Raw genomic sequence first — 72,089 nt, 5'->3', positions numbered from 1 at the left:
AGGCGGGTACAATTTTGTCTTTTAAAAAGCATTTGGACAGTTACATGGGTAAGATGGGTATAGAGGGATATGGGCCAAGTGCAGGCAATTGGGACTAGCTTAGTGGTATAAACTGGGCGACATGGACATGTTGGGCCGAAGGGCCTGTTTCCATGTTGTAAACTTCTATGATTCTATGATTCTAAATCAGCAAAAAAGGACTAAGAGATTGATTAAGAGGGGAAAAATAGAGTATGAGAGTAAACTTGCAAGGGACATAATCGTGGACTGTAAAAGCTTCTGCAAGTATGTAAAAAGAAAAAGATTAGTGAAGACAAATGTAGGTCCCTTACAGTCAGAAACGGGAGAATTTATAATGGGAAACAAGGAAATGGCAGAGCAATTAAACAAATACTTTGGTTCTGTCTTCACGGATGAGGACACAAATAACTTACCAGAAATGCTAGGAAACCAAGGGACTAGTGAGAAGGAGGAATTGAAGGAAATTAGTATTAGTGAAAAAAATAGTGCAGGAGAAATTAATGGGACTGAAAGCTGATAAATCCCCAGGGCCTGATAATCTGCATCCCAGAGTACCAAAAGAGGTGGCCATGGAAATAATGGATGCATTAGTTGTCATCTTCCAAAATTCTATAGATTATGGAACAGTTCCTGCAGATTGGAGAGTGGCAAATGTAACCCCACTATTTAAAAAAGGAGGGAGAGAGAAAACAGGGAACTACAGACCGGTTAGTCTAGCATCAGTCGTAGGGAAAATACTAGAGTCTATTATAAGGGATGTGATAACAGGGCACTTAGGAAATATCAACGGGATTAGACAAAGTCAACATGGATTTATGAAAGGTAAATCATGTTTGACAAACTTACTGGAGTTTTTTGAGGATGTAACTGGTAGAATAGATAAGGGAGAACCAGTGGATGTGGTTTATTTGGATTTTCAGAAGGCCTTTGATAAAGTCCCACATAGGAGGTTAGTGTGCAAAATTAAAGCACATGGGATTGGGGGTAATATACTGGCATGGATTGAAAATTGGTTAACAGACAAGGAAACAGAGAGTAGGAATAAATGGGTCTTTTTCGGGGTGGCAGGCGGTGACTAGTGGGGTACCACAGGGATCGGTGCTTGGGCCCCAGCTATTCACAATATATATCAATGATTTGGATGAGGGAACCAAATGGAATATTTCCAAGTTTGCCGACGACACAAAACTAGGTGGGATCATGAGTTGTGAGGAGGATGCAAAGAGACTTCAAGGCGATTTAGACAAGTTGAGTGAGTGGGCAAATACATGGCAGATGCAGTATAACGTGGATAAATGTGAAGTTATCCACTTCGGAAGGAAAAACAGAAAGGCAGAGTATTATTTAAATGGTGATAGATTGGGAAATGTTGATGTACAAAGGCACCTGAGTGTCCTTGTACACCAGTTACTGAAAGCAAACATGCAGGTGAAGCAAGCAGTTAGGAAGGCAAATGGTATGTTGGCCTTCATTGCAAGAGGATTTGAGTACAGGAGCAAGGATGTCTTACTGCAGTTATACAGGGCCTTGGTGAGACCCCACTTGGAGTATTGTGTGCAGTTTTGGTCTCCTTACCTGAGAAAGGATATACTTGCCATAGAGGGAGAGCATCGAAGGTTCACCAGACTGATTCCTGGGATGACACATTCCCATGAGGTAGAAAGGAAGGGCATCCAAAGCTGGAGCTCCCTGGATGACTAAAGATATAGAGATTAAAATGAAACAGAAAAAGGAGGCTTATGATAAATGTCAGGCATATAATATAGTAGAGAACCAAACTGAATACAGAAAATACAGAGCAGAACTGAAGAAGGAAATAAGAGGGGCAAAGAGAGTGTCTGAGGATAGATTAGCAGGTAACATAAATGGGAACCCAAAAGTCTTTTCTAAACATATAAATAGTAAAACGGTAGTCAAAGGAAGGGTGGGGCCGATTAGGGACCAAAAAGGATGTGATCTAGTGGAGGCAGGGAGCTTGGTTGAGGTACTAAATGAATACTTTGCTTCTGTCTTCACTAAAGAAGAGGATGTTGCCAATGTCACAGTAAAGGAGGAGGTAGTAGAGAAATTGGATAGGAGTGAAATAGATAAAGAGGAAGTTATGGTAACCCTTTATAAATCACTGGCTTCAGCTGGAGTGTTGTGTCCAATTCTGGGCACCACACTTTAGGAAGGATGTCACGGCCTTAGAGAGAGTGCAGAGGAGATTTCAGTTACGTGGAGAGACTGGAGAAGCTGGGGTGGTTCTCCTTAGAGCCGAGGAGGTGCAGGGGAGATTTCATAGACGTGTTCAAAATCATGAAGGGTTTTGATGGAGTAAATAAGGAGAAACAGTTTCCAGTGGCAGAAGGGTCAGTAACCAAAGGACACAGATTTAAGGTAATTAGCAAAAGAACCAGAGACAAGTTACATAGCGATTGTTATGATCTGGAATGCACTGTCTGAAAGGGTGGTGGAAGCAGATTCAATAATAACTTTCAAAAAGGAATTGGATAAATACTTGAAGGGAAAAAATTTGCAGGGTTATGGGGAAGGGCTGGGGAATGGGACTAACTGGATAGCTCTTTCAAAGAGCCGGCACAGGCTCGATGGGCTGAATGGCCTCCTTCTGTGCTGTATCATTCTATGATTCTAATGTAAAACTTGGGGAAGTAACTGCAATTTTAACTTGATGTTGAATAAAGAATCACAGATATAACCATCCCTTACACCTGCCCCTCATTTAGCCACAAGTTAAGCTACCCATTTGGCAGTTTAGTATTGAGAAAGCCCCTAGGCAACATCCTGTCATGGAAGGAATTGAGTGCATAAAGAAAATGCTACACAATACAGTTTCAAAATGTCAACAGTATATTCAATTAAAACAATCAACAACAACTTGCATTTATATAGCACCCTTTAACGTAGTAAAACATCCCAAGGCACTTCATAGGAGTGTAATCAGACACAAATTGACACCAAACTAAAGAAGGAGATCTTAGGATGGGTGAGTAAAACCTTCGTCAAAGAGGTGGGTTTTAAGAAGCATCTTAAAGGAGGAGAGGGAAGTGGAGAGGAGGAGTGCTTTAGCGAGGGAATACCAGAACTTAGGGCCTCAACAGCTGCAGGCATGGCTGCCAATGGCAGGATGAAGGAAGTGGCTTACCTCCACCTTTGATGCCCTTGTTGCCAGTAAAACCCTTACTCTCTCCCACCCAAGTCATTCCCTTGATACCGCCCCCATTTTTGCTCCATTAATTCCAAGGGTTGCAGATTTGAACGCACAGCTGGTTTAGCCATTTATCGCCAGATCTGGCTGGACCGCATTAAGTATTATCAGGTCCTACTCTCCTCTGCCAAAACTGCTCACTACTCCAGGATCATCCTGGAATGCAAAGAAAACCCCTGGTTTCTCTTCTCCATTACTAACTGTCTCCTTAAACCCCTCTCCCCTGCCCCTCCACCCTCACTTCCAACAACAAGTGCAAGGAGCTCATGGACTTCTTTGCACTAAGATTGAGACTATCCATTCAGTTGCCTCTGCCTCATCCCTCCCTTTGGCTAGCCCACCAAGTCAAACTTCCCCCAAGGTTTCCCCTGCCCTAGCCTTGAACTCGCATCTTTCTATAGTTTCTCTCTTATCTCCCCTCATGCCCTCTCCAAGTTCCTCTTGTCCATGAGAACCACCTCCTGCTTATGGGGCGACCCTATTCTCACTAAACTGCTGACTACCCAGCTTCCCTTCCTGGCTCCCATGTTAGCTGATATTGTAATCAGTTCCCTCTTCTTATATACTGTCCCCCTCCCTTTCAAATCTGCCATAATCACCCCCTCCTCAATAAAACCACCCTTGACCCCTATGTCCTTGCAAACTACCACCCATCTCCAACCACCCTTTCCTCTCCAAAGTCCTTGTACATGTTGTTGCCTCTCAAATCCGTGCCCATCTTTTCTGTAACTCAACAACAACAAATTGCATTTATATAGCTTCATTAACGTAGCAAAACTTTCCAAGGCACTTCACAGGAGCGTTATCAAACAAAATTTGACACCAAGCCACATAAGGCGATATTAAGACGGGTGACCAAAAGCTCGGTCAAAGAGGTAGATTTTAAAGGGCGTCTTAAAGGAAGAGAGAGAGAGAGAGAGAGGTAGAGGGGCAGAGAGATTTAGGGAGGGAATTCCAGCGCTTAGGGTCTAGGCAGCTGAAGGCACGACCATCAATGTTTGAACCTCTCCAATCAGGTTTCCGATCCTGTCATAGCACTGAAAGGGCCCTTATCAAAGTCACAAATGACATCCTCTGGGAGTATGGTGCGCTATCACTCCTCATCCTCCTCAACCTTTGTCACAGTTGACCACACAATCCTCCTCCAGTGCCTCTCTTCTGTTGTACAACTGAGTGGAACTAACTTCTTTTGGTTCCACTCTTACCTATCCAGTCGTATCCAGAGAATCTCCTGAAATGATTTCTCTTCCCTCCCCCACACCGTCCTCCAAGGAGTCCTCCAAGGATCTATCCTGGGCCCCCTCATATTTCTCATTAACAGGCTGCCCCTCAACAACATCATCCGAAGACATGATGTTAGGTTAAAGATGTACGATGATGACAACCAACTCTACCTCACCACCACCTCTCTCAACCCCTCCACAATCTCCGTTCCCTAGCTACTGATTCTATTTCCCTCCCTGGCCACTGTCCTGGGCTGAAACAGACTGTTCGCAATCTTGGCATCCTATTCGACACTGAGCTGAGCTTCCAACTCCATATCCCCTCCATCACCAAGACTGCCTACTTCCACCTTCATGTGAATCATATTTATAAATCATGTTGTGAGCATCATCCGATCAAAAATAAAATGGACAATGTAAGTGTACATATTGTTCACAAATGGAGTCAATATTTAATTATTAATCCCACCAGTTAGTATTGCATAATAGGGTAGATTTCCACTGCTCACTTTGTGTCGCCAATATTGTAAACATAGAAATTGTAAATCCATTCTAATAGCACACTTCCATGACATTACTAGTGATTAGATGAAATCTTCCATCTGCCTCGTGTTTCTTTCTATCTCATTTTTATAAAGAAGAACTCAAGCAAATTGTCTATTTTTCCTTTATTTTGAGCCTGCGGTTTCCTCACTGTGATACTGATCACTGCCTACTTCTGCTAAGAATTGAAACATAATTCTCGGCTGGATTGGTGTCCACCATTGATTTATGCCAGTACATCCCAGATCAGTGTACACCATAGATTTATAGCAGTATATATTTGGCGAATGTCCACCAGAGATTTATACCAATATATGTCTGGAATACTGCATACAGTTTTGGTCTCCATACTTAAGAAAAGACATACTTGCTCTCGAGGCAGTACAAAGAAGGTTCACTCGGTTAATCCCGGGGATGAGGGGGCGGACATACGAGGAGAGGTTGAGTAGATTGGGACTCTACTCGTTGGAGTTCAGAAGAATGAGAGGCGATCTTATTGAAACATATAAGATTGTGAAGGGGCTTGATCGGGTGGATGCGGTAAGGATGTTCCCAAGGATGGGTGAAACTAGAACTAGGGGGCATAATCTTAGAATAAGGGGCTGCTCTTTCAAAACTGAGATGAGGAGAAACTTCTTCACTCAGAGGGTAGTAGGTCTGTGGAATTTGCTGCCCCAGGAAGCTGTGGAAGCTACATCATTAAATAAATTTAAAACGGAAATAGACAGTTTCCTAGAAGTAAAGGGAATTTGGGGTTATGGGGAGCGGGCAGGAAATTGGACATGAATTTAGATTTGAGGTTAGGATCAGATCAGCCATGATCTTATTGAATGGCGGAGCAGGCTCGAGGGGCCGATTGGTCTACTCCTGCTCCTATTTCTTATGTATGTCAAGTTATTGTCCACCATAGATTTAAAGCAGCATATGCTAGGTCAGTATCTACTATAGATTTATATTAGTATATTGTAGGTAAGTGTCTGTCGTACTCAGCAACCTAGAATATATGATACTCATAAATTGCACAGTACCATTCTTTGGCAATGAGCAGAGTGCTATGTCACACTCAAGTGTGAGTGGGCTGGCGGCCCATTCTGACTCTGCAGTTGAGGATAGGTCAGAGTCTTCGGGCATGGGTGTACTTAGGTCCGGCTCCAGCTCCCTTCTGTCAGTGGAGCTGGGCCATTGGAATTTCGGTCTCCAACAGTTCAAGTTTTCCCAATACCATTACAAGGAAGGAAGTACTCTATTCATTCAGTCTCATTATTTTTGAATGCATTTACAATGACATCCCAGAGCAGTTCTGCCCCACCCCCCAGGTTGATTCCTAGCAGCCTAAAATCTTGTGATCAATATACTCTACTTCATTCAAAATAGCAAATTAATAATTGCCAAGTGTTGCAAATTTTCTCATTCTTTCTATGAACAGAATATTAAGACAGCATGGAATGATAGTCAATTGGCCATTCCTTCACAAACTATGTACTATCAGTTATACGATAGACCATATCCAACTCAATTAACGCATCGTGGAAAGGTTTTATAGCATTTCTTCCTGTCCCTCAAAAATAAATCTAGCAAGGGCACAAATTGCCTCCAATGCTAATGTGCCTAGTATTGCAGAGGTAGGTGAAATCTGATGACCATAATCCCTAGTGTCTGTGCAGTGAGCCAAGCCATGCTTGAGCTTCAGGCTGCGTGCCAAATTCCCTGTCATTTGTTTTCTGTAAATGCCTAATATTTTAAATCTTCCATTGACGTTATGTGGAATGCACTATCGGAGTTAGTGATTGTAGCAGAGGCTGTGCAAACATTTAAGAAATGGTTAGGTAGGTGGTTGAAGCAAAGGGAAATAAAGGGATACAGGGATAGGGTGGGTTTATGAGATTAGGAGTACATGTGGAGGATAAACACCAACATGGGCTAGTTGGGTCGAATGGCCTGTTTCCATGTTGTACTATCTAAGTAATTCTATGTCAGGAACATTTCAACATACTTTTACACAGTGCTGGAGCCATGTGGCCAAAAAAAGTGTTGGAGGTACCAAAGAAATTGTCACAATTAAAGGTGTGCAAAACCCAGCAGGGCTTGGTATGGTTTCTGTATGGTTTGATGTGTAGTTAACCTGAAGGGTTAAGAATATTATGCTGTACTCTATATTAGTATGGAAACATTGTGGTAAAAAGATGTCAAATAGATTTGATAACAGATCACATTATCAAATCAAAATGAGATGATTGTATTGAGCTGTATAAGGAGGATGATCATAGGTTCAATCATTGGCTAAAGCCAAGTTAGCTAATTTCAGCCGAGGTAACAGCTGGGGTACTACAATTGGACTGAGCACCTCCCAAGATAGGGAGAGGGGAAAATCAGACAGGGAGAAACTGGACAAAAAACATTTAAAAATTAAAAATCGCGTTCATAGGAAAAAAGAAATTCTGAGTTATTCCTCTTACACCAAATTTAAAAATATAATTACGTATTTCAGGCAGAAAACCATCAGTCCATCTAGCCTGCCGATCCAATTTTCTCCTTTTTTCTGTGATATATCTTCATATCAATTACAAAATTCAATAACTGTGAACATCATTACATGCCAGGAACTAGTTCATTTCATTTTTGAAACCTCTTTAAGCCTCTTTCCCGTGTTGACCATTCTTTCCCTTAAGAAATTCTGTCTGTATTACCTATTCACTTCAGGTTTCTTTATCTTAAATCTATGCTCTTAGTTCTGTAGTTCCGAGTAAGGCAGAAAAATTTATATGTTTCCAACTTATTGACTCCTTTCATAATCTTTAAAACTTCTGTCATGTCTCCCCTTCATCTGCTCTTTTCAAATGATAAAGGCCCCACGGTACACGATCACTCTTTATAGCTCAATCCTCTAAGTTCTTGTATTAATCTTGGCCGTTCACAACAACTTTCATTTATATAGCTTCTTTAATGCGGAACAATATCCCAAGATGTTTCACAAAGGCATAATCAGAAATAAATAGTCCTCCAGTGAACCTTCTCCTACATAATATCGCTTTTGAAGTAGGTGTTCTAAAACTGGACATGGTGAGTATGATTTGCTGGAAAAACAAGTGGATTGGGGGTGGGTGGGCATTAAAAATTGCAACAATTTCAAACCGGCCCCAACCTGCCCATTTCCATTTTTCACGGGGACGTGACGATCGACCAACCCATTCTCAGAAGGCGGGTTGGTCACTAAAACCTTTCAAGGATGCTGTTGGCCTCCACTTTTTCAAGTTTTGTGATTTTAGCCACGGGGGGCCGGGATTCCTGGGCCTTCTCCTTCACGCCGCGTGAGAGGAGGCGAGAAGGCCCGAAACTGCAGGTAAGTGCCTTTATAGCACAGCTTGTGGGCCCGGAGGAGCAGGAGTGCTTCCCCCAGGCCCAAAAAGCCTACCAGCAGCAACCCCCTCAACGATCACTGACGCCCCCACAATGGTCGCGACCTAGGTTCCCTCTAATTTTTTTCGGCCATGTGCGGAATGAATTTGGGTTTGTGCGCTGATCTAAAGGGTGTGTGTGCTACCGTAAAAAAAAATCATAACCTTGAATAGGAGATCTTTTTAGAAAACATTATTCAGGGTAAATGACAAACAGAACAAATGTACAACATAATGGGTAATTGTAACAAGGCGGGCTGTCAAGGATTTTTAATTAAACAAAACTGGTTATAGGAATCTCAGAAGTAAACACTGTCACAAGAGGAACGAGGACATCCTGATTGCGACCCAGAGTCTGTAGATGACGGGCCAGATGATAGAGAAGAGGGTGGCTGTCTGTATCATTGATATAGTGCCCCCAATAAAACTCTGCCCAGCCACCAGTGCCCCCAACAATTAGGCTTACAAGAATCACCATCTTAAATATACCAAAGGACAAAACTCAGCCCAGCCACAAAGAGGCCCGACCCCCGGCCCTGACTCCCTCAGTATAAACTAAATGGGAACATTTTAAAGGGGGTGCAGGAACAGAGGGATCTGGGTGCTCACGTACACAAATCTTTGAAGATGGCAGGACAAGTTGAAAAACTGTTAAAAAAGCCTACACGATCCTTGGCTTTTTAAATAGAGACATTGAGTACAAAAGTAAGGAAGTTACGGTAAACCTATATTAAACACTATTTAGACCTCAGTTAGAGTATTGTGTCCAAATCTCGGCGCCACACTTGAGAAAGAATTTCAAGGCTCTGGAGAGGGTGCAGAGGAGATTTACCAGAACGGTTCCAGGGCTAGAGAAGCTGGGATTGTTCTCCTTAAAACAAAGAAGTTCAAGGGGATATTTCATAGAGGTGATCAAAATTAACAGTTTTGATAGAGTACATAGAGAGAATCTGTTTCCACTGGCAAGAGGGTCGGTAACCAGGGGACACAGATTTAAGATAATTGGCAAAAAAGCCAGGGGAAAGATGAGGAGAATTTTATTTACTCAGTGACTTTGCACTGCCTGAAAGGGTGGTGGAAACAGATTCAATACTAACTTTCAAAAGGGAATTAGATATAAGCTTAAAAAGGGAAAACTTTCAGGTCTATGGGGAAAGAGCAAGCTAGTGGGACTAATTGGTAGGACTTTCCGAGAGCTGGCACGGGCATGATAGGCTGAATGGACTCATTCTATGCTGTATGATTATATGATTTACACTTAAAATGCAAGACTCAGCAGCATGAAGTAACTGTTTGGAATAAATAATACCAACTGTAAAGAATGTGTGAACAAAAGCTTGTCACGCAACACAGGCTGCTCAACAAAGTGTCACAGAAAAACAAAACTTATTCTGGTGGTGATCTGAGTTCAAAACCGCAACTCCTTCCATTATTACATCGCGTGCCCCCGACCCCCGCCCCGAAACCCAAACACCCACCTTGAACTGATGTTCCCTGGTGCGCAAAGAGCTGGATTCGATTCCAAACATGGGCAGCACCACAAGGACGACCAGGGCCTACGAAACTCCAGCGCATGCTCCCGCCGGATATGACGATCCAGCTCCTGGGAGGCCTGGCCCAGGTATTTTTCTCCAGATTGCCTCCCACCTGGGGTAATTCCATTGGATCATGAGATGTTTTTTTATTTAGGAATTGATGTCACAAGGTTTTTTTGGTCCTGGCCATTTGCGGACAGAATGTCAAAATGCGTGGCACTCAACGGACTGCTGCACAGTTGCGCACAGCTTACGGGGAACAGTGATCCCGACCCCCCCCCCCCCACCAATGATTGCGACCCCCGCGATGACCCCAGATCCCGACACCCTCCCTCAGTGACTGACCCCCCCATCCCCTCCTGATGACTCCCCCACCCCCCAATCCCCCCCAATGATTCCCGATCCCCCTCCCGATGACTGACCTGCCCCGATAACTAACTCCACCTCCCCCCCACCCCCCCGGTGGCCCCAATGCCTGTCAATGCCCCCATGCCCACCGATGCCTCCATGCCACCACCCCCCTCCCATCCATCCAATCTAAGACTTACCCGAACACTTACCTCTTCCTTGCTCTTCTCCCATCCGACTGAGACCAGTCTGTCAATCAGGTCGGCCTGTCGGGCGGGAAACCGTCAAAAAATAAATAAAAGACGTCCTTCTGCAATTCGACCCCCACCCCGCCCCCTTCCCGGCTCCAGGCTAAAATTAAGCCCTGTATTCCAATTATGGTCTCACCAAGTCCATATACAATTTTAAAATCAAAGGAGTCTTACAACACCAGGTTATAGTCCAACAGTTTTATTTGAAATCACAAGCTTTCGGAGCTTTCCTCCTTCGTCAGGTTTACATGTTATGTGTACTTTACTATATAGTCCAATGTTTAATCTGCTTCTTTTACTTGATCTTCTACCAATATTCCACAGATCTCTTGCCTGTTATGATACCTCCAGTATGTTACCATGGAGTAAACATTCTATGTTACTTTTCCTTTATCAGATCACATCACTTTACATTTACTTAAGTGAAACTTCATTTGGCACTTTAGTGCCCATAAATCCAACACAGGTGTCAGCTGTGGCACTCTCGCCTCTGAGTCAGGAGGTTGTGGGTTCAAGTTGCACTCCAGAGACTTCAGCATAAAATCTAGGCTGACACTCCCAGTGCAGTACTAAGGGAGTACTGCGCTGTGGGAAGTGGTGTGCTTTGGATGAGACGTCGGCCATCACAGGTGGATGTAAAAGATCGCATGATGCTATTTGAAGAAGAGGAGGAGAGTTTTTCTCGAGGTCCTGGCCAATATTTATCCCTCAATCAACATCACTGAAACGGATTATCCAGTCATTATCACATTACAGTTTGTGGGAGCTTGCTGTGAGCAAACTGGCTGCCACGTTTCCTACATTATAACAGTGACTACACTTCAAAAGTACTTCAATAGCTTTGAGGTTGTGAAATGCATTAATGTAAATGCAAGTCTTTTGTTTTTTCTTTCTTTATCTACAAACCTTTGTGAACTTGTGCACACTAGTTCCCATCATTTACCACGGCTCCCATTAGGAGTCTTTTAACTGAGTCTAGTACCTCAGTTATAAAAGTGAAAAAACTGCAATGGTTCTCAACACCAATCTCTGTAGCACACTATTAAAAATGATCCCCAACCAGATATCATTCTGCTTGCAACTACTTGATTCTTTCTTTCAATTAGCCATTTTAGTCCAATTTAATACATTTCCATCTGTCCCATGGTCCTGAACCTTATGCACTAATTTTTCATGTGAGACAATGAGAAACATCCTTTTAAAATCCAGGTAAATAACATTCACTGCCTTGCCCTTATTCATAGGTCATTATGTTCATCAAAAAAATCTAATAGATTTGTCAAATAAACCCTCCCACTCTGAAAGTGGCCATCTCCCCGTAATCTATGCCATCAACTTGATATTGTCCCTCAACGTTGTTTCAAACAATTTTACTGCAAAAGATATAAGACTTGCAGCACTACAATTAGATGGCTCGACCTTAGGTTCCTTTTTAAAGGCAGATGTTGCATTTATTATTTCCAGTCTTGTGTCATCTAAGAAACTCTAGAAAATATCTTGTCCCAATTCTTTTAAAACTCTGGGGTAAAGACTGTCAGGGCCAGATTCTTTATCCACTTAATACTTACCCTTTTGTGACTACCAAAGTAGCAAATCTGCAATCACTCTGAAAACTTTAAGCATATTCCCTCTCATTTCATTAGTGAATACTGTTTCTAAAATAAAGGTTAAGTATTCCAACAACTTTTCTGACTGATGCAATCACCCCCTTCGTTTTTACTAGTGCAATTCCTTCCTTAACTCTTAGTTTGCTTCTAACTTGAAGCTTGAAGAAGGCTTTACTATCTCTTTGTATTTTCCGCTATATTTTCTCCATACCTATTCTTTGCAGCCCTTACCAGCGTTTCAAATTTTCAGCCTGTCTTTATAGACCCCTTCAACTTATTCATTATTTAAGTTTCTGAACATCCTGAATCTTTTTCTTTTTCCTTAATGCCTTTCTCATGCTGGTTTTATTGTTCTATTTCACCCTTTACCCATTTCAGGAATAAATTGTTCCTGTATTTAAAAAAATTACTCCTTTAGTACATCCCCATTTTTCTACCACACTATATCCTCCAACTTTAGTGTCTTCATGTGCTTTCTCATTCCTTTAACATCATCTTCTCTTAAATCAAGCTCCTTTATGAACTTCCCTCTATTTTCCAACTTCATTTTTTACCATAAAAGTGTTAACGTTGTGGTCACTTGACTCAAGACGTTCTCTCTTTATTAGCTAGAATTACACTCTCCATTGCTGGTTCTCTCACATGCTGCTTTAGAAGCAAATTCTGTATCACAATTAATTTATGTTCATGACAGAAGTTTTTCACATGTGCATCTCAATCAGTATCAGGGAAATTAAAATAAAATCCCCCCATGATCACTACACTTGGATCTGGCATTCATTGGTTTTAATACCTCCCAGAGCATTTGATCAACCTCCTCATGATGATCCAGGTGCTCCTACTATATTCCTATTGCTAATTTTTCTCCCTTCCTGCCCTTTGATTCAGTGCAAGGAGATTTAGTCCCACTACTAACATCTCTTTTTTAATTACATTTAATGAAATGACCAATAAATCTACTCCACTTCCAGCCCTGCCTGCTCTGATTTTTCTAAAACATATTTGGAACTTTGTAAAATAATGATGAGCAATTATTTTGCAATCAACTTTTAGTTATTTCAATGTTGTTGACTGTTGCCCTGTTCACCAATGCCTCACTTTAGTTTAACCTTCAATTCCTTTTCTTGGCCACTTTTCTTTCCCAGTTCAGTACATGACATTTTAGACTGTTGCCCTTGGCTTCCCCCTATTTGCATGGTTTCTACTGGTACCTTATCTTTGCTCTGTCTTTTCTACATTCCCCCCTCATTTATTTCTAGTTTAAATATTTCTTCATGTTCTCTGGAAAAATTATAACTTGTCTGCATCTCATCTACTTATGTGCAACCCATCCTTTCGGTACACTTACCCTTTCCCTGTGAAACAATTTGTTTCCTTCAAAGCCCAATCTCTCCTCTAAACCTAATAAATTCAGTCACATATTCGTATAAAATTACTTGGCCTTTTTTTTATTTGATCATGGGATGTGGGAGTCGCTGGCAAGCCAGCATTTATTGCCCATCCCTAATTGCCCTTGAGAAGGCGATGGTGAGCCGTCTTCTTGAACCGCTGCAGTCCGTGTGGTGAAGGTTCTCCCACAATGCTGTTAGGTAGGGAATTCCAGGATTTTGACCCAGCGACGATGAAGGAATGGCGATATATTTCCAAGTTTTAGTGTCAGAAGTTGAGATCCTATGTCCATATTCCTCCACTAAAGAGGTGTACCTTTGCTTTAGTTTCTTCATCTTTACCATTTCTACATCAATGAAGCCTATATGCAGCATCACCAGGGACTTATCTCTGAACCCATCAGCAGTTTTAACATTCTTTCCTCAATATCTTTTTCTCTGACTCCAGGTAAGTGACATACTGTCCTATTTTCCTTGTCACTTCTAACAAACTTTAAATCTATCCCTCTGACAATGGAATTCCCCACTACAACCATTTGTTTTTTGCTCCGTCCCAACTTTACTTCAACCTCTGTATTAAATTTCTCTAATCTCATTAGCAATTGCATCCCGTTGTGCACTCTGCCAGGCTGACTGGCACTGGACTCTAGCCTACAACTTCTCCCACCTTCCTTCCTCAGCACTGTGTATCTATTTTTGGTATCCAAGGTAACATATGGTTCTATCCATGTGTGCTTCTGTACTCCTCTCTTAACCAATTACAGCCATAACATCACATCTCTTCTCCTTTTGATGGCTGGCCTCCCATCTTCCACCCTCCATAAACTTGAGCTCATCCAAAACTCTGCTGTCCGTATCCTAACTTGCACCAAGTCCCATTCTCCCATCACCCCTGTGCTCGCCGACCTATATTGGCTCCTGGTCCAGGAACGCCTCGATTGTAAACTTCGCATCCTTGTTTTCAAATCCCTCCATGGCCTTGCCCCTCCCTCTATAACCTCCTCCAGCCCTACAACCCTCCGAGATCTCTGCGCTCCTCAATTCTTGCCTCTAGCGCACATCCGATTTTAATCGCTCCACCATTGGCGGCCGTGCCTTCAGCTGCCTAGGGCCTAAGCTCTGGAATTCCCTCCCTAAACCTCTCCGCCTCTCTCTCCTCCTTTAAGACGCTCCTTAAAACCTACCTCTTTGACCAAGCTTTTGGTCACCTGTCCTAATGTCTCCTTATGTGGCTCGGTGTCAAATTTTGTTTGATAATGCTCCTGTGAAGCGCCTTGAGAAGTTTTACTATGTTAAAAGCGCTATATAAATGCAAGTTATTGTTGTTGATGCCAGTTGAACAAAAGGTTGGTTTACAAAATTTCTACTCACTCTCTTCTTTAAGCCTGCCAATTCCTCAATCTTGCTGCGCCAAATGTTTACCACAGTCATACCTTTTTCTCGATTAATTCTGTCCCCTTCAATCACTATCTTTGTCTTCAGCCCTCATCCAGGTTTTTAAATGGGCCCGTGCAGTTTCTTACCACTGATCTTACTGTTGGCACTTTGAAGTGATTTCAAATTAGCCTGTCACAATTCACTCTTTCCACATCAACGGTCACTCCAATAAGCAGACCTTGCATCCCATGTGATCCAGAGTATACCTTTTTTTCTGCACAAAATCTGGATAAGCAACAATATAACCTTGAGGATTATAAGAGAACCCCTACTCTGTACACCAGCCATTGAACTATGTCATGTGCCACCACATGAATTTTCCTCTCTTAATGGAAGGTGGACATGACCAAGATAAGTCATAGCTTCAAAACATCAACTGATTTATTTACATAAATACATGAATGAACAATATAAAGTTATTACAGTGAGTACAATCACTTCCTCTGTGATCTTTGGTTAAGACACAACTTACTAACTCTTTGAATAATGGTTCATTTTTTCTAGCTAAGCTTCTGTAGCTAAGCTAATTCATACTTTTAAAACAGAGGCGAGTACTTTGCTGCTTCTGTGAAAATACAGACCACTCTGTGTCTAAGTGAGAAAGAGAGGGGGCGGGGTTCTCTGGGAACTGCTCCTCCTTAAATCAACGAAAGTGTGCCTCAGTCCTCCGAACTGTCAATCACAGATACTATCCTGAGGTGAATACCTACCCTTTCATGTAGCAGTAGGAAACTCCCCGGCATCTGCCTTCACTAAGGTCTTCATTATGCAATTAAATAATACAACATCTGGACTCTCAGGTGTACAGGAAGCCATTTTCCAACAATAGCCTGAAATTTTTAAGATTGTACATAATAATCCTCCATTTAAATAACAAATTAACACTTCGGGCCCGATATTAGGAGGGAGGTGGGTTGCCAGCGGGGGGTCGACTGGACCCAGTAAAATGGGTTCCTCACGCGATCGTAAGTAAATTGAAGCCACTTACCTGTGCTTCCGGGTTTCACGCTGGAAAGCTGCGCAGCGGGCGGACTGCGCACCGCATCATAGGCTGGCAGCTGGAGGAGCCCTATTTAAAGGGACAGTCCTCCACTGACTGATGCTGCAGAAAGGAGCCAAAATTACAGCATGGAGCAGACCAGGGGGAAGGCTGCTTCCAGGTTTAATGATGCCTCACTCCAGGTCCTACTGGATGGGGTGAGGAGGAGGGGGAGGACAGAGATCTTCTCCCCGGTGGACGGGAGGAAGTGGCCTGCCTCTGCCACCAAGAAGGCCTGGCTCGAGGTGGCAGAGGAGGTCACCAGCACCACCAACTTATCACGCAGCTGCATACAGTGCAGGAGACGCTTCAATGACCTAAGTAGGTCAGCCGAAGTGAGTACACTTACTCATTCCCCTACACTCCGTCTGCCACATCACCGCCCCCACCCCACATCTCCTTCTGCGCTGCCAACACTACTCTGTCACATCACCCCTCACACCCACTCAAAGCTCATTCTCATCTTACCTGCACTTACTCACCTCCCCAGTACTCATCCCACCACAACCACTGAACCCAATCCTCATGCAATCTCATGGCTTATCTCATACTCACCCTCTGATGCATCTCTTTCATGGTCAACCTCACCCAACTGCCACTACCTGTGCTGCAGCCACAGGGCATGCATCATGTATGTGTAGTAGGAAGCGTAAGGCAAACGTGTCGTGAGCATGAAGGGGATGCACAAGGGTGTTTGAGGGTTTGCCATGGTTTTTACTTATATTTGATTTCTGATCAACTCACATTACATATTATGTTGTCACCACTGCTGCCACGTCTTGGCCATTCTTGACTGGCTTGTGCAATAATGCCCTTTCATGAGGTTCTCCATGAACACCCTTGATGCCACCCATTGAGTCACCCTACAGTGGGTGTATGTGTAGTTGCACGACTACTTTGTGCAGGTGCCTGTTGCACAGCACTGTGTTGAGTAGCTCCACATGGCGGAGGTGGACGGCGTGCCTGGCGAGGCTGGTGAAGTTGGTCGTCCTCCAATGGAGTGATGAATGCAGCAATGGAAGCCCCCCCTCATCCTGATGGTGTGAGTGTGAGAGGGTCCACAAAGTAGGTAAATGTGTTTGGACAGCAGAGTTTAGGGTCTGATTTAATAATTTGGAGTGTGGAGACAATGGTGTGGCAGGCAAAACTTTGTCTGAGGTGACAGAGTGCCTTGCTGCAATGAATGAGGGTTTACCCCGCACCTGTTAAATGGACCTTTGCAGCTGCCACTGGCTGCTGGCTGCAACACATCCGTTTAAACAGGGAGTGTTTCCCCCAGCGTGGGAAACACGCTCTGGGTAGTCCAAAATCTGAATCCTCCTAAAATCTCCAACTAATGAGGTATTAAACGACCTCAAGTACCCAGATAATGATCTTAAGTGGGATCCCGCCGGCTTTGATTGCCGGTGGGAGTCCCACATGTGGGGGCTGTGCGCTCACCGATTCGCGTCATTGGGGAACCCGGAAGTGGGCGGGTTGGAGCCGGGCTCCGGACCTGCTCCGGCAATGCCCAATTTTAGATGCCACGAACGCACCCGCTAGGCCATCCGAAAATTGACCCCTTCAAATCACCATTGTAACTACTCTGGTTCTAGGCTGCTAGCTTGTGGTTGAGAAAAATGCTAAATCTAGCTCAACTAAAATATTACAAGTTAAAAAATCTTTCTCAGGCAACCAGGCAAAATCTAATTTGCCACACTGCACTGAGTAATTAAATTAAAAACTAACTTCTTAAAATCAAACAATAACATTTCAAACAAAATGAAATATGCCCTCACCTTCCACTCATAGCAACTTCTGAAACTCATACAGATTCGAGAAAACACATGAAGAAATAAAAAAGAACTTGCATTTATATAGTAACTTTCAAGGCCTCAGGATATCCTAATGTGCTTTACAGCAAATCAAGTATTTTTGAAGTGCAGTCACCGTCGTAATGAAGTGAAACACCGCAGCCAATCTACACACAGCAAGATCTCACAAACAGCAATGACATAAATGACTGGATAATTTGTTTTAGTGATGATGGTTGGGGGATAAATATTAGCCACGACACCATAGAGAGCTCCCCTGATCTTCTTCAAATAATGTCAAAGGAAGTTTTATGTCCACCTGAGGGGGTAGATGGGGCCTTGGTTTAATGTCTCATCCGAAAGATGGCACCTCCGACAGTGCAGCACTCCCTCAGTAAGGCAGTACAGTGTCAGCCTAGATATGTGCTCAACTCTCTAGAGGGAGCTTGAATCCATGACCATCTGGCTCAGAGATGAGAGTGCTACCACTGAATCAAGGCTGACACCTTAAAGTGAAATGGTGGAGTATTTTGCTGTTTTGAATTGTTTTTGCCACCTCATTTGTCATTTCAAAATATGTTTGTTTCCATTGTGTTCCAATGCCTATGCAAGATTAATAATGTATATAAAGAAGTTATTTGTTCATTATATTCAACAAACAACCATAGAATCCTAATCTTTTAAGTTCCCCCAATGGCTTAATGTGGAAAGGCAATGCAGTGTTATACTATGCCATACAAAATCCCAATTTGATCGTTGTTATGTTCTGAGTTAGTTGATTTCACCTGGGCTACTACAGTTGACTTTGGTGCCTCTGAGCTAGGAAAGGGAAAAATCGATCAAGACTCTGACTCCTGATTGCTGTGCCGTAATTGGGCTGGAAAGTATGCATGTGTGAGCATAGTGTGGGGATAGGATGAGGCTCAGCTGTAATTCCATCCATTTTTTGAAAAGCTTGTGGAAACTCATCATCTAGCCTTACTCATGAAGAAAGGCCACTTGATTGAGGTACTATACCCCTGCCGGTACCCATGGAAATATATCCTAGGAGGAACTGGCAGCTTAGGAGAAGATACAGGAAAAGGGAAAAAGAATGAAAATGAAACAAAAATTCATAATTGTGCTACATTTAGTTTGCTGCAATAACTGTACTAAGTCATCCTACAAAATTCTGAAAACAACCCTCAAATGGAAAAATTACATTTTTGGGAACAACTTGTGAAATAACTGTTCAAATCCTCAAACCAGTTTTCAAGAGCAAGTTCTGTGTGCTTTCTATACACCTCCATGCAAACTTTTTTCTAACAAATATCTTACATGATCAAATATAATATTTTCCCAAACATGCTTTACTTTGCATGTACGTCCTGATGTAGTGTATTTGTATGGCTCATGCCTCCATGAAGCTGCCTTTTAACGAATATGTCACAGTATCAGTGATGCAGGTGCCAACTGTGTAGAAACAATAACTGAAACCACTAACACATCTACTACATTTTCACTCTGCAATGAAGACTCAAACCAGGAAGACTGAACTTAAGTAGTGTCTGCAATCCTTTCCCATGGCACCACAATACATATCACCTTGCAACCTGGCTGTACGTTCTCACAAGAAAGTGTTGCAAAGTGGTAAGATGCCGGGTCACTACTTAGTTCCACACAATACTGATGATAAAAAAATTAAGAAATATTTGCATGTATATAGCGCATTTCACGGCCTCAAGATGTCCTAAAGCGCTTTGCAGCCAATGAAGTACTTTTGAAGTGTAGTCACTGTTGTAAGGTAGGAAACCCAGTAAACAATTTGCGCACAGCAAGATCCACAAACAGCAATGAGGTATAACTTAATCGTATCTGCAACGCGCATAAGTAATGTTGCCCAGACAACCTGGCAGTTTATTTTCATAAACCACTATTCCCTGATGTGACACCTCTATGTAAATGTTACTGGGTACTAATGAAGTCTTGCAGGGCTTGAAGTCTCTGAGCTGTACCCGTTAAATGTAGAAGCTGTTTTACATAGTCCTGCAATAATAGCCTCACAACTGGCACCAAATTTGTGTCACAGTGCTTTGTTCCTGCAACCTTTGTGCCATATATTGAAGTAAATGACCTTTTCTTAAGGTGACGTGCGACTTAATGATGCATGTTCCATTTCATGGAGGGAGGAACTGATGCTTACATTCAGGAAGCTTTTGGGGATTCATACTTTTCTGCAGTAGAGATGCTAGGTTTGGCCTCAGTGCCTATAGATGAGGGAGGAGAAACTTATCAGCTAGTGATCTTTTTTGATTGCTATTCAGTAACCTCTGCTATAAAGTGAGCTTGGGGTTGTTTTCCCCCCTCCCCCGTGAAAAATTGCCTGCCAACACTTATCAACTGAGCTTGCATATTAAGAATGGCGTTTTTGTTATTAAGTGACCAAAGTGACAAAGCGAGGCCCATAACTGCAGGACACTTACCAACACTGAAAAGAGTAGAAGAGATGAGAAGGTAAATCATGAAGTAATTATAAAGTATTGGCAAGCTTGGGTTTTACAAAATCTGAAGATTATAGGCGGAAGAAAATACTGAAGGAGATACAGTTCCACAGTTTAGAGGTCCTGGAAAAGGCTGAATTAGAGCAGGAGAGTGGGCAAGATTTCAACACAGATGTAGGGAGGAGGAATAACATGTAAGTTGTATATTTGGTGCTTAAATGGGACAAGAGAAGAACACTCGTCCTGGGGCCTCAATTATTCACAATATTTATTAATGACTTAGATGAAGGCATAGAAAGTCTCATATCTAAGTTTGCCGATGACACAAAGATTGGTGGCATTGTAAGCAGTGTAGATGAAAACATAAAATTACAAAGCGATATTGATAGATTAGGTGAATGGGCAAAACTGTGGCAAATGGAATTCAATGTCGACAAATGTGAGGTCATCCACTTTGGACCAAAAAAGGATAGAACAGGGTACTTTCTAAATGGTAAAAAGTCAAAAACAATGGATGTCCAAAGGGACTTAGGGGTTCAGGTACATAGATCGTTGAAGTGTCATGAACAGGTGCAGAAAATAATCAATAAGGCTAATGGAATGTTGGCCTTTATATCTAGAGGACCAGAGTACAAGGGGGCAGAAGTTATGCTGCAGCTATACAAAACTCTGGTTAGACCGCACCTGGAGTACTGTGAGCAGTTCTGGGCACCGCACCTTCGGAAGGACATATTGGTCTTGGAGGGAGTGCAGCGTAGGTTTACTAGAATGATACCCGGACTTCAAGGGTTAAGTTACGAGGAGAGATTACACAAATTGGGGTTGTATTCTCTAGAGTTTCGAAGGTTAAGGGGTGATCTGATCGAAGTTTATAAGATATTAAAGGGAACAGATAGGGTGAATAAAGAGAAACTATTTCCGCTGGTTGGGGATTCTAGGACTAGGAGGCACAGTCTAAAAATTAGAGCCAGACCTTTCAGGGGTGAGATTGGAAAACACTTTCACACACAAAGGGTGGTAGAAGTTTGGAACTCTCTTCCGCAAACAGCAATTGATGCTAGCTCAATTGCTAATTTTAAATCTGAGATAGATAGCTTTTTGCCAACCAAAGGTGTTAAGGGATATGGGCCAAAGGCAGGTATATGGAGTTAGATCACAGATCAGCCACGATCTTATCAAATGGTGGAGTGGGCTTGAGGGGCTGAATGGCCTACTCCTGTTCCTATGTTCCTAAAAGTAGTAATAAAATTGAGCGATATTCAAAGTGTTGTGATGGAAAGAGAGGTTAGAGGCAAAAGGGCGAAGGATAGTCTATCACATGACATTTGAGAGAGAGGCAAGATCAGCTAGTTTGATTTGGGAACAGTACTCTTAGACAGACTTGGGTTTTATAGAGTTAAGAGATGTTAAGGGGCAAAAGATGTTCGGTACGAAAATGGAAAGAGCTTCTTGAAGGCAATTTTAGCAATGGAGAAAATGCGGGACTTCCATTTGAGATCAGACGTGATAGTGGGGCCAAGAGTATCAAAAGATGAAAATTAAGGGTGGAGCCATTAAAGATAAGATGTGGTGTCTGATGGCAAGACTTGCAAGAGAATGAAAAAAGTGGGTATGTGGATGATCTACAGTTGGGCAGCCAAAACTTGTGGAATTATACCCCAGCATGTGTTAGCACTTTCAGGAGAGGAGACAAGAAAAGAAAATGCGGCAAGGTAGGGGAAATTGTACAAAATGTGAAACAGTACCTGTGTACTTGTGTGGTCGACCAACATACTGTTGAAAAGTGGTAAGATGCCAGGCCACTACTGATTCCCCAAAAGCAAACTTTTCTCTGCTATCCAGGCCATCCAAGAAAGGTGGGAGGGGGAGAGGGAGGCAAGAGTTCTGAGCACAGACTACATACTTACCCCAGGTAGGGAGTGGGGGCAATTTGATGCATCAGTAATCTGGGCTGCTCTCATCCATCTACTAGCAACTAGTTTGAGAGTGGCTTTGGCAGAGGCCTAGGAACATTTTATCTGCCCAGCCTTTCACATGGGGACTGGTTTGTGTTGTGACACATAGCTTCAGGCCTAAAATAGGAAAAAATTAAGAATTAAAATATAAAAACTGTGCAAAATCAAGGATTAAAATATAACCTACTTAGTAATTACACATTATTCAGTGGGTGGCACTACGCTTGATACCTAGCGCATATATTAACCTGGTGGTGAAAATGAGTGCCTCCCTATCATACTGAATAAAGCATTACTATATGGGCCCTTCAGTACTACTAAAATTGGAACTGAAAAAAATATTTACGTTACATCAGCTCAAGTCATTTTTTTCTATTTACTTCTGCTGACCCATACAGGATATGGTTTTCTGTATATCTAACATACTGTGTCCTACAGTTTACATGTGTGTGAGAGACAGAGATAAATTATATCTTCAGATTGTTCTTGTATTGTATTTCTGCATTTATGCATTATACATTTAGCACAGATCCAATATATTTTCAATCAAGGCTGGCATTAACTTAGCTGAACTAAATTACTTTGAATGCCATCCACCATTTTTCATAATTAATGTGTATGTGAGAACATTTAAAAAGTGCCGTTGATTTTCTATCTTTTCACTAAACAACTTATTACAAAGATATGAGTGTAATGTCAGAATTAATGGGTCACAACCAATACACAAGAGCACTTCTACGTGGAAATCATTGGTTGGTTGAGGGGTTATGGAACTGGCCTAGTCAACAAGTACATTTTCACTAATGGAACAGACTAGGAATTTAAAATAGTTGGTTCCAAACTCAACATGACATTGCCAAATAGAAAATGTTCTTGATTTACAGAATTACTATAATACAGGCTATTACCACTAGTCTATTTATGGCACAATTAATAAAAATGAAAAGAATATTGTGACGAGTAACCTATTGGTAAGGATATTGCTCAGTTTATCTCAGAATCTATTTTCATCTATGATTGAATACAATAAACTAAATCTTCATTAAACACCAACAATTAAGTAACTAATGAATCCTGATTAATATCATACAGTAATTCTAATTTACTGTGAATGTGTATGGCCTTACTGAGTAAATAACATTAATTTGAATGACTGGTGTACACTGTTATGGTTAAATACCATTTAATTGTCACCACTAAACTGGCAAACAAGTGTAATGATGCAAGAGTCTGGTGATCAATAATGAATCCAATTAAAGTTTGCTTTCTCAGCATTTATTAAGTAGCTTCAGTCTCTTGTTTACATGCAGAATCTCTTATTTGTTAGGCAATATGTACAAGGAGAATTTCGTACTGACAGTTTTGAAGTGATTTCACATTTTCTGAATATTGCATATAACCCAGTTATTTAAGCCAGGAAGTTTACCAGAGTTACAAAGCAATGATTGTATTACAATACTCATGGTAATGTAAGTTTCCTCTACAAAGTATATACCTTTATTGATTTATGTTGTAATCCTTCAAGAACAAAAATCCACACAATGTCCTTTCCTCCAACTTGAGTATTTCATCTGTTTTTGTATATCTTATCCCAAAGGTTTGCATGGTTCTAGATGTAAAAAAGAGCTTTCTTGGGATGAATTGGAGAGAATTTGCAAAATAAAAGTCTGTCATTTGTTAAAGAAAAGGGATTTATCCAGAGTTTTGTTCACAATTTGTTAACTTTTATGAAAGATCTGTCTTGGTTATTTTTTTTAATATTAATTATCAATACTCGATCAGCTATGTTCATCAGGTAATGCCCTTCAACACAGAAGTAAAAACAAGGGTTAGCAAAAACGCACATTTCCAAAACTTATGTATCAGAAACTATTGTTTTATTTGTCTTAAAACTATTGATTTATTTGTCCTGTCAGTACTAATCTGCAATGACACAATGAAACTAAATATTTAAGACAGTACAAACACCATGTTGATAACGTAAAGATTTATATGGCTGAACCTGTATTCGGTTTTCCGTCATTCCAAACTATAGGTATGATGTGGAGATGCCGGTGATGGACTGGGGTTGACAATTGTAAACAATTTTACAACACCAAGTTATAGTCCAACAAATTTATTTTAAATTTATTTTGTTGGACTATAACTTGGTGTTGTAAAATTGTTTACAAAAACTATAGGTAGCCAGGTAGCATCAACATGTAGAGATTATAGGTTATTGATTAACCCTTGTTTTGTGTCGAGGTTTTGTCATATACTAGCATTCAATAATGTGCGTTTTTAAATGCAGAATACTATCAGAATGTGCTGCTCAATTGGCATGTGGGATCAAAGCAATATAAACAGAGATATCTACAATTCAAATCGTATTTCAAAGCTGCAGCAGCCCTTTTGTTACCCTTCTTATGCTTCATTTTCAAACAACCAAAACTCAAGTTCAAAACAGACTAAGCTTTGAATTACAATTGTGTTCCTTCGTTTCTTTTTGGTTTTGCGCTATAGTTTTAGTTTCCTAAGTTGACATATTAAGTTGTTTAAACTATATGGTGTCGCTGTGATAGAAGACAACACCATATAGGCGGATCGCTTTTTGAAATGCAGCCTCTTGAGTCGCGAGGAGCCGAACCAAGTGTTGATAAGAGGCGGAATCTCAAAGTCGGCCAAAGCTATTTAAGATGGAGATGCCGGTGATGGACTGGGGTGGACAAATGTCAGGACTTGCACAACACCAGGTTATAGTCCAACAGTTTTATTTTAAATCACAAGCTTTCGGAGCTTTCCTCACCTGACGAAGGAGGAAAGCTCCGAAAGCTTGTGATTTAAAATAAAACTGTTGGGACTATAACCTGGTGTTGTGCAAGTCCTTACATAAAGCTATTTAAAGTGCACCAGCTTAGTACTGCGGGCACTGACGAAGAATCTAACGGTGTCTACCGATGATCACATCCAGAAATGTAGCTTGATATTAGTCTAATTTGTCACATGCTTCAAATATGGAATTTCCTAGGTATCTCGCCGAAATGAATCAGTGTCTCACCATCAAGTATCTGTCGATAATAAATATATTCAGAACGATTCTATTGCCGAATGTTATACAGAAAGACAATTGCAAGCCCACGGCATAAAGATCGCTCTTTATTGTTTAACTACAAATACATTAGGATACTTTTGAATGGACGAATCTAACTTCGGGGTCAATAAAAGGTACAACGCATTGGTCCCATTTACTGATAAACTAACGCATAGACACATCTATTTTATTTGCTGACAATGCTATGCGTATGTATATTTTTGAATACAGTGCGAAATCAAATGTTCCAAACACCTGGCGTGGTTGCTAAGATACTGCGTGAAAAGCTATCATAAAACCTTAACTTTTGATGCAGTTTTAAAAATACAGCATATCTAGAGGTTAAAGGGGATGGTGTTTCAATGATCCTACTTGCACAATTGTGAGACTAGCTCATGATGCACAGTCATCTAAACCGTATCAGTTTCTGGAAAGCCTGCTTGAAGTCCTCGTTGGACATGGTATATATGATGGGATTTATGAGTGAATTTAGATAACCCAGCCAAGTGAAAAAGTCAAAGATGGCATAATGGAACCAGCAAGCTTCCTTGCAGATGGGCATCACCAGGGTGATGATGAAGAAGGGCAGCCAGCACACGATGAAGGCCCCTAAGATTATTCCTAAAGTTTTCGTCGCCTTCCTCTCCCTGGCCGCTGAGATCCGCTTCCTTTCCAAAAGAGCATCAGAAACTTTGACTTTGACGTGGTTTAAATAAACAGGAGAACCGGACTCGCTGGAAGCCTCGTTAGCCCGAGAGTTTACCGAAGAAAGTGAAGATGATCCCGGAGAGTCGGCTACCAGTTGAGCCGTGGTCAGCCTCTTGCCCGTCTTTTTTGGTGTCTGCTTCAGGATTCTGGACCTGGCCTCCACGTAGATTCTCCCATATAGGGCGATAAGCAGCAAAGTGGGGATGTAAAAGGCTCCGAAAGTTGAGTATATGGTGTAGAAAATTTGGTCGGTGTTGACGACGCAGTCAGTCAGCTCTCCTGCTTTGGCTTGTCTCCAGAATAAAGGTGGGATGGAAATACAAATTGAGATCACCCAAACGGTGACTATCATTCCAGCGGCTCTTTCAGGGGTTCTCTTGGTCGAGTACTCAACGGCATCTGTGATGGCCCAGTATCTGTCCAAAGCGATCACACATAAATGGAGGATTGAGGCGGTGCAACAGGTGATGTCTGAGGACAACCAGATATCACAGACTATCTGTCCTAAATTCCAGGTCCCACTGACTGTATATACAATGCTTATAGGCATCACTAATATGGAGACCAGTAGATCAGTGACCGCCAGAGAGGCGATCAGGATATTGGCAGGAGTGTGGAGCTTCCTGGTCTGGTAGATAGTGGCGATGACAAACCCATTAGACAATACAGTCGCCAGAGTGATGAAGCACAGGAAAACCGAGACAGAAATGCCCAGGGCTGAAATGCCACCCCCATCATGAGTGTCCAGTTTTGTGCTGCAGTTTATGTTCTTCAAATTGGTTTGCCAGTCAACGCTGTTTGGTCCCGGACATTCGGTTGATCGGTTCATCATTCCCCAGATTGGAAATCACAAAATCGGTGAGAACAATAAACCGCGCCTCTCGGGATGGCTACCCACGTGCATTACTTCCCAATATTCAGTGACATTTACACTAAGATGTGTAGTTGACAAAATAGTTGAAAAAATAACCATCTGTACACTAAACAACCACTGCACCACCCCGTCCGATACCAACAATTTTTTTCATACAGAATACCTCCGCACCCCACCTTGCATTTCCTGCTTCCACCCCAACCACCGACAATGCAAGAGTAACCGAACACAAAATAGCGGGGTGTCGCTTATTGGCGGTGAGAAATAAAGAGTCTGTATCAAATTGACTGAATCAAGTGCCCGAGTTCAGAATCGGTCGTGTGCAGTGCAAGACATTTGGAATATGAGAAAGCGAATGCCAGGGACTCCCAAATACTTCGGTCACGCCGGTATACTGCAGAATAGCGAAATAGCCTGACAACGGCGCAATTGCTTTAAAATGTAAACAACTTCATGCTCAAATTAATCAGTGCTGGGTCTTTCACTTCACTTGGGAACAATTGCTCCGACTAACTTTCACCTTTCAACTGTTCAACACAGGACAACGGTTTATTTAATAATCTAAATAAAGATTGTTGGCCACCTCCGGGTAAATATACTTCATCTGTAATCTTCATCTTAGTTGCTGACAAAATCCAGGGTCCATCAAGTTCAGTTTCATTTCTTTATGCCATTTTGCGTGCCGTTTGTACATTCCGACACAAGTCAAATATCTTCTTTGGGTTCTTGGCGTCTTTTCCCCTGAATTGGTTGAGATTCAGTCGCTGCTGTATTTTTAGGTTAGAGTATAACGGTGTTAAGTGCAGCTTGTAGGAAACGTGTCTAGCTCGCATTTTTCAGGTTCTTTTATAGCGTCCCTCCCACTCGGATAGAGACACTGAGCAAACTGAAGCACTGTTCCTCCGCTTCTCGTCCTACCGCACAGCAAAGCGCCTCCTCTGGGTCATAGTGCCCCTTCAGCTTTCTGCATCTGCTTTATCGGCCAGATTCTTTGGGGAAATTACTATCATAAACGCTGAACTGGTTGACGTACATAGGCTGTACTGACGATTTTGACAGTCGACTGGTAAATTATCCTTTTGCACGTTTTACCATCTACACTTTTCAGTTATTATGAACTCCCGCCACCCAATTCCCCCTTTCTCTCCTGAAAGCGGAGATACTTAAAGACAAAAACAAACAAAAATCAAATTCAGCGTTGTACCTAAGCCACGTTGTCATGTATAGATTTACCTGAAGCTGTTAGTTATTTGGTGTTGAATCTAGGCAAGACATCAGTATTCATGCATTAATCTTGGATCGTATCAAAGGGAAAACTAGTGGTAATGTCAATGTAAAGAACAGACTCTTGTGTATCCTCCATCGTGTTTATGAATTGCCTCTTATTCATCATTCTTAGTTAAGGCGCTTCCCGGCAGATGCCTGGAGAAGTAGTTAGTCGAAGTGGGAGTGAAGAATAAACTACCTTACGGTTCAGCAGCGAGGTTGGAACGCTGCGTCAGGCGAGGGGAAACCTTGCTGTGTGTGATATTATACTTAAGAGATGTCAGTGCATTGTCACTAAACGCCAAACGTCGCCAAAAAATGAACCTTGTTATAGTAGTCATTAACATTAACACAAAACCTAAGGTCTCCAGGGTAAACCCAGAAAGCAATCACACCCGAATTTGTCCAATTCCCTGTAATAACTTTCTTTTTGATTAACATTTAAACTGCTAGGATCAACGCTGTTTCTGCGTCTCATTGCTTTCCTTTTTGTTCTTTTCCCTTCTGCTTAGCCATTTACATTTTACCTTCAAATATGAAACAGACAAAATGAGACAAGCTGAACAATGGAGTCGTTATTGGGCACAATGAATGACACCGTCTTTGGACTTAGTCACTCAGCGCTGCTACTGGGCCCATCACATCACGCTCGATTTCTTTTACTCGGTCTATCTAGTTTAGACATTGCCTGCTCTCGGAATCGCTTTTAAATAGGCCGGTATAACCGAACGATTTCGCGGACATTATGCAAGCCTCATATTTTTGTTGCAAAAATAGCAATAATAAAATTCCTTACGTCAAAAATAGTCGAAGGCTGCTACCTGTCTCGCAACCAAATTAAACGTACAGATAATCAGTGGTGTTATTAATGAGTAAATATTATTTGCAATACCATTACAAGAGACTCAGTAATTATCAAAACACCATAATGCGTTAAAATACAAAACCAAACAGCTGAACACCTTACAGATATCCAATATACATGTAATTTTGAATGCTCCGTTTTAAGGACATGTTTCCTTGGCTCTGTTAAACATTTTACAACCTTGTTTTTTACTTACACTTTCCATAAAATACATTTGCGTTCAGAACACGTACTGATGCTGATTTAAAAAAAAAGTTTATCTAATAAACTAAATATTATGTTGGTCATTTAACGGGCTGGAAGGAGTTACTGAGCCTGACAGAATCAGAGGTACCTAACCAGAGATGCTTCTGTCATCGTGTTCATTCAATACTATCCGTTAATTCGGCACCTGTCGAGTTCAGAAACTCCAGCTGATTAATGTCACCTATCAGCACTCACCAGTTCAGTAAAAATACTCCAAACTCAACAGAAGTGTTGTGGGGAAAATGTGATGGCAATTCTCACGCAATTAATTTCCAAAAGGGGCACCGGTGATGAGATGCACTCTTTAGCAAACATTGGATCTACTGATATAAAAACAGAAAATGCTGGAAATGCTCAGCAAGTCATCTGCGGAGAAAGAAATAGAGTTAACGTTTCAGGTCGATGACCTTTCGTCAGAACTGGAAAAAGTTAAAGGTTTAACAGTTTTTATGCAAATACAGAGCCAGGCAAAGTGCGGGGGTGAGGGGGAGGCAGGAGTGATTAAATGACAAAAGGGATGACAGTGCATGGCAAGGAAGGTGGTAATGGGACAAGTAAAGAAACAAAAGATGGATCGAGAAGGGCTGCAAATGGCAACAGCAGAGCCAATACCAGCACCTGCTGTCCGCAAAAAATGGGAGCAGTGATTATGATCTGAAGTTATTGAAATCAATGTTGAGTCCAGAAGGTTGTAAAGTACCTAATCGAAAAATGAGGTGCTGTTCCTCGAGCTTCAATGGAACAGTGTAGGAGGCCGAGGTCAGAGTGGGAGTGGGACGGAGAATTAAAATGGAAAGCGATCGGAAGGTCAAGGTCACGCTTGCGGACTGAATGGAGGTGTTCAGCAAAACGATCACCCGATCTGAGTTTGGTCTCCCCAATGTGTGCAGTGAATACAGTATACTAAATTGAAAGAAGTACAAGTAAATCGCTGTTTCACCTGGAAAGAGTGTTTAGGGCCCTGGACAGTGGGAAGGGAGGAAGTGAAACGGCAGGTGTTTCATCTCCTGCACTTGCACGGGTAGGGACTGTGGGGAGGAGAGCAGGTGTTGGGGGTGATGGAAGAGTGGACCAGGGTGTCGCAGAGGGAAGGGTCACTTCGGAATGCTGAAAGGGGAGGGGAAGATGTGTTTGGTGGTGGCATCGCGCTGGAGGTGGCGGAAATGGCGGAGGATGATCCATTGAATGTAGAGGCTGGTGGGGTGGGGTAGATAGTGAGGACGAAGGGGCCCCTATTGTGGTTCTGGGGGGGACGGGAAGGGGTAAGGGCAGAAGTGCGGGAAATGGGATGGACACAGTTGAGGGCCCTGTCAACTACCGTGGAGGGGAATCCTCGGTTGAGGAAAAGGGAAGACATATCGGAAGCACTGGTGTGGAAGGTGGCAAAGTCAAAACAGACGCAACAGAGATGAAGAGACTGGGAGAATGGAATAGAGTCCTTACAGGAAGCGGGGTGGGAGGAAGTGTAATCAAGGTAGCTGTGGGAGTAGGTGGGCTTACCGTACATATTGGTTGACAGCCTATCTCCAGAAATGGAGACAGAGAAGTCGAGGAAGGGAAGGGAAGAGTTGGAGATGGAGGTGAGGGAAGGGCGGAAATTAGAAGCAAAGTTGATGAAATTTTCCAATTCGGGGCAAGATCCGGAAACGGTACCGATACAGTCATCAATATACCGGAAAAAGAGGTGAGGGAGGGGACCTGAGTAGGACTAGAACAAAGAATGTTCCACATATCCCACAAAAAGGCAGGCAAAGCTGGGACCCATACGGGTTCCCATAGCGACACCTTTTATTTGGAGGAAGTGAGTGGAGTCGAAGGAAAAGCTGTTCAATGAAAGAACAAGTTCAGCGAGGCGGAGGAGGGTGGTGGTGGATGGGGACTGGTTGGGCCTCCGTTCAAGGAAGAAGCAGATGGCCCACAGCCCGTCCTGTGGGGGACGGAGGTGTAGAGGGACAGAATGTCCATGGTGAAACGAAGACGGTTAGGGCTGGGTAACTGGAAACTGTTAAAGTGGCGGAGGGCGTCGGAAGAGTCGTGGATGTAGGTCCGAAGAGACTGGACAAGGGGAGAAAAAATAGAATCGAGATAGGAAGAAATAAATTCCATGGGGCAAGAACAGGCTGAAACAATAGGTCTACTGGGGCAGTCCCGTTTGTGGATCTTGGGAAGGAGGTAGAAGTGGGCTGTGCGATGTTGGGGGACTATGAGGTTGGAGGCTGTGGGGGGGGAAAGAGTTCTGCTTTTCTCTTCGACGGGATTTCTATTTGTCTCTTTTACCTTGTTCATCTTCTGTTGAGACATGGATTAGGGGAAGTAACAGTGTGAAGATTGATAGGGTCGAATAGCCACCCGATGTCGGACAAGTCGAGACATGTCCTTGCCTAGCAACTGACTTCCTATTGTGTAGATGCAAATGGTGTCACTCCAGACCACATCTAATCTTGTTAACTGTTAAAATACTCTAGGTGCCTTTGAACTTACTACTTGGTGAAAGACATTCAGAGCCATCAAGTCAAAGGGAAGTAGACAAAGACAGAGTGATCTGCATAAGATCAAGTCCTAGAAAAATATACATAAGCTTTGAACTTGCTACTTGGTGAATGACAAACAGAGACAGCCAGTCTAGGAAACAAAGATGAATCAAGTACAGGGAAGTCACACTTCACTCTAGACAGGACACAATAATCTGTGTAAGATCAAGCTTTGATGGGAGAGATGTTACACATGGTTCGAGTGAACAAAGACACAACAATCTTTGTGGGGAAATGGCCATATCAAAGCTAATTGCCTTTAAATTGTGTTTGAATGACAGACAGAGACACTCAGTCTATGTGTATTAGGTGGGTTTCGGGGGCGTGTCCACTGTGTATGGAAGGGGCTGCATAAAGGAACCATGCTTTGGCTGCCAGTGGTGTACAATACTGAAGCTGCTGTCTCTATCGTACTGTATCCAGAGGCAGGCTGGAATTAAAGAATGCATATCTACATTTGATTGTACCCTGTTTGTTGAAACTACCTTTAATAAAGGATAGGCTTTCTTTTAATTAGAAGAAGCCGACCGCATTCTACTTACTACAAGTATTCGTTACCATAGAAGACTACCACATTCGTTAACACTTTCTGTTTCCCTTCTCGTGTTTGATCAGGTTTCTTCTAAAACTCGCTTTCACAGCCACATCTCTTTCCTCAGCAACTGTCTCCGGCTCGGATTTATTCCACGTGGATTCCAACTTAAATTCCACCCTTCATGTTTCGGATCCACCCATGATTGCAGATATCTCCATGATATTCAGTGTTCCTCAAACCACTGCTCTCACCGCTTCCTGAGATCCACGCTCAATACCGTGCGCCACCACATGCACGGTCTCGACCTCTCTCTTCATCAGCAACGACTCATTCTATCTCAGAGTTGTCCTGGTCCCCAGTTCCATTTCATCCTTCACCTCATCCGGCGCTTTACAAAAAACTTTCTTTCTTCTTTTCAGGCGTCAAGGACCGCAAGCTTCAACAACTCTTAGATACCAACACCCCTCCTGATCCTTCTTCCCCTTCACTTTCCTCTGACCCCATCCCTCCCTCCAATCTCACCCTTTGTCGTGTTTTCACTATCCCTGCTGACCTTCCCCTCTCTGACTCTGAACGATCAGTCCTCAGTAAAGGTTTCAGCTTCATCCCCTTACACCCCCACCTCAATGAATTTAGAGCTCGACATGATACTGAGCTCTTCTTCCATCGCCTTCGCCTCCCCACCGACTTCTTTGGCCAGGAGTCTTCCCCTGCACTGCGGACCCTTTCTCCCGACTTCAGAATTCTGGTTCCACCTGGACCTCTCCCTCTGGCCTCTTACCCTCTCTTGATCTTTTCATTGGGAACTGCCAGCGTGACAAAAGCTGCCTCAATTTCTCCACTCCCCTCACTCACTCTAACCTTACGTCCCTCTGAACTTGCAGCACTCCGTTCTCTCAGGTCCAACCCTGACATTGTCATTAAATCTGCTGACAAGGGTGGCACTGTTGTTGTTTGGCCAACTCTCCCACACCTTTGTCTACCTCCTGCAGACCATAACCCCACCGCTGAACATCAAGCCATAGTTTCTAGACCGTCAATGACCTCGTCTTCTTTGGAGATCTTCCCTCCACGGCTTCCAACTTCAAAGCTGTGGCTATTTGCAGCTCCTTTAGACCCACTTTTGTTTCTTTACTTGTCCCATTACCACCCTACTTGCCTTGCACTGGGATCCCTTTTGTCATTTAAGCACTCTTACCCTCCACCCTATCACGGACCATCCCTTTTGTTCTCTCCTCCCCTCACCCTCCCACCTTTCCCTTGCTCTGTACTTGCTTAAAAACTGTTAAACCTTTAACTTCTTCCAGTTCTGACGAAAGGTCATCGACCTGAAACGTTAACTCTATTTCTTTCTTCACAGGTGCTGCCTGACCTGCTGAGTATCTCCAGCACTTTCTGTTTTTATTTCAGATTTCCAGCATCTGCAGTATTTTGCATTGGATCTACTGATAATGGGACACTAACTTCATGTGCCATTCTATACAGCTGTGCTCAGAATGAAAATACTGGCAAGATAGTAGCCATGCAGGGGTAGAAATTTTCCTCATTTTGCTCTATGTCCCACGTAAGATTTCATGACTGCAGACAATACAGCATTATGATCCTATAATTCATCCAAAACTCTGCTGCCCATATCCTAACTTGCCCATCAACCCTTTGCTTGGTGACCAACAATGACACCCGTTCCACCAACACCTCGAATTTAAAATTCTTATCTTTGTGTTCAAATTCTTCCATGGCCTCAGCCTTCCCTATCCCTGTAATCTCCTCCAGCCCTACAACCCTCCCAGAACTCTGCCTTCCTCCAATTCTGGTCTCATGTGCATCCCCCACTTCCTTCGCCCCACCATTGGTGGCCGTGCCTTCAGCATTCTAGGCCCTAAGCTCTGGAATTCCCTTCCTAACCTCTCCCTACCTCTCACTCCTCCTTTAAGACTGCTTAAAACCTTCCTCTTTGACCAACATTTGGGCACTTGTCCTAATGTCTCCTTATGAGACTCAGTGTAAATATTTGTCCGAAAACACTCCTGTGAAGTGCATTAGGAAATTTTACTACATTAAAAGCGCTATTTAAATGTAGGTTGTTGTTGTTACTCCATACCTGCAGAACAGGTCTAACTGATAAATAGCACAGGTCTAAAGTGCTGTGTCTAAAAATACAGCACGATGAATGTTGGGCAAATATTGAACGCTAACGTCATAGGTTGTTAACATAAACAAATGAACCTCGATTTTTATAGGGACTGCAACGGTTGAAGGCACTTGAACTCCTTTAAAATGTCACAAGGAAGCCAGTCACAGCAGAGCAATTAGTGTGGCAGCATAATGTCATTTTCAGAGGAATGTGTAAAAAAGTATTCATGCCCAGAAGTTTATCATGCATTCTATTAATACTAATTAAGTGCAGTATCAACAATGGAACACATAATATCAATTACCTTACTTATCAGATAAACAACATGAAGGATTTTCTCGGAAACATCTTGTGAACACTGGAAAACAAATCTGTTTCAACTCTTGTTTTTGTTACATGTGGTTTTTATAAAGACTGTCCAATTATCACTGTAACTGCTACTGGCCCCACTGACAATAAGAGCAGCAAATTTGTTTCAAGTTAGCATTTTCACATACAAAGGAAGTGGCTTATAGAACCATAGAAAAGATACAGCACAGAAGGGGGCCATTCGGTCCATCGTGTCCGCGCCGGCTTGAAGAACAACCAGGTGCCCATTCTAATCCCACCTTCCAGCACTCGGTCTGTGGCCCTGCAGCATACAACACTTTAGGTGCAGGTCCAGGTACTTTTTAAAAGAGTTGAGGGTCCTTACCTCTACCATCAATTGGGGCAGCAAATTCTATACATCCACCACCCTCTGGATAAAAAAGTTTTTCCTCATGTCCCCTCTAATCCTTCCACCAATCAGCTTAAATCTATGTCCTCTAGTTCTTGAACTCTCCGTTAGGGAAAACAGGTACTTCCTGTCTACTCTATCTAGGCCCCTCATAATTTTGTACACCTCAATCAAGTCTCCCCTCAGCCTCCTCTCCTCCAAGGAAAACAACCCCAGCCTATCCAATCTCTCTTCGTAGCTGCAATTTTCAAGCTCTGGCAACATTCATGTAAATCTTCTCTGCACTCTCTTCAGAGCAATGACGTCCTTCCTGTAATGTGGTGACCAGAACTGCGCACAATACTCCAGTTGTGGCCTTACTAGCGTTTTATACAGTTCCATCATTACATCCCTGCTTTTGTATTCTATACCTCGGCTAATAACAGAGAGCATTCCGTATGTCTTCTTCACAACCTTACCTACCTGTACTGCCACCTTCAGTGGCCTGTGCACATGCACTCCAAGGTCTCTCACTTCCTCTACCCCTCTCAATATATTCCCGTTTACTGCGTATTCCCTTTTACTGTTTGCCCTCCCTAAGTGCATTACCTCACACTTCTCCGGGTTGAACTCCATTTGCCACTTTTCTGCCCACTCCACCAACCCATTGATATCTTCTTGGAGTCTACAGCTATCCTCTTCACTATCAACTACACGGCCAATTTTTGTGTCATCTGCAAATTTGCCAATCATGCCCCTTACATTCAAGTCCAAATCATTAATGTATACCACAAACAGCAAGGGACCCAACACTGAGCCCTGTGGCACACCACTGGAAACGGATTTCCATTCGCAAAGACATCCATTGAATTTAACCTTTGTTTCCTGTTACTGGGCCAATTTTGGATCCAATTCGCCACATTTCCCTGTATCCCATGGGCTTTTACCTTTCTAACCAGATTGCCATGTGGGACCTTATCAAATGCCTTACTAAAATCCATGTAGACAACATCCACTGCACTACCCTCATCAATCCTCCTTGTCACTTCCTCAAAGAATCCAATCAGATTTGTAAGGCATGACCTTCCCCGAACAAATCCACGCTGACTAATACTGATTAAACCATGCCTTTCCAAGTGACAGTTTATCCTATCTCTCAGTGTTGATTCTAATAGTTTGCCCGCCACTGAAGTAAGATTGACCGGCCTATAATTGTTCGGCCTTTCCCTCGTATCCTTTTTAAACAATGGTACTACATTTGCAGTCTTCCAGTCCTCCGGTACCTCCCCTGTATCTAGTGAGGATTGGAAAATGATCCTCAGAGCATCCGCTATTTCCTCCCTGGCTTCCTTCAATAGCCTAAGAAACAATCCATCCGGCCCTGGTGACTTACCAACTTTCAAGGATTCCAGTCCCTCTAGTACTTCCTCTCTCGTTATGTTTACCTTATCCAATATTTCACATCTCTCCTCTTTAACTACTATGTCCGGATCATCCCTTTCCTTTGTGAATACGAAGACAAAATATTCATTTAAAACCCTACCCACATCCTCTGCTTCTACACACAAGTTACCCTTATCATCCCTGATAGGTCCCACCTTTTCCTTAGCTATCCTCTTGTTCTTAATGTACTGATAAAACATCTTTGGGTTTTCTTTAATCTTACTAGCTAATATTTTTTCATGCCCTCTCTTTGCTTTCCTTATTTCCTTTTTTACGTCATCCCTGTACTTTCTATACTCCTTATGTAGAGAATTGTGGCCCTTCCACTAACCTGTCAACAAGAATGGGCAAGTTTTCCATGTGAATACTTGAGATAAAGATTCCATGGTAGCATTAGGTTTTTTGAATAGGATACGTTCACTGAGAACCCAGTGGCTCTTGCGCGCGTGAGAGAGAGAGAGGAAACTGAATCTGCTGAAAACAGGCGTCCAAAGCAGATGAATTCTCACTGTTTTGTTTACATTAAGATATGACCAATATTTCAACATATAAATAGTTAAAGTTCGCTGGAATTATGTCCTACAAAGAGGATATTTCACTAATTATTCATCTATTATAAAACCAGCAATACAAGTCATTTACGTGTGTAATTCTGGCGGCGGGGGGGGGGGGGGGGGGGGTGGTGATTTAGGGCATTCTGATTACTTTTCCCCACATTCCTGCCTAAAATGCACTATTTATATCATTTTTCCAACTCCTGTGAACTCCCTCCAGCACAACCGGCTGCCTCAGGAGTGGCCTTCAAGATTTTCATTGAGCCGTTCGTTGCAGCTATTTAAAAAGCTACAGCCGCCATTTACAAGATGGCATTCTGGGTTGAGGAGGAAACTGGGAGTTTAAACTGCAAATTACGGTCAAATAGAGGGGTTCTTACCAGGTAATGGAAGATTTACTGATAACAGCCCTTGACATGCTTCTCTATAAGGCGAAGCAAAAGATGGCTGCCCTATTTGGCACTCGAGGGCATTCTGCCTAGAGAAAAGCCGTACTAAATGCCTGACAGGAGATAGTGGGCAAGGTAAATACTGTCCGTGACATCCGGAGGACCTGGTTACAAATAAAAAGAAAATAGGGAAATTCAAGAATGCCGCCAAGGTAAGGCTGCCCAATAGTTTCCTACGGCAAAAAGCTATTTGTGGCATGTACTGCAGCTCCATGTAAAGCACTCTGACCACCGTGCATGCTTTTACTGCTTGAAGGGCAATACAATACCAAGGTATAAATGCAAGTTGCAACTGCAACTCTTGTCATACTGACACCCTAAAGGGGATTCACACTGCAAATTCTTTAAACACAACCTAGATGTGCCATGCATGAACATTTACTCACACATGATGGGCTGCACCATGGGCACTTGGTTGTCACTGTATGTGCTCTTAAAACTTCCAACATATCAAAACTATTTCTCTGCTTGCAAGACAAGATGGCAGATAACAGGAAGAGCAGATCCAAATTGGATGAGAGCTAACAATCTCAAGCCCTTGAGTCCCCTCAAAGAAGCTATGCTGTACACCTAGGGCATAAGCATCGAGGGAGCAGGAAGAGGAAATTAGAGGCCTCTTCTGTATGTTGCAGAAGGAGCTTGAAGTCTATTGGGTTCAGTGAATTTACTCTTGAGCTGAAAATCCTTTAGATAAGCCCATGCCACACCAGTTGTCCTGGCTGCATTGGTGTTTCTGCAGTGGCATCTCCTCGGTCAATATATATGTCCAGCTATGGCCCTTATTTGTGGATTGGCCATCTCCTTCTCCATGGTTAGGCCTCTTTCGATTTGAAGGTTTTGCATTATGCAGTACATGATGATGATCTTGCAGAGTCTGGTGGGACTGCATTATAAGGTGCTCTGTTGAGCCGTGTGAGGTGCCTATGGTATGCTCTATAATGCTCCTGGTAGCTGCGTAGGCCTTGTTGTCATGAGGCAGGGTTGAAGAGGGCAGCTTTGGTTTCAAAGGATTATCTTCGCAGTCTTTCTACTCCTTCAAATAAGCCTTGCACAGATGATTATCTTAAAAGTGAAGTATCATTCCTATTGCCTAGGAAGTGACCATTGACCTGCATGATAGTGAAATTGGACGGCTTTATCAGGTAGCTGTTGCTGTTCATTAGAAAAATAAAAGAATATATCCTTGCCAAACAATGCACGAGTTATTTGATATATCTATGGACAGCAAATTTGCTAATATTTCAGATGTCCCCTGCGGTAGCCTGGTAGCATCATGAGGCTTAATTATTAATGGTAGTGAGAATCCCTACGTGGTCAGTTTTCGGTAAAATATTAAAATGCCTATGTGGCAAAGAAGCAGAATGCAAAATGGTTAGAAAGGGTTAATTAGTTAGTAACTGAGATTGGTACAGGTGGCCTGGCCTCCTGCTGGGCCATATGTTTGCATAGTCAGCAGGTTTGCATGGTCTTATCAATGTAGAGTCTTTGATGTGATTCAAGGACTGGTCTGAATGTCTCCATGTTTATGGCAGATCAATATAGGTAACGAGCTTAGCCAAAGTTGAAAGACATTCCAGGTTGGGAGATAAGGAACAGAAGGAACAGGGAAGAACATTCCAAGTTGGAAGGTGAGGAAGTATCCCCTTTGATGTCTAACAGCAGCATGGTCAGCACATGGACGATTTATGATTGGCCGGAAATAATGTAACCTCGCATGGCAACCTGTGCCCGGCTTATGATTGGTGTTGACCCTCGTTAAGTATGTTCCAACCCCTATTGATTGTATAAAAACGTGTGGATTTCTGTATGTTTTTGTTCTTGCTCTGCCAGCATAGAGGGACTCTATCAGGAGTCCAAATCAATGCTGCAGACTAAGAACCCTGCTATTAAAGTTGTGATGAACTTTAAAATGTATTCGACTTCAGTTTTTACTGAACCAGACTGAGGGGAAAGAATCCGGATCGTCATTTGGTGGCGCGTACGGGGATCTTAACGGTCATTCACCGAGTGTTCGCGGAGTAAGAGGCGGATTATCTCAGACACGGAGGAAGGAAATGGCGCCCCGATGTAAGTAGTCTTAATTTACTAAGTCGGTTTTCCTCCAATCCGTCAGTCTGACGACGAATCGTCCAATCGCTAACACTCGTGTGGCGTCCTTACAAGATTCAGGTCAGTCTGGTGAATACACAGAAATAGCAGGAAGAGGTCAGTGGTCGAATATCACTGAGGGAATAACTTGTAAGCGGTAGGTCAGTGGTTAATATCACTGAGGGTAGTCAGGGTTTAAGTTCCTGGTGATTGGAGTAGCGATGACTTAGCCTGCCATTAACAGTGCTATCCCAAAACTCCTGGTTGGCTGCAGGTATCCTTGAAGCAGATGATACATCTGTGCAAAAGCCTTTCTCCTGAACCTCAGCCTGCAGAAGAATTTCTCCATTATCATTGCCTGGTCTTGTAGATATGTTTGGTAATAGGTGCGGGCATTGCAGCTCTGGTGCCATCTGATCTCCCCAGAATCCCTTCTTTGTCTTCTTGGCTGAAATCCTGTGAGAAAGGAGCACTGAATGCATCTTTCATAGTTTGCTATTAAGTGGCAGGGGAAAAAAGTAGTGTACCTTTAAAGCATCCCTCCAGACAAGCAATAACCATACTTGCCTTTAATGTTCATATGAAATGAGCTTGGAACTGGTTGGGAAAATAGGAATTTCATGGACTGGTTCATCATTATCTGATTTAGATAAAATTTAGCTGCCTTTGTATGCACTGTGCAGGAGAATGCACTGCTTGCGTACGGCCAGGTCAGGAAATTTGCGTGCAGTGCGAGGGAACCCACAATATTCTGGGCCTCACTTGCCCAGTATCCTCTATAGAAGCTAAGGCCAAAAGAGAGATATGAGCATTTTCTCCAGCCACCGGTGAAGCTGATTAAATAGGTCACAATGAAATGACATAATAAGATATGATAAATTTTACCAGTAGAGAGATTTTTATCTAATTTCTGATTAGGGCATCTTATAGTTTCTTTTTATGCCACACTGTAAATATGTATAAAATAAATAACTATTTGGGGGTTTTTAGTCACACTTCGTATTCATTTGAATGAGAAGTATTAATATAGTAGAGACTTTTAATACCCTTCATTAGATTATCACGTCTACCTCTCAAACATTCTTCAGATTGCCGCCAATCTCCAAGAATACCATATTCAACACAGCTGTCACAGACCTAGTTCAAATTTTTAACCTTATAACATTACCGATTTACTCAAAGAAAACTCAAGGATAAAATCCTGCAATAGTCTTTGAGTATTTATCTGAGAATACATCTTGTATCTCATTTCATAAAGTAAACCAAAAGAAAGTGGAAATTACAAAGAAAACTTCAGCACTCCATGGCTGGTCTTTTGATTAGGGCTGCCATCTTTGGTGTGTATTTCAAACCCCTTGTTGCTGCTCATTACTTTCAGTGAGCTGGAAGGGTGCTGGTAGCCAGGGTTAAGTGAATAAATAGCATGATTCAACACTTAAACCTCAACAAAGCTGCAAAGATGGTGGCTAGATGTTGAGGTCAAGTGATGAGATTTGTTTTTTTAAATATCACGGCAAGTAATTATTTTTAAAGAATAATATGGGACATTATCCTGGAATACTTTTAAGATTGCATGATTGGGAGCTCAGTGGTCATGTTTACTTCTTGATCTTTCTATGTTCAATGATAAAGTGAAAGCTTTTAATCAGGTTTCACAATACAAAATATTGAGTTCACATACAGTTGAAGCGGAAGCATTAGTAACATTATGGCGATTCTGCAAACTTCTACTTTAGTTACATAATAGTTTGGATGGAAAGTAGTAGTAGAGCTAAAAACTTAAACTTGATATATGACTACCTACTTAAAATATGTAATTCTGGCACAATTAGGACAAGGGGGAGTCGATGTTGGCGTTTAGGTTAGGCCATGGCTAATGGGATCGCATTTTATTGCATCTCTCGTGCCTACAGTATTTTACATTTTAGATGTCAGAACTACTGAATATGGGAAAATATTTAAATGCATTTACACAAAGATATTTGGCAGAAATTATTTTATCATTGCCGTAGCTACTGTTCAGTTACATTGGAATTGCAATAACTACCAATAATTCAACAAAAAGATGCAACACAATTTATGGTGTTACTGTCTATGCTATGCTGTGAGCTGCAAATTATACTCTAATGGCTAAGAGAAAGCTCTGACTATGTCTTTCGGATGAGACATTAAACCAAGGCCCCAACTGCCCTCTCAGGTGGACGTAAAAGATCCCATGGCACTATCTCGAAGAAGAGCAGCGGAGTTACCTTCAGTGTCCTAGCCAATATTTATCCCTCAACTAACATCACTGAGAAACAGATTATCTGGTCATTATCATATTGCTGTTTGTGGCACCTTGCTGTGTGGAAATTGGCTGCCACGTTTCCTACTTTACAAAAGTGACTACACTTCAAAAGAACTTCATTGGCTGTAAAGCACTTTGGGATGTCCTGAGGTCGTGAAAGGCGCTGTATAAATGCAAGTCTTTTATACCTTTACATGTATGCGCAGAATTCCACTCCCAACTGCTAAATTTTAAGTGTTTTGACAACGCGGCTGGGAGCATTTAAAAAAATTCTTGCTTCAGTTTGTAAAGCTTTGGAGATCCATCAGTACTCCATTTAAATACTTTTACACTTGGCCTGATACGATGGGTGTCAAGTCCAACAATGTATGAAGACCTCCACATGGGGGTTTCGCACCATTGTTTCTCAGAGGCAGATCAGATCCTGACTCCAAATGTAGACCTGGATTCTGCTCTTCCCACCGGAGGAGGGTCGGAGCTGGAACTCTGGCCACTGCCCCGATCCCAGCTTGTTTTTTGCGGTCAGGGGTCATTATGTATGCATGGTGGGCTCCTGCTGGGTTACCTGCTCCTGCAACCAAGGGAAATTCCGTCAGTGTTGCTGCAGTACCTGAAGAAGTAGAGACAGGATTGAAGGGGTCACAGGGCACTGAAGATACGAGATACATTTTACTATTATTCCTCTGTAAGGTTGCCCACTGCGGGGTCCCTCTCCTCCAAAGGGGCATTGGGGATTTTCTGCCTCATGAATTACTGCCAACCCTTTCCTGGTTGGTGGTGGCAAGGGTGGAAGGCAGGGAAAAAAAGTGCTTTGCCAGGCCCCACCTCTCCACTGTAAGTTTTATGACAGGGGTTGGGGTGGTTGGTGGCTGTCCCAGTGGGGGCAGGGAAGGAAAATCCAGGTCTAAGCATGGAGGTGGTGGTAGGCGTCATTGCCCCATTTCCCACCATTTATGCTGCTAAAGGGCCTGATTTGGGGCGAGACAGTGGAGGAGAGTCCAGGCTATACTGTCAAAAGTTACAAACCACTTGGTAGTGATACAAAAGTGGCCATGTAACTGCAACTGTAAATTTGCAATTTTCACTCATGTTACTTTGATGCCAAATCGACCCCCAGCTCTGTTGCATCCTTAGTTATAGGTGCCGATTTTCTGGGTTTGAAGTGTTGGTGGTCAACACATGCTCAGAAATTGGCCTTACAGACTCTATTCCATCTCATTATTCACTATCTAATACCTGTGTTCAAACACTTTTGGCATTCTATGCAGGTTGAATTGCAAAACATCAACATTTATGGATAAGCACTGTGGCATTACAAATCTCAATCTCTCACTGCTAAAGGCACTTATGCCAATTGAATCAAAGACAATGCATTTGTGGTGCAGACATGGTGATCTTTATCAACAGGACCATCAACAAATTCCTTACGGCAGTTAATGCATAAATTACATTGAGTGATGAAATTAATAAGTGTCACTTGCAGAGGATGTTTCATTTTTTGACAGGCCAGCTAAACGCAAGTATGTAATCTGCATCTGGCAGCGGTTTGGACTGAAGGTACGCCAAGGGGATTCTGTGCTTCAATGCAAGAACATCTGCACCTAGCCACCTGATTGGGGCAAGGGGACAAGTTATTACAATTACATCAGCTGTTACAGTGAAGATGGTGTTAAAAAGGTACATGCAGGACTCAGATAGCTAGCAGCTTAATATAATCAATGGTAGGAAAGAAAACAAACTGATGACTGTAAATGGTAAAGTTATAATAGGCCCTGTTGCGAGATTGTATGAATTGTGTTTTCCTATTAGAACAGCTCATATATGGTGCATCTTTCAATTGAATCATAGAATCATAGAATGGTTACAGCACAGAAGGAGGTCATTCAGCCCATCAAGCCCGTGCTGGCTCTTTGTAAGAGCAATCCAGTTAGTCCCATTCCCCTGCTCTTTCCCTGTAGCGCTGCAAATTTTATCCCTTCAAGTATTTATCTAATTACTTTTTGAAAGCCATGATTCAATCTGCTTCCACCACCCTTTCAGGCAGCGCATTCCAGATCATAACTACTCGCTACGTAAAAAAGTTTTTCCTTATGTCGCTTTGGTTCTTTTGCCAATCACCTTAATTCTGTGCCCTCTGGTTCTCGACCCTTCCGCCAATGGGAACAGTTTCTCTTTATTTACTTTATCTAAACCCTTCATGAGTTTGAACACTTCTATCAAATCTCCTCTCAAACCTTCTCTGCTCTAAGGAGAACAACCCCAGCTTCTCCGGTCTATCCACGTTACTGAAGTCCCTCATCCCTGGAACCATTCCAGTAAATCTTTTCCGCACCCTCTCTGAGGCCTTTACATCCTTCCTAAAGTGCGGTGCCCAGAATTGGACTCAATACTCCAGTTGTGAACCAGGGTTTTATAAAGATTCAACATAACTTCCTTGCTTTTGTACTCTATGCCTCTATTTCTAAAACCAGGATCCCGGATGCTTTTTTAACCGCTTTATCAACCTGACCTGCCACCTTCAGCGATTTGTGCACATATACCCCCAGGTGTCTCTGTTCCTGCACCCCCTTTAGAATTGTACCATTTAGTTTATATTGCCTCTCCTCGTTCTTCCTGTCAAAATGTATCACTTTGCACTTCACTGCATTAAATTTCATCGGCCATGTGTCCGCCCATTCCACCAGCCTGTCTGTGTCCTCTTGAAGTCACTATCCTCCTCGCTATTCACTACATTTCCAAGTTTTGTGTCATCTGCAAATTTTGAAATTGTGCCCTGTACACCCAAGTCCAAGTCATTAACATATATCAAAAAAAGCAGTGGTCCGAGTATGGACCCCTGGGGAACACCACTGTTTACCTTTCTCCAGTCCAATAAACAACCGTTCGCCACTACTCTCTGTTTCCTGTCACTTAGCCAATTTTGTATCCATGCTGCCACTGCCCCTTTTATTCCATGGGCTTCACTTTTGCTGACAAGCCTATTATAGGGCACTTTATCAAACGCCTTTTGAAAATCCACATACACATCAACCACATTGCCCTCATCAACCCTCTCTATTACCTCATCAAAAAACTCAATCATGTTAGTTAAACACAAACTCCCTTTAACAAATCCATGCTGGCTTTCCTTTATTAATCCACACTTCTCCAAGTGACTATTAATTTTGTCCCGGATTATCATTTCTAAAAGCTGCCCCATCACCGAGGTTAAACTGACTGGCCTGTAGTTGCCGGGTTTATCCTTACACCCTTTTTTGAACAAGGGTATAACATTTGCAATTCTTCAGTCCTCTGGCACCACCAATTGAGAAACTGCTGGATGTACAGTAAGGAAGTCTATCAGAACTCACTTGATAAAATGTCAAGCACATTTCCTTGATGGTCTTCCAGGCTTTATTTAATTGCTCCCTAGGCTCTTTGTTATTGAATTTCCCAAGCATCCTGTCCCATATCATGCAGAAAATACATTTCTTTCTCTCCCGATGAATATCTATAGAGACCTTTTGTATATTTTGAATTAAAGAAGTGTTGGTCCTAATTTAGCACTGTTAATAGTAAAACAATCAATAACAATATCACAACTGTTTCAAGTGTGTTACAGCTCTCAAAGGAATCACATCTCAAAGGTGTCTCAAAGGAAAGAAATTGTGATTGGCTCATATAACCCGTTATCTGTCAAATTAACCTTACTGATTGTCAAATATCTTATCGGCTAACTGTGAATCAATCAAAAACCAGCTCTGTTTATTAGACAAATAAGAAAAATTAGCAATCAATAATGGGCTACCACCCTGCAACTGTTAGTGATTCTTTTCCTCAAAGCTATGATTCATGGTCCATTAAGTAGCATAAAACAAACCAATCAAATTTATCAAATATTTTTTTAGAAACTTCATTTGTCAGCCAGCTTGTTTCTTCAGTTAGCTGAGTTTATATATCTAAAAACTAAAATTTATGACATGAAACTATTCAATAAGGTATGTTCTCAGAGGCTTACCCTCTCTCAGGAGCCTGGGACATTGAGTTTTGTTCCTTTACTGGTGCCACACTAATTATACTCACTCCCCTCCGGCACCTGTGGCCCACTTCAAATTTAAAGATTTACAAGGTCTCTACGCCCATGGCTTTTCTGCATTATGTCTTACCTTCCCCCAGCATCAGCTTCTTTCCTGCTTTTTGCCCATATCCCACAACTGATTCTACTGTGCTCTGCACAGCATCTCCACTGTGATCCTGACTGGTGACCATACTCTATTCATAGACATGGACTCAAAGCAGGTCTTCGTATTTTGTACTGTATTCTAAATCCTTACAATAGCCATGTTCCATTTTTTTATTCGTTCATGGGATGTGGGCGTCACTGGCAAGGCCAGCATTTATTGCCCATCCCTAATTACCTTTGAGAAGGTGGTGGTGAGCCCCCTTCTTGAACCGTTGCAGTCCATGTGGTGAAGGTTCTCCCACAGTGCTGTTAGGTAGGGAGTTCCAGGATTTTGACCCAGTGATGATGAAGGAACGGCGATATATTTCCAAGTCGGGATGGTGTGTGACTTGGAGGGGATCGTGCAGGTGGTGGTGTTCCCATGTGCCTGCTGCCCATGTCCTTCTAGGTGGTAGAGGTCACGGGTTTGGGAGGTGCTGTCGAAGAAGCCTTGGCGAGTTGCTGCAATGCATCCTATGGATGGTACACACTGCAGCCACTGTGCGCCGATGTTGAAGGGAGAGAATGTTTAGGGTGGTGGATGGGGAGCCAATCAAGCGCGCTGCTTTGTCTTGGATGGTGCCGAACTTCTTGAGTGTTGTTGGAGCTGCACTCATCCAGGCAAGTGGAGAGTATTCCATCACACTCCTGACTTGTGCTTTGTCGATGGTGGAAAGGCTATGGGGAGTCAGGAGGTGAGTCACTCGCCACAGAATACCCAGCCTCTGACCTGCTCTTGTAGCCACAGTATTTATGTGGCTGGTCTAGTTAAGTTTCTGGTCAATGGTGACCCCCAGGATGTTGATGGTGGGGGACTCGGCGATGGTAATGCCGTTGAATGTCAAGGGGAGGTGCTTAGACTCTCTCTTGTGGGAGATTGTCATTGCCTGGCACTTGTGTGGCACGAATGTTACTTGCCACTTATGAGCCCAAGCCTGAATGTTGTCCAGGTCTTGCTGCATGCGGGCACAGACTGCTTCATTATCTGAGGGGTTGCGAATGGAACTGAACACTGTGCAATCATCAGCGAACATCCCCATTTCTGACCTTATGATGGAGGGAAGGTCATTGACGAAGCAGCTGAAGATGGTTGGGCCAAGGACACTGCCCTGAGGAACTCCTGCAGCAATGTCCTGGGGCTGAGATGATTGGCCTACAACAACCACTACCATCTTCCTTTGTGCTAGGTATGCTAGGTAAGTCTTTGGTGTGAGACTTGAACCCATAGCCTTCTGACTCAGAGGCGAGATGCTACCACTGAGCCACGGCTGACACTTAATGTGATAGAAAGACAATAGGACTGCTATTCTGGAAAGATGCGATCAATTGGGCTTCGTTGTGAATAATTTCACGGCAATTATTTAACTTCAGACTTCAGCTGATGACTGTAAGTGGCTAAAACTTCATTGCTACAGTATTTGATATTAATTAACATCCTGGAACGGGACTTTCCTCCAAAATTCCACCCAAAATCAGGCAGGATTGCAACGGAGCATCCTAGAAAATGCAGGCGGTGAGGCCCAACATTGCCTCACTGCCCCTATTGGGATTCCCCTCTCCCTGCTGACCTCTCCTTTCCTGCCTGCCCCATGTGTAAATGGCAATAGGAGGGGGGTAAGTCCCAGGACATTTAACTCCATTCATCCCACTTACTGCTGGTTCCCTGGTTGTCAAGGAAGGTGGCGGGAGGCACTAGAAACCATGGGAAAAGTGGCAGTAAAAGTCCTGAGTACCCCCGCATTGGGAGAGGGCATTGTAGCATCCTCTTCCTCCATTCTGGCCCCACTTAGGTTCCTTTCTTGGCCTTGGTCTTTGCTGAGGCCTAACCAGGATACTGATCTTCTGAATGCTTCTGCTTCTTCAATCGCCTGACCACCTCATCCGGTATTGCAATAGCAGTTCCACTGCAGCGCCATCAGGATTTCGTGGCCTGGCAATGGCGGGCTCCCCATTGACAATGGGAATCCCGCTGGGAGCCCGCCATGCCTAAATGATGAACCCCAATCTAGGAAACTGAGATGAGGTTCTGGTAGTGTCAGAGGAACGGGTGGAATCCCGCCCCACTGGAACACTCCCACAGGGAGGAGAAAACTGACTCCTGCTTTATAGTCACCACTGAGTATTGCATATTCTCTGTTTAATGAAAAGGAAGTAAACTACCCGTACTACCCAGACGGACGACCGTTTTGCAAGTAGATAAGCTTGCAGTATGTTCCTGCCTCCCAGTAGCCTAACCAGTATTTTGAGCCAACCTGCAGGTAGTAACATATGTTATATCGAAACTACAGCACAGAAACTGGTCATTCGGCCCAACTGGTCTATGCAGGCATTTATGCTCCATACGAGCCTCCTCCCTCCCTACTTCACCCATCCCTATCAGGATATCCTTCTATTCCTTTCTCCCTCATGTACTTATCCAGCTTCCCCTTAAATGCATCTATGTTATTTGCTTCAACTACTCCTTGTGGTAGCGTGTTCCACATTCTAACCACTCTTTGGGTCGAGAAGTTTCTCCTGAATTCCCTATTGGATTTATTAGTGAATAGTGTCCTCTTACATTTTGACACATTCTTCCTTTGTATTAACTACACCCCCCCCAATTTGGTGTTGTACATAAATTTTGAAATTGTACTTCCGATTCCCGAATACAAATCGTTAATGTAAATTGTGAACAACAGAGGTCCCAGCACCGATCCTGGTGGAACATCACTTCCCACCTTTTGCCTGTCTAAGTAGCTACCCTTAACCCCTACTCTCTGTTTTCTGTTTTGTCGCCAATTTGCTATCCATTCTGCTACCTGTCCCCTGACTCCACGTGCTCTGGCCTTAGTCATGAGTCTTATCGAAGGCCTTTTGAAAAATGCAAATATATTACATCTACTGCATTACCCTTGTCTACTCTTTCTGTTACTTCTTCAAAAAATTCAATAAGATTGGTCAAGCATGACTTTCCCTTCTGAAATCCTTGCTTACTATTCTTTATTATATTTTCGTTCTCTAGATGGTTTTCTATTAACATCTTTGAGTAAAGATTCCATTATTTTTCCAACCACTGACGTTAAGCTAACTGGTCTATAGATCCCTGGACTTGTTCTATCTCCCTTTTTAAATATAGGAATAACATTTGCTGTCTACCAGTCCTCTGGCACTATTCCCTTTTCTAATGAATTTTTATGTATAGGTAATAATACCTCTGCTATCTCTTCGCTAACTTCTTTTAATATTTGTGGATGCAATCCATCTGGACCAGCAGTCTTATCCTCTCTAAGTTTGATTAGTTTATCAATTATCTCCCCCCTTTCTATCTTAAATGTCTTTATATCTTTTTTGATCTCTTCTTCTAATGTCACATCCACCTTGTTAGCCTCCCTGGTAAATACTGAGGGAAATTAGCTGTTCAATATTTCTGCCATTTCGCTGTCATTACCAGAGAGTTTATCTTGTTCATCCCTTAGTGGCCTTATCCCTATCCTTATTTTTCTTTTATTATTTATGTGTCTGCAGAATACTTAACTATTTCTTTTTTATATTTCTTGATAATTCAATTTTGTAGTTCCTCTTTGCTTTCCTAATTGTTCGTTTGACTTCTTTCCTAACCTCTTCATATTCCTTTTTGTCACCCTCTCCTTTATTGTCTCTGTACTTCGAGTATGCTTTTTCTTTAGTTTCAATTTTATCCTAATCTCTTTATTGATCCATGGTGTTTCATTATTGGCTAGTTTGTTCTTGCTTTTTAGCAGAATATATTTCTCCTGAACTCTATCGATCACCATTTTAAATATTTCCCACTGCTGTTCGAGCTCTTTGTTCTGTCAAAATGTTTTTCCACTTTACCTTCCCTAGTTCTATTCTGTCGAAAACTTAATTACCTATTATACACAATGCATTAACTTCAAACACTTAATTTAGACAAGTAAGAATTTATTAAGAAACTTGTACAAGTTGGAAGGTAGCTCAAGCAACGGTTGAGACTACGACTTCAATTCAAACAAAGAAACGTTTATCTTTTATACACTTGGTTCAGAAATGTCTGTCTATCTTTGAATATGGGCGTACACGTACACTCTCAGTGGTCAAGTGGTTCGTCAATCAAAAATAGGGAACCCCTCCTCTGGACTCCATAGCTCATTCCTGCTTTGGCACGTAGGCTTTGCAGGCATGAGAGAACCCTGCCTCCCTAAATTCCGAAGCTAGCTGATCACAGGGATGAAGTCAGTATCAAGGCTACATGGCCTCTTCAAGAACTGTATTCTCATTATTTTATAAGCAGCATGTCCTTATCTACGGGGGGGGGGGAAGGGAAGGCCAGACTGTACCAAGCACCTGCACAGCCAACTTAATTATCAACATACTAAGGACAATTGCGTCTTTCTGTGAGTGTGTGAGAAATTGTAACTACCCCGTGTATGGGAGTCAAGGAGTTAACATTGGTCAAATACCCATCATGCTTTTCTCTTTTATGGTCAAGTAACTGTTCATGTATTTCTACATTAATGTGGTCTTTATAGTTTTCCACATTCCCTCCTTTTGTCCTACATATATATATATATATATAAGGACAATACTCTAATAGAGCATTATTTCCCCCAGACGTTCAAACTCCTCCTGGACCTCATCCTGTGTCACCCGTACTTGTGCCACTAAATTTGTGGGCGGTATATGTGTACCCAGATTGGACATCATAGCACAGCAACATTTAAGTAAGCAATAAACTATAAGAATTATAACAAGGAATATGACTAGTCCCTGAACTAGAGAAGTCCCAATAGAACCCAGACATGTTTCATCAATACGCCTTTGTACTCTTATCTCTTCTCAGGAACAGACTCCTTCTAAACATCTCTCAAGTAAGCTGCGAATGTCCTTGGTCAGCTAAACCTATTCATGTTAGTTTGAAAAGGGCTAACATAGTCAAATATCCTATGGTGCTTTATATTTTGTTTCCAGCCTAACTAGACTGAATGGTACCTTCAGACCATTTTATACCTGTGAATTGGGGCCCTCCCCTTTATATCCCTTAATCCAAATTTTCCCTACAATATCCCGTTAGATGCTGTACCTCATCTTAACCAGGTTCCCTTCGTGTTGGCCACCAGTCCGGGTGGAAGAGAGGCAGTGCATCTGATAATCCTATCAAACTATGATTGTCGTCCCTTTTACATGCACCTTACCCCAGCGGATGCTACTGCCGGTACCATTAAGATGTTTTCTTAGTTGAAACCACAGAGACAATGGGGACATTCTCACCCAGGCTCTGTTTTACTATCTTTGCCAAACCCTTCATCCTCTGCTTACATTTATTACATGCAATGAAAATAAAAAAGCACATTACAACAAACTGCACTACGACTAATACATATGAAATTAATCTAATCCAAAGATGGATCTGTATATTCAGTCCCAAATTCCAGAGGTCATCTCACCAGGTGGTGACTTTAATTTGGTCAATGTCATGCTTAATGTTGTTATTGTCCTGTTGTAGGTTATAATAAACCTTCTGGGAGAGGAGTATCTCCATTCGCAATGCTTTCAAGTATTCAGGCAACAGGGGTGTCAGATACCCAAATGTGTCCTGATATTCTTTTAAATCCTTTTTGACATTCTCAGAAACTTGTAAGGTGGTGAGGTTATGCCGGTGTATCTCTACCAGTTCCTCGGGTCCAATCCGAACCGGGACTTCAGGAATGGAGTAGAATTCTGGACTTAAAATATCACAAGTTCGATTGGCATATTTAAATGTTTTCAAATTAGTTGTAACACAGTATTTGCCCTCTCCGGCATATGCCACTTGAGTGGGTTTTAGATCCGCCTCTAGGGCCTCCATGGTATAGTTAATATCCTGATTGGTACCGGTATTGTTAAACCCACACTGTGCTTCTGGGCTGTGTCCAACACTATGTGAACATACAGTGACAGCATGTCTAGTAACACATCCCTCTAATTTTGTTCCAGCCGATCAGCTTAAATCTATGTCCTCTAGTTCTTGAACCCTCTGCTAGGGGAAACAGGTACTTCCTGTGTACTTTATCTGGGCCCCTCATAATTTTGTAATTTTGTATCCATCGTGCGGATATCTTCTAAATATTTTTTCTCCCAATTTCACTGTTAACTGATGGAAACCTAACGCTGAATTTTGGAAATCCAAATTACTATGTCCCTCTTTACTTTAATTTCAGTCCTTCTGATTGGTACTAGTGTTTCCTGACTGTTTCATTAATTAGTTGGTTTCTCTATGGACCATGTGTCAGTGCCTTGTTTAAAAGGATTTCTCACTCACCTGGACCACATTACCCATTTCATGTTGTGCTGTTGTCAAGTAACTGAGCCTGTCTGAGACTCATTCTTCAGTGTATCTTCTTCATGTATTTCCGCATACTAGCAGCATCTCATAGGAATGAGCTTAGTGTTCTTGGATATTAACTTTCTGCTGGCCAGTCTCTTCTTCCTCATGGTATTTCCGAACGTGTTTTCCATGGCACACATCATATGTCCTGTAGGATTCAGTCCTGTAAAAGCAACTGGTTTGTTTAAAGAGTGGTTGCAATAGCTCACCAGGCCATAGGCCTTTGTAATCATGTTCTTCTTCCTGGTCTCCGTTTCAGATGATGGCAACATACATTTGTATATTTTATCTCCACTGTAGCCATTCTTAGGTTTTCAGGTTATCTTATCAAAAAGATCAGGGGTGTCTAGAGTGCTTATCTCCCCCTGCATGGTCCCGATGTCAGGGTAGTGGCCAGGCTATTGAGTGTAGCTTTCTCATTGTTCATTATAGGCAAGGACACAAATATCTCCACGAGAAAGCTATGAATTTACTATTCTCAACTACACTTTCCTGACTTTCACTAGATTGTATATTTATGCCAGATCGATTTTTTTTTAATCATGCCCAATTCAATGTCCTTAGAGAAATTCCCATTTGTTGTAATTTCTCTGTTTCTTTACTTTAATTCTCAATCACTTCCTCTCATCCAATTTTACATAACCCATTATATTACCTATCATGAGCCCTGGAGGAACGTTACTGTCCGATACAATATTTACAGTCCAGTCCAATATCCCAAAATTTATTTATTTTACGTAATTTCTTCTTGAACCGCTTTTCATTTCCCAAAATATCCCACTATATTGTGCCCTAGTCCCTTCTATGATTTCACAATTATCCCAACTTGAGAGCAGTATTGTTGGACTGACAGGACTTGTCAATGTAAAATTTTCTTCCCTCTCGAAAAGAATTCTTCCTTGATACACAGCATTCAATAGGAACCATTTAGACTGGACTTCTTTTATTTTAAAATATAATTTGATTATCCCCTTAAATTACAAGTAAATTTTTTCCCTCGAGTGCTTGAATAGCAACTCATATAAATTTTTCTTATCAATTCCAATTTCAGAAACAAATTATGTCCAGGCTTTGTGGTTTTGTTATAGTCGAGATGAAGTGCTCGTAATTAATTTTGGATGTAACTCCCATATCTTCCCACCTCGAGCACTCTGTCTGAGAAGACAATAAATCATAGAATCATAGAAGTTACAACATGGAAACAGGCCCTTCGGCCCAACATGTCCATGTCGCCCAGTTTATACCACTAAGCTAGTCCCAATTGCCCGCACTTGGCCCATATCCCTCTATACCCATCTTACCCATGTAACTGTCCAAATGCTTTTTAAAAGACAAAATTGTACCCGCCTCTACTACTGCCTCTGGGTTAAAACAAAACAAATCAAAATGTTTTCAAAAGAGAATCAGGTTGATATCACCACGCTGTGACATTTGGTATCTGCTGATGTCTGCAGCTAAAGTCTTAAATCTTTAACACCACTGGATCGTTTCCTGGACCAAATTTCTCCAGCAAAGGTTGCACCGTGACTTTGTAAAGCCATTTTATGTCAAAGAACTACTCTTGGTAATCCTGCACCATCAACACTCACGTGGTCCCAAAAACCAGGGTCACCTGTTTTAAAATAAACACAGAAAATCCATTGCGGCTCTTCTTGAGAGCCCAAGTGATTAATTTGTCAAATCATCATTTATTATTTATTTTGTCCAAAGGAATAATCCCTTTACCCGAAACAAATCCAGAAAATAAAACAGGAGAGAGAAATTGCCTAGTCCCTTTCTCTCTCTCTCTCTGGAGCACGCAGCCTGTCTGAGATAAACACTGTCTTTCCCACATACAGATGTACGTAGGACTGCGGGCTGGAATTCCCAAGTCCAAATCCTAATCTCCGTGCTTTCAAGATGTAACCACATTAAGCAGATGTCATTAGCAGCCGCCTGCTAAGATACGTTATATTCCTCTTTTATTAATTTATTAATGGTTTGGGCATGTGTTTCTAGCACTGTAGCTATCCTTTGCAAATGTATGGTCAGCATTTGATCCTCAGACAATTCCTTATCTGTATTTTCATTTTTTAAAAATATATCTTTAATGCGAGACCCTAAATCTCTGACCTTTTGATGTAATGTTGCCAAATCAATGTTACTAACAACTGAGGCACCCGTATTAAAGGCAGTTGCTATATCATTTATCACAGATCTTTACGTCTCCATATTTGTCTATCTCTTTTACGATGTCCACTTCCATTCCATGTCGCGCTTTGTTTTAACACTTGAGTTAGGAGGTGTTGATCTAATTGTTGAGTTTTCTTAGCATTCTCAATGCGAGTTATATAATTTGTCAGGGAAGGTCTCCCTCTTTGGTCAGATCGAACTTCCTTATCATACTGTGGCGGGGTAAAACTGATTGGCGTTTAGTACGCTGTGTCAGTACATAGCTCAAGTAATGGACTTCCAATTGTCTAACCTATGCTTTCTTTTCATACGATTTGTTTTACATTCCTTTCTTATCAATTTTTTTTTACTGTAGCATTGTCTGTGTGTAAACTTATATTTCAGTCAATTGTTGCCTTTGGCATTTCTGAGTAATTGGGTCAATTTTAATAATATAACCTATACCAATTGTTACCTCATGTTCACCTGTGTAATGGTTAGCCTCAGACAGTTCTCAACCGACTGGGTCATTTCTATCTGTTTGAACTGCTCTTGGCATGACAGTCTGGCTTCTTGGGATGGAAGGGGTTAATCTTAACTTGCTCTTGCGTACACTATATTTTTTTTGCACACTATTTTTGAAATTTATTTTAATCATAGTGTTTAATCAATCACAATAGCACAAAATGCTCCGAAGATCAGTTTAATTTATAAGTAGAGATCATCTTGCAACTGTAACTTGTAATTCTTTAAATCTGTACTTTATCTTTTTTTTTACAATTAAACCTCATTTTGTCTTGGTGAATTGAAAACAGATGTCGGTGTCCTTGGAAGGGTTAACTTTTTAACAAACCGACGGAGTCAGATATCAGATTCACGCAGCGTTCTCAGCATACGTCAACGTAATTTGCACATAAATTCTTTTTAAAAATTCATACCGGGAAATAACATCTCCCATCGTACATTTTAGTTTACATCAACTTTTGTTTTAGGTACTGATCAACCTTCACATTGCTTCATAAGTTTTATAATTTGCTGTCGAATTCACTTTTTTTTTCTACATACTTTTAGTGGGTGTGATTATAATCAACGCTCCGAGCTGTTCCAGCTTTCCAACTTTTCCTATCACGGTGATAACAGATAGCTTTTTTTTTAATCTGTCCCGTTAATTAAGTTTTTTTTTAAACCTCTTTTTTTAAACCACAGCCAATCACAAGATAAAAATTCAAAATGCCAATTTTTTTTAGAAGATCCCATGTCTGGAATTTAACATGCTCACATTTTATAAGAACCAGAATTTAATAGGTCACTTAACCTCAATAACTCCAATTTTAATTCAGCAATATCAGAATTAAACACAACACAAGACAAGACAGATACATCACACAAAAGAAGAAAACACGTAAGACGCAGTAAGAAGGGGGCGTGACCCACAACACCGACACAAAAAAAACACTGATCAAGACAGGCTTTTTAAAGGGACAGTACACTGGAACAACAGAACCTTTCTTTTTCGGGTCTCTGTCTTTTAAACATTTTTCTAGTCACTTAATTCTATCCATATTAAATGTACCGTCTTCGGGAAAGGGATATTTCTTAGTTTTGGTCAAACTATCAACTCGTCAGTTGCCTCCCTCCCAAAGTCTCTATACATGTAAGCAGCAGGTGTTCCCTTTGGAGGGATTTTGCTAGTGTTGGCGCCCATGGCTTATAGTTTATACAATCCTCCACACTGTAATTACACAACAATCAAGACCTATCTTAACTATCACAATTCTATACTTGATAATTCAACTGATTGGACAAGACGGTGTGTGAGAGAAACGTCTGCACTTAGTTGAATCAGCTGACTTACGCAAGATTTTTTTTTGTTAAAAGTGCTCCTTCCCTTGAGCAGTATCAGTGTTTCTATCTAAACACTTAATTCAGGTAAACCAGAATTTCACACTTTTCCGAATCCACGACATCCACACCAGTCTGCGTTTGTCGCCACTACAGACTTGCAATTTCACACTTTTCCGAATTACGCAACATCTAGTCTGCGCTTGTCCAAATTACAACTTCACACTAAGAATTTTTAAACAAGTCTGTAAACTGGTTTACCTCTTTTCTGACGCCTCTATCCACTAGTAGCTGAACGTATGTCGGTCCCATACAGCAACCTCAACTTCAGTCTAGTATCACCGGTATCACAGATTTACTCTGTTATTGCTCTCTCTCAGCCCGTTACTACAACACCGCAGCTGACAATATCGAGTAATCTGTCGCGCGTCTCTCTCTCTTTTTTTTTCTTTCCTTGTCTATACGAAACACATTTCCTATGATCGCCTTCCAATTTCTAAAGGCAAACAGAAGAATTAGTCACGTCAGTTAATGCATACACCTTTCAATCGCTGTGTATCTGGGCTTGCACAGACACTTGTGTCTGCACTTACCTGAGATCACAAGTGATCTCGGTGGGACCTCCAAGAAACTGTCGAAAACTTAATTACCTATTATACACAATGCATTAACTTCAAACACTTAATTTAGACAAGTAAGAATTTATTAAGAAACTTGTACAAGTTGGAAGGTAGCTCAAGCAACGGTTGAGACTACGACTTCAATTCAAACAAAGAAACGTTTATCTTTTATACACTTGGTTCAGAAATGTCTGTCTATCTTTGAATATGGGCGTACACGTACACTCTCAGTGGTCAAGTGGTTCGTCAATCAAAAATAGGGAACCCCTCCTCTGGACTCCATAGCTCATTCCTGCTTTGGCACGTAGGCTTTGCAGGCATGAGAGAACCCTGCCTCCCTAAATTCCGAAGCTAGCTGATCACAGGGATGAAGTCAGTATCAAGGCTACATGGCCTCTTCAAGAACTGTATTCTCATTATTTTATAAGCAGCATGTCCTTATCTACGGGGGGGGGGGGAAGGGAAGGCCAGACTGTACCAAGCACCTGCACAGCCAACTTAATTATCAACATACTAAGGACAATTGCGTCTTTCTGTGAGTGTGTGAGAAATTGTAACTACCCCGTGTATGGGAGTCAAGGAGTTAACATTGGTCAAATACCCATCATGCTTTTCTCTTTTATGGTCAAGTAACTGTTCATGTATTTCTACATTAATGTGGTCTTTATAGTTTTCCACATTCCCTCCTTTTGTCCTACATATATATATATATATATAAGGACAATACTCTAATAGAGCATTATTTCCCCCAGACGTTCAAACTCCTCCTGGACCTCATCCTGTGTCACCCGTACTTGTGCCACTAAATTTGTGGGCGGTATATGTGTACCCAGATTGGACATCATAGCACAGCAACATTTAAGTAAGCAATAAACTATAAGAATTATAACAAGGAATATGACTAGTCCCTGAACTAGAGAAGTCCCAATAGAACCCAGACATGTTTCATCAATACGCCTTTGTACTCTTATCTCTTCTCAGGAACAGACTCCTTCTAAACATCTCTCAAGTAAGCTGCGAATGTCCTTGGTCAGCTAAACCTATTCATGTTAGTTTGAAAAGGGCTAACATAGTCAAATATCCTATGGTGCTTTATATTTTGTTTCCAGCCTAACTAGACTGAATGGTACCTTCAGACCATTTTATACCTGTGAATTGGGGCCCTCCCCTTTATATCCCTTAATCCAAATTTTCCCTACAATATCCCGTTAGATGCTGTACCTCATCTTAACCAGGTTCCCTTCGTGTTGGCCACCAGTCCGGGTGGAAGAGAGGCAGTGCATCTGATAATCCTATCAAACTATGATTGTCGTCCCTTTTACATGCACCTTACCCCAGCGGATGCTACTGCCGGTACCATTAAGATGTTTTCTTAGTTGAAACCACAGAGACAATGGGGACATTCTCACCCAGGCTCTGTTTTACTATCTTTGCCAAACCCTTCATCCTCTGCTTACATTTATTACATGCAATGAAAATAAAAAAGCACATTACAACAAACTGCACTACGACTAATACATATGAAATTAATCTAATCCAAAGATGGATCTGTATATTCAGTCCCAAATTCCAGAGGTCATCTCACCAGGTGGTGACTTTAATTTGGTCAATGTCATGCTTAATGTTGTTATTGTCCTGTTGTAGGTTATAATAAACCTTCTGGGAGAGGAGTATCTCCATTCGCAATGCTTTCAAGTATTCAGGCAACAGGGGTGTCAGATACCCAAATGTGTCCTGATATTCTTTTAAATCCTTTTTGACATTCTCAGAAACTTGTAAGGTGGTGAGGTTATGCCGGTGTATCTCTACCAGTTCCTCGGGTCCAATCCGAACCGGGACTTCAGGAATGGAGTAGAATTCTGGACTTAAAATATCACAAGTTCGATTGGCATATTTAAATGTTTTCAAATTAGTTGTAACACAGTATTTGCCCTCTCCGGCATATGCCACTTGAGTGGGTTTTAGATCCGCCTCTAGGGCCTCCATGGTATAGTTAATATCCTGATTGGTACCGGTATTGTTAAACCCACACTGTGCTTCTGGGCTGTGTCCAACACTATGTGAACATACAGTGACAGCATGTCTAGTAACACATCCCTCTAATTTTGTTCCAGCCGATCAGCTTAAATCTATGTCCTCTAGTTCTTGAACCCTCTGCTAGGGGAAACAGGTACTTCCTGTGTACTTTATCTGGGCCCCTCATAATTTTGTAATTTTGTATCCATCGTGCGGATATCTTCTAAATATTTTTTCTCCCAATTTCACTGTTAACTGATGGAAACCTAACGCTGAATTTTGGAAATCCAAATTACTATGTCCCTCTTTACTTTAATTTCAGTCCTTCTGATTGGTACTAGTGTTTCCTGACTGTTTCATTAATTAGTTGGTTTCTCTATGGACCATGTGTCAGTGCCTTGTTTAAAAGGATTTCTCACTCACCTGGACCACATTACCCATTTCATGTTGTGCTGTTGTCAAGTAACTGAGCCTGTCTGAGACTCATTCTTCAGTGTATCTTCTTCATGTATTTCCGCATACTAGCAGCATCTCATAGGAATGAGCTTAGTGTTCTTGGATATTAACTTTCTGCTGGCCAGTCTCTTCTTCCTCATGGTATTTCCGAACGTGTTTTCCATGGCACACATCATATGTCCTGTAGGATTCAGTCCTGTAAAAGCAACTGGTTTGTTTAAAGAGTGGTTGCAATAGCTCACCAGGCCATAGGCCTTTGTAATCATGTTCTTCTTCCTGGTCTCCGTTTCAGATGATGGCAACATACATTTGTATATTTTATCTCCACTGTAGCCATTCTTAGGTTTTCAGGTTATCTTATCAAAAAGATCAGGGGTGTCTAGAGTGCTTATCTCCCCCTGCATGGTCCCGATGTCAGGGTAGTGGCCAGGCTATTGAGTGTAGCTTTCTCATTGTTCATTATAGGCAAGGACACAAATATCTCCACGAGAAAGCTATGAATTTACTATTCTCAACTACACTTTCCTGACTTTCACTAGATTGTATATTTATGCCAGATCGATTTTTTTTTAATCATGCCCAATTCAATGTCCTTAGAGAAATTCCCATTTGTTGTAATTTCTCTGTTTCTTTACTTTAATTCTCAATCACTTCCTCTCATCCAATTTTACATAACCCATTATATTACCTATCATGAGCCCTGGAGGAACGTTACTGTCCGATACAATATTTACAGTCCAGTCCAATATCCCAAAATTTATTTATTTTACGTAATTTCTTCTTGAACCGCTTTTCATTTCCCAAAATATCCCACTATATTGTGCCCTAGTCCCTTCTATGATTTCACAATTATCCCAACTTGAGAGCAGTATTGTTGGACTGACAGGACTTGTCAATGTAAAATTTTCTTCCCTCTCGAAAAGAATTCTTCCTTGATACACAGCATTCAATAGGAACCATTTAGACTGGACTTCTTTTATTTTAAAATATAATTTGATTATCCCCTTAAATTACAAGTAAATTTTTTCCCTCGAGTGCTTGAATAGCAACTCATATAAATTTTTCTTATCAATTCCAATTTCAGAAACAAATTATGTCCAGGCTTTGTGGTTTTGTTATAGTCGAGATGAAGTGCTCGTAATTAATTTTGGATGTAACTCCCATATCTTCCCACCTCGAGCACTCTGTCTGAGAAGACAATAAATCATAGAATCATAGAAGTTACAACATGGAAACAGGCCCTTCGGCCCAACATGTCCATGTCGCCCAGTTTATACCACTAAGCTAGTCCCAATTGCCCGCACTTGGCCCATATCCCTCTATACCCATCTTACCCATGTAACTGTCCAAATGCTTTTTAAAAGACAAAATTGTACCCGCCTCTACTACTGCCTCTGGGTTAAAACAAAACAAATCAAAATGTTTTCAAAAGAGAATCAGGTTGATATCACCACGCTGTGACATTTGGTATCTGCTGATGTCTGCAGCTAAAGTCTTAAATCTTTAACACCACTGGATCGTTTCCTGGACCAAATTTCTCCAGCAAAGGTTGCACCGTGACTTTGTAAAGCCATTTTATGTCAAAGAACTACTCTTGGTAATCCTGCACCATCAACACTCACGTGGTCCCAAAAACCAGGGTCACCTGTTTTAAAATAAACACAGAAAATCCATTGCGGCTCTTCTTGAGAGCCCAAGTGATTAATTTGTCAAATCATCATTTATTATTTATTTTGTCCAAAGGAATAATCCCTTTACCCGAAACAAATCCAGAAAATAAAACAGGAGAGAGAAATTGCCTAGTCCCTTTCTCTCTCTCTCTCTGGAGCACGCAGCCTGTCTGAGATAAACACTGTCTTTCCCACATACAGATGTACGTAGGACTGCGGGCTGGAATTCCCAAGTCCAAATCCTAATCTCCGTGCTTTCAAGATGTAACCACATTAAGCAGATGTCATTAGCAGCCGCCTGCTAAGATACGTTATATTCCTCTTTTATTAATTTATTAATGGTTTGGGCATGTGTTTCTAGCACTGTAGCTATCCTTTGCAAATGTATGGTCAGCATTTGATCCTCAGACAATTCCTTATCTGTATTTTCATTTTTTAAAAATATATCTTTAATGCGAGACCCTAAATCTCTGACCTTTTGATGTAATGTTGCCAAATCAATGTTACTAACAACTGAGGCACCCGTATTAAAGGCAGTTGCTATATCATTTATCACAGATCTTTACGTCTCCATATTTGTCTATCTCTTTTACGATGTCCACTTCCATTCCATGTCGCGCTTTGTTTTAACACTTGAGTTAGGAGGTGTTGATCTAATTGTTGAGTTTTCTTAGCATTCTCAATGCGAGTTATATAATTTGTCAGGGAAGGTCTCCCTCTTTGGTCAGATCGAACTTCCTTATCATACTGTGGCGGGGTAAAACTGATTGGCGTTTAGTACGCTGTGTCAGTACATAGCTCAAGTAATGGACTTCCAATTGTCTAACCTATGCTTTCTTTTCATACGATTTGTTTTACATTCCTTTCTTATCAATTTTTTTTTACTGTAGCATTGTCTGTGTGTAAACTTATATTTCAGTCAATTGTTGCCTTTGGCATTTCTGAGTAATTGGGTCAATTTTAATAATATAACCTATACCAATTGTTACCTCATGTTCACCTGTGTAATGGTTAGCCTCAGACAGTTCTCAACCGACTGGGTCATTTCTATCTGTTTGAACTGCTCTTGGCATGACAGTCTGGCTTCTTGGGATGGAAGGGGTTAATCTTAACTTGCTCTTGCGTACACTATATTTTTTTTGCACACTATTTTTGAAATTTATTTTAATCATAGTGTTTAATCAATCACAATAGCACAAAATGCTCCGAAGATCAGTTTAATTTATAAGTAGAGATCATCTTGCAACTGTAACTTGTAATTCTTTAAATCTGTACTTTATCTTTTTTTTTACAATTAAACCTCATTTTGTCTTGGTGAATTGAAAACAGATGTCGGTGTCCTTGGAAGGGTTAACTTTTTAACAAACCGACGGAGTCAGATATCAGATTCACGCAGCGTTCTCAGCATACGTCAACGTAATTTGCACATAAATTCTTTTTAAAAATTCATACCGGGAAATAACATCTCCCATCGTACATTTTAGTTTACATCAACTTTTGTTTTAGGTACTGATCAACCTTCACATTGCTTCATAAGTTTTATAATTTGCTGTCGAATTCACTTTTTTTTTCTACATACTTTTAGTGGGTGTGATTATAATCAACGCTCCGAGCTGTTCCAGCTTTCCAACTTTTCCTATCACGGTGATAACAGATAGCTTTTTTTTTAATCTGTCCCGTTAATTAAGTTTTTTTTTAAACCTCTTTTTTTAAACCACAGCCAATCACAAGATAAAAATTCAAAATGCCAATTTTTTTTAGAAGATCCCATGTCTGGAATTTAACATGCTCACATTTTATAAGAACCAGAATTTAATAGGTCACTTAACCTCAATAACTCCAATTTTAATTCAGCAATATCAGAATTAAACACAACACAAGACAAGACAGATACATCACACAAAAGAAGAAAACACGTAAGACGCAGTAAGAAGGGGGCGTGACCCACAACACCGACACAAAAAAAACACTGATCAAGACAGGCTTTTTAAAGGGACAGTACACTGGAACAACAGAACCTTTCTTTTTCGGGTCTCTGTCTTTTAAACATTTTTCTAGTCACTTAATTCTATCCATATTAAATGTACCGTCTTCGGGAAAGGGATATTTCTTAGTTTTGGTCAAACTATCAACTCGTCAGTTGCCTCCCTCCCAAAGTCTCTATACATGTAAGCAGCAGGTGTTCCCTTTGGAGGGATTTTGCTAGTGTTGGCGCCCATGGCTTATAGTTTATACAATCCTCCACACTGTAATTACACAACAATCAAGACCTATCTTAACTATCACAATTCTATACTTGATAATTCAACTGATTGGACAAGACGGTGTGTGAGAGAAACGTCTGCACTTAGTTGAATCAGCTGACTTACGCAAGATTTTTTTTTGTTAAAAGTGCTCCTTCCCTTGAGCAGTATCAGTGTTTCTATCTAAACACTTAATTCAGGTAAACCAGAATTTCACACTTTTCCGAATCCACGACATCCACACCAGTCTGCGTTTGTCGCCACTACAGACTTGCAATTTCACACTTTTCCGAATTACGCAACATCTAGTCTGCGCTTGTCCAAATTACAACTTCACACTAAGAATTTTTAAACAAGTCTGTAAACTGGTTTACCTCTTTTCTGACGCCTCTATCCACTAGTAGCTGAACGTATGTCGGTCCCATACAGCAACCTCAACTTCAGTCTAGTATCACCGGTATCACAGATTTACTCTGTTATTGCTCTCTCTCAGCCCGTTACTACAACACCGCAGCTGACAATATCGAGTAATCTGTCGCGCGTCTCTCTCTCTTTTTTTTTCTTTCCTTGTCTATACGAAACACATTTCCTATGATCGCCTTCCAATTTCTAAAGGCAAACAGAAGAATTAGTCACGTCAGTTAATGCATACACCTTTCAATCGCTGTGTATCTGGGCTTGCACAGACACTTGTGTCTGCACTTACCTGAGATCACAAGTGATCTCGGTGGGACCTCCAAGAAACTGTCGAAAACTTAATTACCTATTATACACAATGCATTAACTTCAAACACTTAATTTAGACAAGTAAGAATTTATTAAGAAACTTGTACAAGTTGGAAGGTAGCTCAAGCAACGGTTGAGACTACGACTTCAATTCAAACAAAGAAACGTTTATCTTTTATACACTTGGTTCAGAAATGTCTGTCTATCTTTGAATATGGGCGTACACGTACACTCTCAGTGGTCAAGTGGTTCGTCAATCAAAAATAGGGAACCCCTCCTCTGGACTCCATAGCTCATTCCTGCTTTGGCACGTAGGCTTTGCAGGCATGAGAGAACCCTGCCTCCCTAAATTCCGAAGCTAGCTGATCACAGGGATGAAGTCAGTATCAAGGCTACATGGCCTCTTCAAGAACTGTATTCTCATTATTTTATAAGCAGCATGTCCTTATCTACGGGGGGGGGGGAAGGGAAGGCCAGACTGTACCAAGCACCTGCACAGCCAACTTAATTATCAACATACTAAGGACAATTGCGTCTTTCTGTGAGTGTGTGAGAAATTGTAACTACCCCGTGTATGGGAGTCAAGGAGTTAACATTGGTCAAATACCCATCATGCTTTTCTCTTTTATGGTCAAGTAACTGTTCATGTATTTCTACATTAATGTGGTCTTTATAGTTTTCCACAATTCTCATCCCCTCTAAATTAGCTATTTTCCCAATCTATTACTTTGGTCTTTGTCTTACTTATGTCATTCTCAATCATTATTTTAAACCTTATTACGTTATGATTGCTATTGCCTGGATGTCAGGCACGGACATGATGGGCCGAATGGCCTCCTTCTGTGCCGTAACGTTCTATGATTCGATGTTCCCCTACGCCTACTGCTCTTATCTGCTCTGGTTTATTTCCCATTACTAGATCCAGCAGTGATTCCTCTCTTGTCAGGCTTCTCACTTACTGGGTAAAAAAGCGGTCCTGTACATACTGTAAAAACTTCATTCCCTTTTCCACTTTCCCAACCTCTTCTTGCCAGTTTATCTGGGGGTAGTTGAAATCTCCCATGATTATTATTTGATGTTTTTTACTCATTTCATAGATTTGTCTACATATTTCATCCTCCATTTCCCTTCCACTATTAGGTTGTCTGTAGAATATAACTATTAACGTGATCGATCTCTTCTTATCCTTTGTCTCAATTCAAATGGATTCTGTTTCCATCTTAATATTACTTATGTCCCTTTTTTCTATTGCCATTATGTTGTCTCTAATTAGTACAGCTACCCCAATCCCACTGCTTCCTCCCCTATCGTTTCCAAATACGTTATATCCTGCAATATTTAACTGCCAGTCTTGTTCCTTATGTACCCTTGTTTCAGTTACCCTTACCACATATGGCTCCTCGCTACGAATTATTGCCTCCAGTTTCCCTGTTTTGTTTCAGATGCTGTGCACATAGCTGTACAGGCAATTTAATTTGTTTTTAGTAATTGTTCCTCTCACTTTCTGTTTAACAGTCATTTTGGACTATGTGTTGAACTCACAACTGTCATTCCAGTTGACTCAGAGACAGGACGTTGAAAAGCATGATGATAAGGGGCTCATTCCTTAGTTATTCAAACTAAAAATATTAAAAGGTTTAAAAGCAGAAAATAAATTGATTGATGCAAAACTGCCTAGCTTACTCAGAAAAGATGCAAATATTGGTGATGTGGGAGATGCAGAGTATAACTTTGTCTATTTTACCCCAAAAACCTATACCAAATCCCACCTTAGAATAGGAACGCAATGCGACATTTCAATTTACCACACCAGTACTTTTTGTGGCCTCTTTTGAGCGAGACTGCCAATTTAGTACGATTTTTGCAGAATTGTTTGGTGTTTATATTGTTAACTTGTGTATGCGAGCAACTGGGTTAATGCCGTCAAACTCATTTCACATTTGACTGTGTAAGATTTTAATTTCCTTATTCTGGGTTCAGTTTGAACCGAGGTCTTGTAAGAACACTCGGTTTCAGTATCTCAACAAATATATACCAAGGAACCAGATGAATCCCTAACCCCCTTCACCTTCACTCCTCACTAAGAAGTGGCTTATCACCCAGTTTCGGTTTAGGGGTGACTGATGCCTAGGTTTGGCTTGCTGAACTGTTTTACATCACCCAGTTTGGAATGAATTTGAGTTCCTCTTATCAACCCTCAGCTAGGATACCCACAAGCTACTGAGTCAATACTCTTGTCAAATCATCAAAGAAGAAGCCAGACAAGAAGTCATGCACCAACCACTATTTACTAATTAAAAGATAATAATTAACTTAAACATTAGACTGGAACTGAGCGGAGAACACATGTCCCCTGCTGCTGGTAAGTAACGAACTCACCCACAAATTTTTTGCGGTCTTCTGGGCGTCAACTTGCTTAAATTGAGAGCTCCGAGATGTGCAGCGGTTGTTCCCAGGCTTCTCTGAGTGGTAAGAGGAGGAAAGGATCTCTACATCCCCTTCACCAATCAGCTTGAAGCAAGCCATGCTATGAGAACCAGGAAGTGTCAGATAAGATTAGTAAATGTATTAGAAAATCAGATAGAGGAAGCAAAATAAAGAGAGGGTAAAATTAAAAGAATGAGATTAAAAAGGACAGAAAGAAAAAGTAAAAAAAAATCTTAAATTAAATGTTTGTTTAAATGTCCAAAAACTATTAAAATTGGGAGGAATGAGACTCCACATTTGAAAATTCTGACACCGGCTCTCTGACCTTTTAAACAACTCTCTGACAGCTAAAAAGCTCCTTTCCGCTGAATCCTGGCTTTATTAATTGTGCACGAGATTAACATGGCGGCAGGACAGGCTCCAAGCGCAAGTTCAGAGTAGCCCTAACATTTTCAGTGTATTTTAGTATGTACTTACTGCGTTCCAGCAGCAAGTTCACACTGCTCCATTGATTTCAATGGAGAGCCAGCCAGCGAGCTGTCAATCCGTAGGGCTTTCACATCACTGGTGAATCAGGAAGAGCAAGTTGCGGATTTCCGCATTTGACTGCGCATGTGCGGTCGCCGGAACTTGCTCTTCAATTTGCCTATTAGGCTCACCATTATTTTACGAGCAATTTCTGGTCCATTGAGTATACAAACAATAAATAGAATAAATAGTTGAAAGTCACCTAGCAGTTTGGATAACAAATAATTAATAGAGTTATTCAGAGAGAAATATGTAACAGAGGTTGTAAAGTCAGCTCAGTATTTCACTGTAATTCAGACCATAAGACCATAAGAGATAGGAGCAGGAGTAGGCCATTCGGCCCCTCGAGCCTGCTCCGCCATTCAATGAGATCATGGCTGATCTGATTTTTACCTCAACTCCACTTTCCTGCCTTTTCCCCATATCCTTTGACTCCCTTGCTAATCAGCCTTGAATGTTTTCAATGACTCAGCCTCCACAGCTTTTTGGAGTAAAGAATTCCAAAGATTCACAACCCTCTGGGAGAAGAAATTCCTCCTAATATCCGTCTTAAACGGGCGACCCCTTATTCTGAGACTATGCCCCCTAGTTTTAGATTCCCCCATGAGGGGTAACATCCTCTCAGCATCTATCCTATCAAGTCCCCTCAGAATCTTGTATGTTTCAATAAGATCTCCTCTCATTCTTCTAAACTCCAGTGAGTATAGACCCAACCTGTTCAATCTTTCCTCATAAGACAACCCTTCCACACCCGGAATCAACCTAGTGAACCTGCTCTGAACTGCCTCCAATGCAAGTATGTCCTTCCTTAAATAAGGGCACCAGAACTGTGACGCAGTACTCCAGGTGTGGTCTCACCAGCACCCTGTGCAGTTGTAGCATGACTTCCCTGCTTTTATACTCCATCCCCCTAGAAATAAAGGCCAATATTCCGTTTGCCTTTGGATTACCTGCTGCAACTGTATGTTGACTTTTTGTGTTTCATGTACGAGGACACCCAGATCCCTCTGTACCGCAGCATTTTATAGTATTTCTCCATTCAAATCATATTTTGCTTTTTTATTTTTCCTCCCAAAGTGGATGACTTCACATTTTCCCACATTATATTCCATCTGCCAAATTTTTGCCCATTCGCTTAACCTGTCAATATCCCTTTGCAGACACTTTGTGTCCTCCTCGCAACTTGCTTTTCCATCGATCTTTGTATCATCAGCAAATTTGGCCACAAGAGACTCTGTTCCTTCATCCAAGTCATTGATACATATAGTAAATAGTTGCGGCCCCAGCACTGAGCCCTGCGGCACCCCACTAGTTACAGATTGCCATTTTGAAAATAACCCTTTTATCCCGACTCTTTGTTTTCTGTTAGTTAGCTAATCCTCTATCCATGAGCTCTTATCTTGTGCAGTAATCTTTTATATGGCACTTTATCGAATGCCTTTTGGAAATCCAAATATACTGCATCCATTGGTTCCCCTTTATCCACCCTGCCTGTTACTTCCTCAAAGAACTCTAATAAATTTGTCAGACACGATTTCCCCTTCATAAAACTATGTTGACTTTCCTTGATTGTATTATGAGTCTCCAAATGTCCTGCTATTACTTCCTTAATAATGGATTCTAGCATTTTCCCAATGACAGATGTTAGGCTAACTGGTCTATAGTCACCCGCTTTCTGTCTCACTCCCTTCTTGAATAGGGGTGTTACGTTTGTGGTTTTCCAGTCTGCTGGGACCTTTCCAGAATCTAGTGAATTCTGAAAGATTACAACCAATGCATTCACTATCTCTGTAGCCACTTCCTTTAAGACCCTCGGATGCAAGCCATCAGGTCCAGGGGACTTGTCAGCCTTTAGACCCACTCGTTTACCTAGTACTTTTTCTCTAGCGATAGTGATTGTTTTTAGTTCCTCCCTCTTCCTTTTTATGTACTTGTAGAAACTTTTACTGTCAATTTTTATATTTCTTGCTAGCTTACTCTCATAATTTATTTTCTCCCTCTTTATTATTCTTTTAGTCATCCTTTGCTGGTTTTTAAAGTTTTCCCAATCTTCGGGCTTACCAGTAATCTTTGCCATGTTGTATGCTTTTTCTTTTAACCTGATACCTTGACTTCCTTAGTTAGCCATGGTTGGTTCACCCTTTTTGTGGAGTCTTTCTTCCTCACAGGGAGCGAGTCATAAAATATCTTTTTAAATGTTTGCCACTGCTTATCCACCATCATACCATCTAATCTGTTTACCCAGTCCACTTTAGCCAATTCCACCCTCATTCCTTTATAATTGCCCTTATTTAAGTTGAATACAGTAGTTTCAGACCCAAGATCCTCGCTCTCAAACTGGATGTGAAGTTCTATCATGTTATGATCACTGCTTCCCAAGGGATCCTTCACTTTGAGATCATTAATTAATCCTGTTTTGTTACCCACTACCAGATCCAAAATGGCCTGTTCCCTGGTTGGTTCCCCGACATATTGGTCTAAGAAACAGTCCCTAATACACTCTATGAACTCCTCCTCAGGGCTATTTTTGCCAATTTGTTTTGTCCAATCTATGTGAAAGTTAAAATCGCCCATGATTATTGCATTACCTTTTTTACAAGCCCCCCTTATTTCCTGATTAATATTTTGCCTAACAGTGCAGCTACCGTTAGGGGGCCTATATACTACTCCCACCAGTGATTTCTTTCCCTTGCTATTTCTTACCTCGTCCCAAATTGATTCGACATCTTGATCTTCTGAGCCAAGCTCATTTCTCACTATTATACCAATTTCATCCTTTATTAACAGAGCTACCCCACCACCTTTACCTTTTTTCCTATCCTTCCGAAATGTTAAATAACCCTGAATATTTATCTCGCAACCTTGGTCACTTTGCAACCACGTCTCTGTAATGGCCACGAGATCATACCCATTTGTTTCTATTTGTGCCATCAATTCACCTATCTTATTATGAATGCTGCCCGCATTCAGATAAAGATCCTTTAATTTTATCTTTTTACCATTCTTTCCTAGCCCGACCCCATTTGCTAGTGCACTCTTATGTTTGTACGCTCTGTCCCTTCCTGACACACTCTGTTTATCATTACCCCCATCACTTTCCTGTACTACTTCCTTGTCTTTTCTCTTTATCAATCTAAACTTCGCACCACCTGAGCCCCCCCGCCCCTCTATTTAGTTTAAAGCCTTTTCTACCGCCCTAGGTATTCGGTTTGCCAGAACATTGCTCCCAGCATGGTTCAGGTGAAGCCCGTCCCAACGGAACAGCTCCCTCTTTCCCCAGTACTGGTGCCAGTGCCCCATGAATCGAAACCCACTTCTCCCACACCAATCTTTGATCCACGCATTCATCTCTCTGATCTGATTTACCCTGTGCCAATTTGCTCGTGGCTCAGGTAATAATCCAGAGATTATCACCTTTGTGGTTCTGCTTCTTAATTTAGTCCCTAGCTGCTCAAACTCCCTCAGCAGAACCTCTTTCTTATAGAATCATAGAATCATAGAAGTTACAACATGGAAACAGGCCCTTCGGCCCAACATGTCCATGTCGCCCAGTTTATACCACTAAGCTAGTCCCAATTGCCTGCACTTGGCCCATATCCCTCGATACCCATCTTCCCCATGTAACTGTCCAAATGCTTTTTAAAAGACAAAATTGTACCCGCCTCTACTACTGCCTCTGGCAGCTCGTTCCAGACACTCACCACCCTTTGAGTGAAAAAATTGCCCCTCTGGATCCTTTTGTATCTCTCCCCTCTCACCTTAAATCTGTGCCCCCTCGTTATAGACTCCCCTACCTTTGGGAAAAGATTTTGACTATCGACCTTATCTATGCCCCTCATTATTTTATAGACTTCTATAAGATCACCCCTTAACCTCCTACTCTCCAGGGAATAAAGTCCCAGTCTGTCTAACCTCTCCCTGTAAGTCAAACCATCAAGTCCCGGTAGCATCCTAGTAAATCTTTTCTGCACTCTTTCTAGTTTAATAATATCCTTTCTATAATAGGGTGACCAGAACTGTACACAGTACTCCAAGTGTGGCCTCACCAATGCCCTGTACAACTTCAACAAGACATCCCAACTCCTGCATTCAATGTTCTGACCAATGAAACCAAGCATGCTGAATGCCTTCTTCACCACCCTATCCACCTGTGACTCCACTTTCAAGGAGCTATGAATCTGTACTCCTAGATCTCTTTGTTCTATAACTCTCCCCAACGCCCTACCATTAACGGAGTAGGTCCTGGCCCGATTCGATCTACCAAAATGCATCACCTCACATTTATCTAAATTAAACTCCATCTGCCATTCATCGGCCCACTGGCCCAATTTATCAAGATCCCGTTGCAATCCTAGATAACCTTCTTCACTGTCCACAATGCCACCAATCTTGGTGTCATCTGCAAACTTACTAACCATGCCTCCTAAATTCTCATCCAAATCATTAATATGTCCTACTATGTCGTTGGAACCTATGTAGACCACGACAATTGGATCCTCCCCCTCCCACTCCAAGTTTTTCTCCAGCCCTGAGGAGCTGTCCTTAACCCTGGCACCGGGTAGGCAACACAGCCTTCGGGACTCATGCTCCTGGCTGCAGAGAACAGTGTCTATCCCTCTAACTATACTGTCGCCTACTACAACCACATTCCTTTTTATTCCCCCCACTTGAATGGCCCCCTGAACCACGGTGCCGTGGTCAGTTTGCTCATCCTCCCTGCAATCCCTGCACTCGTCCACAAGGGCTGCAAGAACCTCGTATCTATCGGACAAGCTCAGGGACTGAGGCTCCTGCAATGCTACCTCCTGGATCCCCTTACCTGCCTCACTCGCAGTCACACCCTCCTGTCCCTGACCACGTGCCAATTCTACAGTATTTAGTCTAAGGGGCGTGACT

The 72,089-nt window shown here is 41.7% G+C and overlaps 1 protein-coding gene and 1 long non-coding RNA gene across 4 annotated transcripts; both read right to left on the bottom strand.

Annotated features, from left to right (window-relative positions):
• Positions 1 to 25,359: 25,359 nt before the first annotated feature.
• Positions 25,360 to 27,251, bottom strand: LOC137324217 (5-hydroxytryptamine receptor 1B-like). Its single transcript, XM_067988353.1, has one exon. The coding sequence runs from the start codon at positions 26,831 to 26,833 to the stop codon at positions 25,700 to 25,702; it is 1,134 nt and encodes a 377-aa protein (XP_067844454.1). The 5' UTR covers positions 26,834 to 27,251; the 3' UTR covers positions 25,360 to 25,699.
• A 22,856-nt stretch (positions 27,252 to 50,107) lies between these two features.
• Positions 50,108 to 64,917, bottom strand: LOC137324646 (uncharacterized). Of its 3 annotated transcripts, XR_010963695.1 has the most exons (4): positions 64,219 to 64,917; positions 63,887 to 64,121; positions 56,769 to 59,795; positions 50,108 to 52,677 (listed from the first exon to the last, which is right to left on the bottom strand). It is a non-coding gene; the product is annotated as an uncharacterized lncRNA (long non-coding RNA). The 3 variants fall into 3 exon arrangements; XR_010963694.1 differs by having other exon boundaries at positions 63,887 to 64,917; XR_010963693.1 differs by lacking the exons at positions 63,887 to 64,121; positions 64,219 to 64,917 and having other exon boundaries at positions 56,769 to 57,003; positions 57,101 to 63,879.
• Between the last annotated feature and the right edge of the window lie 7,172 nt (positions 64,918 to 72,089).

The sequence above is a fragment of the Heptranchias perlo genome, chromosome 8 (assembly GCF_035084215.1).
Source record: "Heptranchias perlo isolate sHepPer1 chromosome 8, sHepPer1.hap1, whole genome shotgun sequence".
NCBI lineage: Eukaryota > Metazoa > Chordata > Chondrichthyes > Hexanchiformes > Hexanchidae > Heptranchias > Heptranchias perlo.
Note: the sequence above shows the minus strand (reverse complement) of the source record. Positions and strands in the feature narration are given on the sequence as shown.

Bases quoted from the DNA above. Each gene is read 5' to 3' on its own strand.
- LOC137324217 (XM_067988353.1), bottom strand. From the start codon at position 26,833: ATGATGAACCGATCAACCGAATGTCCGGGACCAAACAGCGTTGACTGG.